Consider the following 72,089-nt stretch of genomic DNA (forward strand, 5'->3'; position numbering starts at 1 on the left):
GTTCCTCCTGGTTTATCTGCATGAAAATGTGGGACTGCCCAGTCCACAATCTGCTGCCTCTCCGTGTCCACCAGCTGCAGCCTTGCCACAAGTCCTCTCTTCCCAGCTGCCCATCTCCACCCCTCCTACTGGTCTGGATGAATGTTTCTTCTTTAACTCCTTGGTTGTTGGACTTTCATACAGTTTGATTTTTCTGGCATTCTGGTTGATTTTTATTTTTAAATTTGTTGTGTCCTTCTTTTGGTTGTGCAAGGAGGCACAGTGTGTTTACTTAGCCTTTATCTTGGCTGGAAGTCTCTAGTGTTCCATTTTCATTTGTGTGTTTGTGTATGTGTCCCTCTGTGGAATGCTTCTGGAGGCTGAGAAGTCCAAGTTCATTGGACTGAGAAGTCCAATATGTCATCATTGGCAGGTAAAAGTCTTAATCCTGATTCATAGATCACAAGTTCTTTCTTGTGTTCTCACATGGTGGAAGGAGCTAGGGATCTCTCTCTAATTCTGTGTTTTATCAGAATAATTTTATGTGTTTTATATTGTCTTAATCAGATATTTGATTACTTGAGAAATTGAATTTCCTCAATATTAAGAACTACATTTTACTAGCAATTATGAAAACATATATTTGTCTTTGAAATCTTTTACTATCACTTTAGTTAAATAGATAATATAAGTATTGGTTCATAATGAACTATATTCTAATTAATCAGATGTCTAAATTTCTAATATACTTTGACAAACTCTCTCAAATTTAAGTTATAAGTTGAGTCTTGATCTAAAAATAGTGAGGTAAGGACCCTTGGAACACGTCAAAAGATTTGTTTTCTCTTCTTACATAAGAGAAATATTAAAATTTGTTTTTCTTTTTCTAGTTCCTTTAGTTGTAATGTTAGATTTTTTATTTAAGATTTTCCTTGTTTGATGAGTTAGGCCTATATTGCTATGAATTTCCCCATTAGAACTGCTTTGATTGTATTCCATACATTTTGGAGTTATTGTGTTTTTATTTTTATTTTCCTCAAGGTATCTTTCCATTTATTTTTTAATCTCATATTTAACCCATTCATTGTTTAGTAGCATGTTATTTAGCCTCCATGTGTTAGTTTTTCAGTCTTCTTCTTGTAATGATTTCTACTTTCATACCATTGTGTCTGTGAAGATGCTTGATAGGATTTTAATCTTCTTAAATTTGTTGAAACTTGTTTTGTTGCCTAAAATGTGTTCTATCTTGGAAAATGTTTCAGGTGTGCCTGAAAATAATGTATATTCTGTGGCTTTGGGGTAAAATGTTCTAAAATCTAACTAAAATCAATTAAATCCATCTACACTAATGTGTCACTCAGGGCCACTATTTCCTTGATGATTTTATTTGTTCTGTATTTATTAGGATCTGTATGATCCACCAATTGATGTCAATGGGGTGTTAAATTTTTCTATTATTATTGTGTTACTTTCAGTCTCTCCCTTTATGTTCATCAATATTTGCCTTATATATTTAGGTTCTCCTACATTGGATGCATAAATGTTTAGAAGAGATGTGTTCTATTACTGGATTGATCCCTTTATTATTGTAAAATGCTCTTTGTCTCTTGTTTTAAAAGTCCATTTTGTCTGATGTAAAAGCATTGCTATCTCAGATTCTTATTTATTTTCATGTTTATGAAATATCCTTATCCATTTTTTAAAAATTTTAGTCCGTGTGTATCTTTCAGTTGGAAGTGGGTGTGTTGTAGGCAGCATATGTATGGGTCTTGTTTCCTGATCCATTCAACTACTCTATGTCTCTTGATTGTACCATTTAATCAATTAACACTTAAAGTAATAATTGATAAGTAAGTAGTTATTGGCATTTTATTATTCACATTAAAATTGTTTTCTCCTTGTTAAAGTAGACCCTTTAGCATTTCTTTTTTAAAAATTTTTATTTAATTCTTGTTCAAGTACAGTTTTCTATCTTATATTCCCAGCCCTGCACGCTTTAGCATTTTTTGTAATACTGATTTAGTAGTGTTTAGTTTTTTTTGTCTAGGAAGCTCTTTATTTCTCCTTTGATTCTAAATATTAGTCTTACAGGATATGGTACACTTGGTTGCAGATTCTTGTTTTGTTTTGTTTTTTAATCACTTTTAGTGTTTCATGTCATCCATTCTGGCCTGCAAAGTTTCTGCTGAGAAATCAGCTGACAGTCTTACAGGAGTTTCCTTATAGGTTACAGACTGCTTCGCTCTGTCTCTAGCTTTATGATTCTCTCTTTGTGTTCAACCTTTGACATTTTAATTAGAATGTGTTATGGTGTATGTCTCTTTGAGTTTATCTTAGGCAAACTTCTATTTACTAAAAACCTGCTTTTATCATTCTGCAATGACCTTTTGAAGGTCCATTACCTCATCCTAGCTCAGAATACCTTGTGTATGTAGATTCCCCCTTTCTCTCTCTGTAGCGTTGATGCATGTGGGACCTCTGACTCTTTCATATATGTGGTTTCCCATACATCTATATGTATTAAATGTGGTCATTTCCTCTTGCTAATCTTTTTTATGCCTATTTGATTATTTGCCCAGTAGGAAATCCTTGAGGGTAGAGGGAAGTTTGTTCCTCTTTCACAGTTTTGTTTACTTAGCATATTTGGGGAATTCATCTATGTTGTATATGTCAGTATTTTATCGCCCCCTTTTTTAGTTTATATACCACAGTTTGTTGATCCATTCATCAACTGATGGTCATTTAAACTCTTTCCAGATTTTGATTTTATAAGTAAATCTTCTAGAGTTGTTTACTGAAGAGGAATGAGATTGCTAGGTTGTATGATCATTATATGCTTAATTTATAAGGAACTGCCAAACTGTTTTCCAGAATGGTTGTGCCATTTTGCATTTTCATCAGAAATATTTGACTGTAATAATTACTCCATATCTCTACCAAAATATAGTATTACAATTCATCTGTGTGTGGTGGTTTTATTTTACATTTTACTGATGATTAGGGATATTGAAACTGGAAAAGTTGATGGTCCTGATTCCTGTCACTACTAGAACCCATGATCAGAGAGAAAGATTGAATTTTTATGGGCACTTTATTCAGATGCCAGTGATCTGAGAAGACACTGGGCTATTACCCTAAAAAACTATCTTAACATCTCATCTCAAGCAGACCATTTTATAAAGAGAAGAAAGGGTAGGTAAGGGATTTGGAAAAAAGGTTAAGCAAATAAGAGTTGCAGTCTGGCAGTGATTTTCCTAGTGCTTTATTATTTGTTGATTAACAATTCTCTGTCTGTGTCAGAAGCCTTCCCTCCCTCAAACACACTGGCTCAGATATGATCTTTTAGTCCTTCTGGGACACAAATGTTGAAATTGCTTGTCAAATTCCTGGAGTCATGCAGCCATGCATTCCCTGGAATAATAGCTTCCCACATACATTAATAACATAAACCTACCAACTATGAATTAAGGGAACTTCTGAATTCCCAATAAATATTGAGCATATTTTAATGTCTTTATGTGCAATACACATATGTTTTTTGGTTAAATGTTTGTGTAAGTCTTTGTTCTTTTAAAAACTCTGTCTTTTTGCATATTTGTTATTAAGTTGAAAGACTTCTTTATATAGTCTACATACATGTTCCTTATTGGTCACTTGATCTGCAAATATTTTTGCCCAAGTCTGTGACTTGCCCTTTTGTTTTTTAAAAGTTTTTCAAAAAGAAAAGTTCTTAATTTTGATTAAGTTAAATTTATCAATAGTTCTTTTACAATTAATATTTTTAATATATTTTATTGATTATGACATTATAGTTGTCCCATTCCCCCTTCACTCCCCTCCACCCTGCACACCCCTTCCCCACCATCCCCCCCTTTCATTCATGTCCATGTATCACAAGTTCTTTAGATTTTGTATTTCCCATAGTATTGTCCTCCCCCCTGTCTATTTTCTACCCACCATCTATGCTACTTATTCTCTGTACCTTCTCCCCCCTTCTCCTCCTCACACTCCCCTGTTGCTAACCCTCCATGTGATCTCCATTTCTATGGTTCCGCTCTCAATCTAGCTGTCCTCTTAGTTTGCTTTTGTTTTAGGTGTGGTTGTTAATACCTGTGAGTTTGCTGTCCTTTCACTGTTCATATTTTTCATCTTCTTTTTCTTAGATAAGTTCCTTTAACATTTTATATAATAAGGACTTGGTGATAATGAACTCCTTGAATTTGACCTTGTCTGAGAAGCACTTTATCTGCCCTTCCATTCTAAATGAAAACTTTGCTGGATAGAGCAGTCTTGGATGTAGGTCTTTGAATTTCATGACTTGGAATATTTCTTTCCAGCCCCTTCTTGCCTATAAGGTTCCTTTTGAGAAATCAGCTGACAACCTGATGGGAAGTCCTTTGTAGGTGACTGTCCCCTTATCTCCTGCTGCTTCTAGAATTCTCTCCTTCATTTTAATCTTGGCTAATGTAATTATGATGTACCTTGGTGTGTTCCTTCTTGGGTCCAACTTCTTTGGGACTCTCTGAGCTTCCTGGACTTCCTGGAAGTCTATTTCCTTTGCCAGACTGGGGAAGTTCTCCTTCATTATTTGTTCAAGTAAGTTTTCCACTCGTGGCTGTTCCTCTTCCTCTGGTGGTACCCCTATAATTCGGATGTTGGCACATTTAAAGATGTCCTGGAGGTTCCTAAGCCTCTCATCATTTTTTTGAATTCTTGTTTCTTCCTTCTTTTCTGTTTGGTTGTTTCTTTCTACCATCTGGTCCACTCCCTTGATTTGAGTCCCAGTTTCCTTTCCATCACTATTGGTTTCCTGTGCATTTCCCTTCATTTCAATCAATTTAGCCTTCATATGTTCCTCTAATTTGTGGCTAATATCAACCAATTTTGTGAGCATCCTGATCACCAGTATTTTGAACTGTGCATCTGAAAGACTGGCTATTTCTTGGTCACTTAGAATTATAGGCTCTGGGGCTTTGAGCTGTTCTTGAGTCATAATGTTTGGTCTGTTCGCACCTATTATGTTTGAGGGGCAGAGCCTTAGGTGTTCACCAGGGCTGGGGGACTCAGTCACTGGGTTGTGACACTGTATGTGGGGGTGGGGTCAGAGAGGGAAAAAAATGGTGCTTTGCTCTGCTTCGCTCCCTCTCAGATTTCTGTTCCCTCTGTGGCTTCATGCAAACAAATTGGGCCATTCTGGTGCTGGTTCCCAGGTGTGTGGGCCTGTGTATTCTCCAGGACCCTGTGGGTCTCTCCAATGAACCTCTGTGGGCTTGGGAGCCTCTTCTGGCCCCTCAACCCTGAGAAAGTCTTTCCAGTTGGTGCTTTCAGGCTCTAATTCCTGCTGGGGCCCTAGCCTGAGAGGTCTGTCTCACTGTTCACTCCTTCGCTTGGTTTATCTGCACCTGAATGTGTAACCGAAGTCAGCCAGCCACCCTGCACCCTCACTGGGTCCACCCGTCGCCACCCCAAGCCTGGGATCCACCAACTGCCTCCACCTCTGCTCCTGGGTTGGTCAGACCGAATGGTCTTTCCAGCCCCACCCCACTCCGCCACTGACTCCACCCCTCTTACCCGTCTGGCTGAGTGATTTGTTGTTGTGGGCCTTCCGTACAATTCAATTTTCACTGTTTTGGCTGTGTTTTTGTTTCTAAAACTTATCTGTCTTTAAATTTAGTTGTGGGAGGGGGCACAGTGTTTCCACATACACCTCCATCTTGGCTGGCCTAGAAGATGATTAGTATTTTTTGTATCCAATCTAAGAAATCTTTGACTAGCCCAATATCACAAAATTTTCTCTTATTTTTTTCTAGTTTTATAGTTTTAGGTCTCATATTTAGATAATTTATATATGACCCCTTTATATTTTGAAATTCCCCCCTCTATCCCTTATAATATAGATATTCTTTTGATTAGCATTTATATAGTATGTATTTATGCATTCATTATTTTTAAATTGATTCATATGTTTATATTTAAAGTGGGTTTCTTTTAGGTGGCATATTGGTATATTTTGCTTTTTTATGCAATGTGATAAGCTCTGCTTTTTTTGAAATGTTTTAATCATTAACATTTAATGTAATTATCAATATGGTTGGATTAAAATTTACCACCATGCTAATTGTTTTTTATTTGTCCCATCTAATCTTTGTTCCATTTTTCTCTTTTCTTACACTTGTGGGTAGATTATTCTTTTACAATTAATTCCCCCCTCCTTTTGTCTTAGTAGCTAGATCTCTGTTTTAGGGCTCTAGAGTTTGCCGTATATACCAACTTATCAGTCTTCCTTCAAATATTATTATACTATGTACTCTATATGTCTGAGTCTAGAGAAACACATAGATTAATTAAAATCTATTTGTAATAATCCAAATAAAACCTTTTCTATGGAGATGCTGAGCCTCAATCAGATCTTATCTTGGTTATTAGGTGGCTCCTACAGCTACAGTATCTCTTTCTTCTCCCAAACTTCTGCGTCCCAAAATCTCCACTTCCTCAATTCTTCACTCCATAGGGATGGGAAGTCTAATTGGCGCTGTTAAACTTAATTTCCATCCGTTAGTAGCAGAGCTCTATTCTCTAGTAGAAATACATTAGCATCCATAGATATTCCTTACTGTGTACATTACACTGAATTTTAATATTGTTTACATAAATAACCCGTACCTATCATTTCCAGTTGTGCATGCCATCTCGGCAGGTCACAAAAAATTCAACAAAAAGAAAAACATCAATTCCAAAGACTGCTACTATTAAAAGGGTAAGACTTGGTACTCATTAGTGCCAGGAAATAAAATAGCTACACGTATTTTGTTTGTGCCAAATGACATTGGTGAACATATATATTGTTACTGAAGAATATTTCCAGTTATAATTATACATGAAACTGATAAATTTCATTTTAACAAAAATGGATCAGCCAATTAGTCAAACTCATTAAACCGTAAAAGAAAATATAAACAAAGTAAAAGAATTATAAGTATGTTGACATTTACTGAGTAATGTTTCCATTTGGAAATAGATTTAGGTAGTGATGTCTCAGGTTTCAAGGGCAGAATGAGTCTTACATATACATGTTTAAATAATCCCTTATAATAATTGATTTAGAGGGACAAGTATTGCTATTTTTACTCTGTAGATCTAAAAGTCTTCTCAACCTTACAATTTATAATTCAGGAGTTGTAACTTAAAAACAAGTTGTTTTTAAAATGTCAGTGTGACCAAGTATGCAAACTGTTATTTAAGTGCTCTATCACATCCATTCTGCAGGTTTCTCTGACTTGTTTTGTGCCCCAGGAGGTGGATCTCTATAAATTACATCCCCAGAGTTGGCTCTAAAACTTCTGGTTGAGCTGGGCTGAGGAGTGTTTGGAATATGGTAAGGAAAAGAAGCCAAGGGACTCTTTCGTGAGCTATCTTTTCCCTTCTGAGATCCTGGCTGATATTGGTCCCAGAAGTAACTCCAAGAGGTTGATACTCAACATGGGTTTCCAGGATTGAGATGCTCACATATTTGAATGCATGGATTACCTCTTTGTTGGTAGGAAATGGGATACAATGTATAATGTGGTAACATCGCATTACTCAAATTATCATTGAAGGAGGCATGTGATGAAGTATAGGGAGAGGACAAAGCGAGAGGGCAAATAGCTGTGAAATTTAGTTGCTATGGCAGCCATGAGGTAGCTTGTGGAACGTATTGAACACTTCTGGCTGCTCTGGCAAGTAGACATAAAGAATAAACTTAAAAGTCCAGAAAGTACTAAGTAATGAAAAATTTCAATATTTTAATAAAGTCGAAAACACCAAGGGCTCAGATTTTGTAGACAGAGTTTGTGGTGACTCCAGAACTGCCTGCAGAGCCAGCAGCCCTCCACCATGCCCCACCCTCCATCCCAAGTGATTGTACTGTTTCATCAATTGTACTCCTTGCATTGTTGTTGAGTAATACTCCTTGTACTGTGATTGTGTGATCAAAATCAACCTTTCATCCTCTAGCGCCGACTGAAGCTAGAACTTGATAAATAAGTTCTTCATCATATATTGTTCACTGTTCTTACCTCACAGCCCCACTTGCTTGATCACTGAGTTGTCCTCACCAATCAGAAAACAAATGATGCAAATTTATGTTTTTGTTTCACCTAGCAACTCATCTCTTTGATCAGCAGCTCTTTGCAACTTTTGCCTTTATAAACCCTGCCCTATCCCCTCCATACTGGAATATATTCTCAGTTCGTACTGAGGACTACATTTCCCAGTTTGCAAATAATCTGAATAATTTTTTTTTAATTTCTTTTTTTAAAGAGGGTATCATTAGACTTTTGTTTACATGACATTTTATCAAGAGTGCTAATAGTGGCTAACATTACAATTTAGGTTCCAGTAGGAAGTATGACAGAATTGATAACAGTCATAGTTCTCTGTATAAGGAAATCTGTTTCCTGTACAAGGAAATCTCTATTACAACTACAATGATACTGTGACTGATAAGATTTTGTGTTTCTCCTGTGTTAGGGTCTTAAGTTATTTATTCAGGCAAAGGTCAAGAATGAAAGCTGGGTAGCAAGAGGGAAGAACTGTACTGGTTATTCTCTGTTTGCTTCTCCTAACCCCTACCTTGATCAATGCCATGCCCCTTACCCTGTGTGCTCCAGGATACTACCTCTGTGAATTTCATTACCAGGCTTTCCTTTCCTTCTGGCTTCCAGGTGGTTTTGGCCAAAAGGAGGCTGCAGTGGGGTGTGGGAAAATGGAAGGAGAAAGGGGTTGGGGTTATGTATTCCTCTCCACCCCGACCTTTGCTTGGCCATACTTTTGGCAATACTATGGTTAGAGCTTCTGTCCAGCAGTTCTTTCTCTAAGTCTCCAAATATTTCCTAGGCTCCAAAAGCACCATTCCCTACTCTAGTCCCTTTATTTGGGGATGGCAATAATTTTCCACCATTGCTGATCCCTGGGTGTTTTACCGGGTCTTTTGTTTCCCTTACTCTTGCCCATACCTCTTCAAACAATACTTGCACTGAACTCTCTCAGTTACAGCCTTTGTGCTTGTCCTTTCTTTTCTGCTAATACATTGATACAACATAGAGTAAAGGACAAATTGGGAGGAACCACGTGAGGACAGTCATTGGGATGCTGCAACCAGTGGTGGGGGAAATGCATGTAGGAAGGCAGGATGCAGAATACTGAGAATATGGGCACAGACAATAGTTGTTATTCTAAGTGAACAATCAGCATTACAGAGTAATAGGAAGGAGTGGTGATGTGAATTGTCAAGCATATGGAGTAAGAGAATCAAGAGTCCAAGAGAGTACTCTTTGGGAGAATCTGGTAGGCAAGTGGACAAGAAGAATGTGCCCCTGGCTGGGGCACATTCAGGAGGCATCTGATCGATATTTATGTCAGACATTGATGTCTCTCTCTCTCTCAAAATCAGTAAGCATATCCTCAGGTGAGGATAAAAAATACAAAAACTCAACAGAGGCATGCTAAGATTTGGGTGTTTTCACAAAACCTTTAACTTCTTTACTCTTTTGAAACATTTTTGTTTTCTGTTCTCCATGGTGACTCATTCTCTGTTTCCCTTGCTCTGGAGTCGAACACAATGAGTAAACTTTGCCTCAATTCTCCTGCTATTCATTTCTCACCCTCCCCTTTATTCTTTATCCTGTTTTTTCCACTCTCCTTCATTTCTTTCTTTTTCCATTCCTCTGTTTTATCTGTGTCCAAATTTATTTCTCTCACATGACAGCAGATGTGCGCAGACACTGGTGAATTCCAAACACACATGCTTAGCTCTCTGTCTCTTGGGAGTTTGCACATTGCTATGACCTTTACCTTGACACACCTTTGCCATTTTAGGCATTAGCTTTAGGGAAGTGTTGATTTCAACTATACTTACAAACTAGCTAACGAACATTTATCGTTTACTCGTGTATACAAGCCCAGGAAGTACTCTCTGTACTTTGTAAATTCTGGTATATTAGGCATTTTGCCTTTGTTCAGTTTCAGTGGCTGGGGGTTGGAGGATAATAATGAATGACAAACACAGAATGGCCTGTGCATATCATGGGCAGTGTCAGCACTACACAGTCCAGTGGGCACGTCCTCCTTTGAAGTTCTTTTTTCATTCCTTTCATGTTTCACTTGTTTCTGGGAAGCTGTACAGATAGCAATTACAATGAGAGTCATTTCAATGTGAGGGATCTGTTCTCTTTTAATTCTCTGCTCTGGCTGTGACCTTGCCTATGCTGTGATTACTTTTCCCAGTTGCTACGTCTTCTTTTTTTTTTAATTTAATTCTTATTCAAGTACAGTTTTCTGTCTTTTACTCCCATCCCAGCCCACCCCCTCAGTGCTCCCCACTTCCCTCCCATTTCCATTCCCCCACCTTAGTTATTGTCCATGTGTCATTTATACTTGTTCATGTGAGTCCTTCCCCTTTTCCCCTGTGATTTTCTCCACTCTCCCCTCTGGTCCCTGTCAGCCTGTTCTGTATTTCGGTGTCTTTGGTCATATTTTGCTTGGTTATTTGTTTTGTTGTTTAGATTCCTGTTAAAGGTGAGATCATATGGCATTTGTCTTTCACTGCCTGGCTTATTTCACTCAGCATAATGCTTTCCAGTTGCTACTTCTTACACTGCAAAAAACAATTTTTATATTCCTTTTTTAAAAATATTTTATTTATTTATTTTTAAGGCGAGGGGAAGGGAGAGAGAAAGGAGAGAAACATCAATGTGTGGTTGCCTCTCATGCACCCCCTACTGGGGGCCCAACTTGGCTCGCAACCCAGGAGTGTGCCCTGACTGGGAATCGAACCTGCGACCCTTTGATTCACAGACTGGTGCTCAATCCGCTGAGTCATAGCAGCCAAGGCCAATTTTTATGTTCTTTTGTCCTTCCTTTTTCTATGGCCATATGACAACTATAAAAGATTGGCTTCATTCCGTACCCGACCCAGACAGCGACTAGAAAAAGAAAGTCCTGAGTTTCCTTACCTCTAGCTCAGTTACACTTACCAGTTATTGCAGGAAAATTACACTTGTATTTCGCTTTCATTTTAATTACTTTATCTCTCTCGTCTCCAGTCTTTTCTCTCTCCTTCAAGGCATCTATTTTTTTTGATGTTCATTCAAGAGAAGCTGAGAAGAGAACTGGATTTCCTACCATTTATTTGAATATATTAGATTGATCATGTGTCAGTGAGATATATTACAAAATTTGCATTTCCCAAATTTCCTTATGTTATTTTCCAAATTTGCTTATATTATAGCATATAACTCTCACCGAATTTATAAAATACAGTGATGTGTAACTGAAATTTCTAAATCCTGGCAGACTTAGAGCAGTAACTAAGCAGGAGGGGAGGGGCAGTCAGCTTGCCCCATGAGTTACACCCTGCACATGTGACTAACTCTCCAAGGGTGTCACAGACCCTTGGGGACTTTGTGAAACATTAGAAACCAACAAAGGTTGCCCCTGAAAACGTCAAGAGGCTTGGAATTTTCTCAAATGTTTTTCAGGAAGGCTCCTTAAGTACTGCTAATGGTAGGGGGGTAAACCAGTGTTTCCAGTAATAAATTTTCTGTTTCTTTCACCTAAGAGTGGGGGGGGGGGGCCCAGGACATCATTATTTCAACTTAGAACCTGTTTTCAGGAATTGCAATTTATCTGTGAATAAATCTTACCTGATCAGATTTGTAAAATCCTTGTAGGTGAAGAAGATATGTTTCATTCTCAAGTGAATTTGAAGTTTAGGCAACATAGTAATTGTCATTTAGAAACTTTTCTTTCCCAAACTAGTTCTTATTTTATACAACATTTGACTTCGAACTTTCTGGCTATGAGAAACTTATGTTTATAATGAGGAGAATAATTTTATTAATGGGCACATTGTAGAAGATAGCTCAAAAATTGCTGTTTATGTAGGAAATGTGAAGTCTTGAGAAACCATTAGAACAAACTTAAGAGTGTTCCTCATTTCTTCCTGCCCCCATATGTCCACCTCTTTTCTCTTTATGACAAAGGTCATAAAGAGAGGTCGTTTAAGAATGAGAGTAAGTTTTGAATACAAAGAAAGGGGACGTGAGGATGAGAGAGAATGAAACAATAAGCTTTAATAATATCTTACAAGTATTGACAACAAATTCTCTTTCTTAGAACTTCATTTTCCATGTCTCCCGTTTTCTTGGTGGGGAAAAATGCAGCTTAAAAAGACAAAATGACTTGCTAGTGAGCTGGCAGAGGAGGGATTAAGTCTAGGCTTGTTTCGTTCCAGTGCCCGCATGCATACCTACCAGCTTCATGGTTTTGCAGGAAAACAATATGTAAAGGAACAACTAGGGAAGAGAGGAAACAAAGAAGGTGGGAGAGAGGCAGCATGAGTGGCCCAGATTCTCAGGAGTGTCGACCCAGCACCCTGGAATGGTGGAATGGGTCTCCCATATTAAAGGCATCTGAGGTGACTGTGAGATCTTATGAGAATGGAGTTTATGTACTTGAACAACAATTAAATAAAAAAAGAATGGAGTTTATAAGAATATTGTAGGTTTTAGATGATTGACACGAGAGTTTAATAGTTTAACACCTTTGCATCAGGTACGAGAACATAAAGGTGTTGGAGAAAGTTATAAAAACAGGAGAGGGAAGATTACCCTCTGGTCATTGACTCCCAGAAGGACCAATATGGGCTTCAGACGTTCCTTCAGCATCTTGAGCTGAGGCTAGTTTTTATGAAATGCATTTTCCCTTGTTCCTCCCGGCCCGTTAGTGCGGACTTTTAAAGAACGTTGGACTTTGTCAGATACACATGGATTGTTAATATTAGTTGGATGTGGATACGCCAACTTTTTCAGTCTCAGTTTGCTGGACTCCCAACAAAACTGTTCCAAGAACCGTCATCTGCCTTCATTGGCCTGCTGTGAGACTGTGAATATGCTTTAAAAAGTGTATTTCTATAAACAAACACTATTTACACGAGCTCACAGGGTTTTTTTCTTTCTTTCAGGAAATACATCTATTTAGTGTGTAAGACCCAGGCTATTTTCATTTCTCTCTGCCTCTGCATGTCCTCTGCTACGGACAGTTACGAACTTGGTCAATAACTGTCCTGGGCGGGTGTGATGTCCGCAGCTAAGGACGCAGGTCGGTGATGGAAACCGCAGAGGATTTTCCGGGAGGAGCAGGGTCCGGGCATGACCTAGTACCTGGCAGCGCCGACGATTGGCGGAGGAGAAGGTTGTTCCCTCTGGGCGGCCGCTGATTGGCTGTGGGAAGAGGAGGCCAGACGTCCTCTGAAGTTGAGCAAACACCTCCTCCCTCCCGGCTCCCATCCCAGTTTCTTCGGGGACTTAAAGGCCTAACCTCCGGAGACCCGAGACCCGGGAGCTGGCAGACAGCGGGAAGGTGGGTGCCTCAGAGAACGAGGTGAGAAGGGGCTCCCGGAGGGGCTCCCGGAGGGGCCGAGCAGACGTGCAGCGGTCTCCGCAGAGATGTGCTTGGAGACTGCCCGCCCGCGGGAATCGGGTGTGGGCGGCTGGGAGCCCAGCTCTGCCAACGCTCCTGCAGGGACCCCCTCAAACCGAGCCCTGCCCTTCCAGGCCCGTACCCACCCCCTTCCATGCCGGGGCCCTGATGAGCTAGGGAGAGAGGGTGGTGAGCGTTAGGACCTCCCTCTCAGGCATCCCCTCCTAGCATGGGAGGGCAGCTGGTCTGGCTCCAAAATTTCTGTGTAGGAAGGGGGAGAGATGCAGTTAGGATTTCTTTTTTCTTTCCTTTTCTTTCCTTTCCTTTCCTTTCCTTTCCTTTCCTTTCCTTTTCTTTTCTTTTCTTTTCTTTTCTTTTCTTTCTCTTCTTTTCTTTCTTTTTTCTTTTTTTTTTTTTGTCGGGTTGGAGGGTGTGCTTGCAGAGTAAATAAAAGACTGGTGTTGAAGCTGCAGAGTTAACAGCTTGCTGTATCTTGGACTGTATGGCTGTCTTTACATTGGCTGACTGCGGGGATGGGCGGTGGAGATTGTGGGGGGCACCGCCCACTCCATCGCTTTCATTCCCTGTGGTTGTTTTCCCGATGGCATTTCTAGCTCTGGCCTTCTTAGACGAATTCTGATCACAAACTTCTCACTCTGACAATCTCCTGCGGGCCATTCTTTTGAACAAGGAGCGCCCCGCCCCTGCCCCATCCCCGCCCAGCAAGCTACTGCTCCTCGTCCGCAGGCCAACGGAGACAGGAGGTGGGAGGAAGCTGGGTACCTTGGATCTCTGAACTCCCGAGATGCTGCAGGGTCTGTATGGTCCAGGGTCTGAGAGAGACTGCTGGGCAAGTGGATGCGGGTAGAAGCAACTGTTACCTGCACTGCTTGACTGAACAGGGCTAAAGTGCCCTGACAACTTTCAGAAGACATGTGATTTTCAGAGACTGATTTTAGGGGAGTTGAAGTGGGGTGGGGGCTTAGAGAAAGGGAGGGTGAGAGAGTTCAGTAACGCGAACAAAGGTGAGCATTTTTTGATATAGTGGATCATCAGTTATCTGAATGTGGAGCTGTGGCTACAATTATGCCCATGGAGCTAGTTACGCAGGAGGAGATCGCTGACTCAAGCAGTGGCTTTTATTTATTTTATTAAGAAAAAACAAATCACTGATAGCACTTTGTGTAGAGGTGCTCATGTCTATGCGAGTGTGTTTATTTTGATTTTGTCACTGTACTTCCCTTCCCCTGTTTTCCGCATAAAGGCGCCAGTGAACCTAGGGCTCAGGACCTGGCACTGTAAACTGGTGGCCTTCCTGCCAAGCGAGTTAGGAGGACAAAGGTTTAAACCAACATTCCTTAGTCAATTTTCCACTCTCCAAGATTTGTATTTGTTACCAGTTTCACCTGTCACTGGTGACAGCATCATCAGAACTTTAATTTGAATGATTTACAATTGGAAATTTCCCCCTTAACTAGCTAATCTTTTATTTAAGCCTTAACAGACCTTGGCTTAGTATTTTGGGAGAGATCTTTCTGGGTTTAGGAAGGTCCATTTAACAAAAATGTTTTCACTTTTGCAAGTATTCCTGAGTAATTTCTTCATAGAAAGAATACTATAAACAGGGGCAAGTTTCCTGGGTGAGGCCACAACAAATTCCTGAAATTCATGTAATCACAGAAACACTGTGCATTTTGAATGGGAATTAACCAACAACATTGTTACCGTATTAGTCTCAGATGCCATTTTTAAAGATACATCCCTCTTTCAGGGATGCTAAAATGTGAAAAAAAATATGTCTTAAATCTGAGAGAAGGCAGTATTAAAATGGTAAGCTGTTTATCTTGAATGCCCCTGCTTAATGTGAATGAAGTTGAAGAGAGGGCTTATTGGGCTCGCTTTTTTTTTTTGTATGTAAGACTGGGGAGATATAAGGGCCATGGTGAAGGCCTCACACAGTGTGGGAAAGAGGAAGGAAGACAGTGTTTTCTGTTGGTGGTGTGGCTGTGCTCATCTTTGTGGAGTGGGCAGGCTCAGAGACTTTGTTTCTTAATGTTTACTGAGTGCTTACAACATGCAAGGCAGTGCTCAGCACTTTTTGTGTATTAGCTCAAATAAACTTCACAACACATCTGACTCCATGTTGCAGATAAAACACAGGCAGGTTATGCACGAGGGTCACGGTCTAAGTGGAGCTGAGGAGCCCAGGCTGCTGTGGAGGTGAGGAGTCATGTTCCTTTTAGGTTCCCTTCCTGCTGTAATCTCTAGGCTCCCCAGTTACCAGAGTTAATGCAGGTAACCTCTGTGAATGCTGTCTCCCATAGTCTTTTTAGTATTTTTGTTTCCTTCTTTAGTATATTTTAGCTGCATCTTCACAAGTCAGAGTGCCTACTTATGTTCTAAAATTCTAATGACTTTGTAATCTACAGTGCCCAGGAACTAATATGCATAATAGAATATTAGAGCCGAAAAGACTTTAGTATTATATTCCAGTCTGGATGAAAAAACTGAGGTCAAGAGAAGAAACCCTATAACCACTCAGTTTCAGTTCCCAGTTCTGGATTTTTCTACCACATTATGGTGCATTTCTTAACACTTATTGGTCTATGAAATCTTGGCAGGGAATAGACATTTTTGTTGAATATTGTGGCACAGTGGGAATGAGGAGCGGAGTGAGGGCTATGAGCCCCTATTTGGGGTGTCTAGTTTTTTTTTCTCTGCTGCATAGGTCTTTATGATGTTCATTTAAAATTGCTCATTTATTCATTCATTCTTTTTTGAAACCTTTCAGTTCTCCTATGCATCATTAACAATGATGAAGAAAATACAATTTATTCCCTCAGAGCATTTGCAGTTTAGCAAAGAGACAGACAGATAAGCAGATAAACATTTTGGGTTATCCTCCAATTCAGGGCTAACTTTGCATTCCATCTCAGTGAAGCAAAATCTGTGGGCTAGAGACTAGGAAAATCATGGGTCTCATATCTGTGGATGACTGTGCATAGCTGATGGACTTGAGAACATATGAATATTCTTACTGGATTAGCTAGTACTAATAGGGTCCACCCACCCAAGTAAGTCTACATGGCTTTTGTTTTTGTTGTCGTTTTTTTTTACACTTCTGGCTGACTTAAAGTGTTTTAATGCGGAAGTGTCAAAGGAGGTACCTGTGCAAGCAACAGGAAGTACAAGTATGGAGAACAGTGTTACTGCCTGCCCAAGACTAGTTCCAGCAAGCCTTGGGGTTGGGAGGTATTTGGATTAGTTCTAGGCCATCATCAGGTGTTCTGTTAATTTGTAACTATTTTGGGGCTACCCGAAAAATCCAGGATTATCGTGGTCTGTATAACAAATATTATACAGTGTGGCCCGAGACTCATGGCCAGGGAGCTGTTCTCATCTACAGTCCCAGGACTTCCTGGGAAACCATGGTTTTTAAAATATACTTGCAGTTTTAAAATGAACTGGAAGGGTAGGTATGAATTGTTTGCATTTCTCATCCATTACCTTATTTTGTTCAGCTCAAGGCTATTCCACCCTTCATCTCTCAATATTTAATCAACATGTATGCCTGATTAGTACAAATAAAAGACATTGAGAAATCTCCACATGTGATTTAATAGTTTTAGTTTGAATCACTGAATTATGTTCTAGTGGCATTATTTTAAAGATCTAAAATATAAGGACAAAAGCGTATCTCTGACTATGGGGACTAGAGATGGAAGATTTGGATTTATTTGTTAAGAAGAAATTTGTAATCCTTTATACATGTCCCACTGGAAAGAACAGCAATTAGGAGGCCTTCTTTATGCTTAAGTTCTTGTATTTGTTGAAAAATTGTTCTGGTTTACGTAGCTGGTCTCTGAGTTTTAAAAGTTTTCTGATTAGGTTAATGGTATAGAAAGGACTGAAGAGACCTAAAAGATTTTTGAATATTGGATGAAAGGATAAAAAGCTCTGTGGAGATCTCAGCTCTATCAATCTACCTACCACTCTTACTCGAGAAAACAAGCACAAATCAGATACATTGTTTTATGGCATAAGTACTACCTGAATAGTGGCAAATAAATGTAAACCCATCCAATTACATTTAAAAGTTATGCTTACCAGAATTGTAGACTGTTTTTATTATGATTAATCCATAGAGGTTTGGAAAATGATTGTTATAAAACATAGAAAGTCCCTTACTTCTACGGCCCTTACTCCTTTCATTTGCATGATCAGTTTTAGATTACCTTCTCTCAGGGTCATTCTGACCCTAATATTCAGTTATAATCAGTAAGTGGTACTTCACCATCTGATTTTGATGGGCCACTTAATTAGATGAAATACTCACATGCTGCCTCTGTTGGATCCCATGAGAGTGAGCAAAAACTGAATTTCTGTTTCCTTATGAGCACCCCGCAAATTGCTGTGCATATCTTAGGTACCCCCCACATTTTTTGGATTAAAGAAATAAATCAGAGCACCTCTTCTGTAATCAATGGGAAAAAGATAACTCCATCAGGAGAATTTTGTGCTTTTATTATATTTTTATTTACATTTTGAAGACTATTTCTGCTAGAAACTAGTTACTATCATATTAATATATGTAATTGTACAAAGACCAGTCTGATCATCATTTAAAAGGGCCTTTCCAAGTACATGTGAGGTCCTGTGCCTGTGAATGCGACATTTTCTCAGATAGAATCTTTTATAAATAAATCTCACAAAATTTTCTTTGTTTCCTTCTTGTGATTTAGAGTGATGATATGCCCAATGACCATGGTTTATTCACGGCTACTGACAGAAAATGGTGGGATGTGTATGGAGTGCCAAGCTCTATCTATCACCTGTGTATCATCTATCTACCAAGTATCTATCATCCATCTAACAATTATCTATCTATTATCAGCTATCTGTCATCTATCATTTCTATCTCTAATCACCATTTTCCTTCTCATTTCTCTGGAAAAGGATGGAAAGTACCAAGAATATACTAGCATGTTCTCCTTGCTTTGCCTGATTCTCATGTATACATTGCAAAGATATATAATTTGTAAATGAAAAGAAATGCTTAAGTCTTCCTCCCACTGAGAGATGGAAAGAGGGGTATGGTGACATCATATACTATGTTCTACTGCTAGAGTCCTTCCACTCTAGTAATAGAGTGTCTTCCTGTCTCTGTGCACGTCTGTGCAGTTAATTCGCTGTGATGCTCCCATGGCTTTTAGAGTCATTTCAAATTCCGGATCCATCCTAGCTAAGTAAATTGTGTACCTTAGCACTCATCTGGTTTTACAAAACATAGGGGAGAATCTTTTAAACTTCATTTTTATGCTATAAAAAAACACTAGCCCTTCTGTGTTGAAGGAAAGACTTGAGCAGTTAAAAGAAGGATCTTAATCTCCTCCCCTGACTAGGTGACATTTCTCTTTCTCCCCCTTATTCCTCTTTTTCTCTGCCTCCTCCTTATCCTCCACAGTTCTTTCTTTTGCTTCTCTTCTCCTCCTCTTGCTTTTCCATATCCTCCTTGCTTATTGTACAGGCCATCATTATCACCTGGCACTGTCAAGTGACCTCACCAGAGCCAGTGGTGAGCCAGGGGTCTTCCTGCTTTGTTTTGTTGAAGGCTTTGCCAGGAATAAACATTATGTTTACTTTCTGATGTTCTTGGGAAAACCCACAAAATCTAGCACAGGGAAATCCAGAACAGCCCACCTGGGCATTTCTGTGAAATACTAGAGACCTACAATGTGCTACCTAAAAGCAATGAAGAAATCCTGACTGTTAGATGTTTTCTGATGACATTAGAATAAAATGAATGGTGGACCTGGAAAGTTCCGTGCTGAGACCAAGTTCCAGGTTCAAGTACTTACAAATACAGTAATACCTGCTATAATCAAATTTTTTTCTCTAAGCTCTCAGAAACTTAGACTTTACCTTGGCAAAAACTCAGGAAGTGTTTTTGGTGGCACGTGGGAAAGAGGATAGAAGCAGCTGGCCCTGGGGGAGAACCTAGAAACTGGTCATTTGCTCTAAGTATTAAAGTCAATGCCCTAAGAATCTGACTGATTTGTGAGACATGATGGAAGCAGCAACAACAGGTGTCAAGTCTATATATCATGTGGATCTACAGGCTTTGGCAGAGGAGAGAAAAATCCCAAGTGTTAAATATTAACCCAGGAATCCTACTTCTGCTAAAAAGCAGCAAGCAGCTCTACTTGGAGCCCAGTTCAGTTTCTTCACCTATAAAGTGGGGATAATATCTACTTAAGATTTTTTGCAAGAAGAAAATGAAATGTCATCTGTAAGGCATATTATGTTTAATCGATGGTAACTATTGTTACATTTGTTTAAAAACAAAGTTACAGGATATATGATTTGGGAATTCCCTGCAAGTGAAAGTGAAAGCAGCTTCTCTAATAAACTCCAAGGGGTCACAATGCTGCTTTCTTTTCTGAGTCCCCAAGAAGGCTTGCTTTTGCAAATATCTACGTGTATATTACCAGTCTGTGAGTCTGTCCTCCCATATCACACCCCCCACCCCAGACCGGGGAGGGAGGAGGAGGAGGTGGATGATCACTGAGGGAGGGGAGGCTGTGATCACAAATCAAGTTGGGCTGAGGGGAGGGGCTGTATTATCTGAACATGTTTTCTCATGTTAGCCCCAAGAATTGCTACAAAGAACAGAGGATGTGGTGTCCCTCTCAATGAAATACAGCTTCTGCTGGGAGGGTGGGACCATTTCTGGGCTTATCTATGTGTTCAGAAGAATTGTGTGTCTTCGAGATTGGTTTTATTTGAGAATATAGGGATTCAACTTCTATGGGATGCTGTAGTTTCTTCTTTGGCTTGGGTTTTTGGGCCCAATGTTGTCTGTTTATTTAAACAAAAGTATTTAAATAAAACAAAAGTATTTAAATAAATTAAACATTAGCTAGAATACATAACAGTCTTTTATTGAAATGTTGATCATCGATATGGCTCCAGCCATCCATGTGTTCAGTTGCTGTGTGTGGCCCTTTCTCTTCCTGCCCCTCTCCGTCCCGAGGCCTTCTTAGAGGGATTCCTCACTGTTTGGTCTGCTGTGTAGTGAAGTGCCGTTTAAGTTTCCTATCTCAGGTGGCAAGGACTCGTGTGCCCCAGGTTTGGACAAACCTTCCCAGTCTATGCGGTAGGTCTGATGCAGAGGTTGCAGTCTGATATAACAGAAATGCATTCCATACAAATTTTGATAAATGCTAACAGGAATTGGTTGAGCATTTCTAAAAGCTATGAAATCATTCAGTGCCTATATTTTGGTGCCAACCTTAAACATAAAAAACTAAGGTTTAGCATCCAAATGATACAGCAAATTATCATCTGAAATAACATTTGGCTTCCAAATATACTTAGCCATATGAAGAGTGATTAAATACTGTTTGATTTTTATGCTTTAAAAATTCATATACAATTTACAGTGAGCTTCTTGTCAACATTTCATGATTCGATAAATTATACAATTTGGAATAGCAATTAGAAAGCTGGTTGAGACAGGTCCAGGTTTAATGTAATAGGAAGATGTGTTAGGGACAGGGAACCCTGGGAAAGGGAACCAAATGTTTAAAGTAACAAAAGAGTCAGGAAGGGTGAGGTTGGGGTGTGTGGTTAGGACTGAGCTTCTTGAACCTCTAACAGCTGTGGAGAAGGAAACTGTGTGTTTGTTTTGTTTTCTTAACTTTCCAATCTGTCAGAACCAACACTTTCTGAATTACTAGAAATGCAGTTGTGTGATGTAAAGGTCTCTAAGTCCTAACTTTCTGTTTCTGTACATGTCTTATCATGGACCAGTGAAAAGCAGCTCACGGACAGACAACAGGCTGCCCAACACTCTGGGTAGCACTTGTAAGGAATGGTCAGAGATGAAACTCCAAAGAGGCTGGAGCTGCATGGTCAAGAATCTTGTGTATGTTTAAGGAATTCCCAACTTTATGCTCTCAAAATAAGCATAAATTATCTAATTGAATTTATTTGCATAGCAGGTTAACTTGCTTAAAACATTTATTCATGCTGAATAGTCCTGTGATAAAACATGTATTTAAAAATCTATTCTGGCTTCTCATATGTGGGTTAGTGTCCCATAAGTTGTTCAGTACTTTTTGTATTTTGGAAATAAATAACCTCATTTGTGGAAAATTGGGTTTGTTTGGGTAAAGGAAAACATTTTATCATCCAGGTTTCACCTTCCCTTTTCTCCATCTTGTATCTATTATCATCTGAATTGGCTGGATTTTATAGCAGATTTCTTAGGACACCAAAACTGTTCTGTGAGCCCACCTGCCTTTTGTTGTCCTGTGCCCTATGTCGTTGCAGTCGCCAGGTTTCAAGATGCTGTGCGTATACAGGACCAAACTGGGCAGGCTGGGGCTCAGCCTCTCCAGAGGGTTTCACCACAAGCCCGTGATGGCCTTGAGGAGGGAGGATGTGAACGCCTGGGAGAGGAGGGCACCTTTGTCACCCCGGCACATCAAGGGGATCACCAACTTGGGTTACAAGGTCTTGATACAGCCTTCCAATCGGCGGGCCATTCACGACAAGGTAAATATTTTCAAACTTTAAGTATGTGGGAATAAAATGACTCTGCAAATGAAAATTAAAAACCACCTGGGTGAAAAGAAAATGTTTGCTAATATCACTGAAATACCACATGGCAATATTCCTTTACTTTGGTTATGATGAGATTGCTAAATTAGAATTCTTAAGTCCAGAATTCATCCAGTATGTATTATTTTTATTCCATTCTATGCTTTCTCTAGCCGGGGTATAGAGGGATTGCTTTTAATTTGAAAATTTTTTGAGCTCTTTCTTGTTTAAATATTTTTTGTTGAATTTATTGGTGTGACATTGGTTAATAAAAGTATATAGGTTTCACGTGTACAGTTCTATAGTACATCATCTGTATATTATATTTATTGTGTTTTCACCACCCTAAGTCAAGTCTCCTTATGTCACCATTTATCTCCCCATACCCTCTTCTACATCCTTCCTACCACATTTGCCCTCTGGTAATCACCCTACTGTTTCTGTGTCTATGAGTCTGTTTCTATTTTGTTTGTTAGTTTATTTTGTTCATTAGATTCCATATATAAGTAAAATCATGTAGTATTGGCCTTTCTCTGATTGGTTTATTTACTTAACATAATACTTTCCAGGTCCATCTGTGTTGTTGCAAAAAGTAATATTTTCTTCCTCCTTATGGTCTAGTAGTCTTCCATTGTGTAAATATGCCATGGCTTTTTTATCCACTCATCTACAGATAGGCACATAAACTGCTTCCAAATCTTGGCTATTATAAATAATCCTGCAATGAACATAGCTGTGTATATATTGTTTCAAATTAGTGCTTCAGGTTTCTTTGGATATATTACCAGAAGTGGAATCGTTGGATCATAAGGCAATTGCTTTTTTAATTTTTTGAGGAACCTTCATACTGATTTCCATAGTGGCTGCACCAATCTGCATTCCCACCAATAGTACACATCCCTGCCAACACTTATTCTTTGTTGATTTATTTATTTTTAATAGTTTATTTTTATTGTATTTTTCCATGAACATTTATCCCCCTTATACTTGCTCCACCTCTACCCACACCCCTCCCCCAACATGTTGATTTATTGATGATAATCATTCTGAGAGGTGTAAGTTGATATCTCATTGTGGTTTTAATTTGCATTTGTCTGATCATTAGTGACATTGAGCGTCTTTTCATATGTCTATTGGCCATCTGTAGATTTTCTTTGGAAAGGTGTCTATTCAGGTCCTTTTCCCATTTTTAAATTGAATTCTTTGTTTTCTCAGTGTTGAGTTGTATAAATTCTTTATATGTTTTTGAAATTAACTCCTTATCAGATGTATTATTAGTGAGTATGTTCACCCATTGAGTGGGTTCTCCTTTTTATTTTGTTGATGGATTCCTTTGCTGTGCAAAACTTTTTAGTTTGATGTAATCTCACTTATTTTTTATGTGTTTCCCTTGCCTGAGAAGACGTATCAGAAAAAATATTGCTATGAGAAATGTCTGACATTTTACTACCTATGTTTTCTTCTAGGATATTTATGGTTTTGAGTCACATTTAAGTTTTTAATCCGTTTCAAGTTTATTCTTGTGTATGGTGAAAGAAGGTGGTTTAATTTCATTCTTTTGAATGTTATCAGTCCAATATTTTTTATGAAAAGATTTTATTTGTTTATTTTTAGAGAGGGTAAGGGAAGGAGAAAGAGAGGGAAACATCAATATGTGGTTACCTCTTGAGTACCCTCTACTGGGGGCCCGGCCCACAACCCAAGCATGTGCCCTGACTGGGAATTGAACTGGTGACCCTTTGGTTCACAGGCTGGCACTGAATCCACTAAGCCACACCAGCCAGGGTTATGTCCAATTTTCTAGATGCCATTTATTGAATAGACTATCTTTAGCTCATTGTGTGCTCTTGCCTCATTTCTTGATATTAATTGACCATAAATGTATGGGTTCATTTCTGGGCTTTCTATTTTGTTCCATTGATCTCTATGTCTGAGTTTATGCCAGTGCCATGGTGTTTTCATTACTGTGTCCTTATAGTATATTTTAATATCAGGTAATGTGATTTCTCCAACTTTGTTCTTTTTTCTCAAGATGGCTGTAACTCTTCCAGGTCTTTTATGGTTCTATATTTTTGGAACATTTGTTCTAGTTCTGTGAAATATGCCCACTGGTGTCTTGATAAGAATTGTGTTGAACTGTAAATTGCTTCGGGTACCATGATCATTTTAATAATGTTAATTTTTCCACTCCATGAGCACGAGTATATGTTTCCACTTATTTGTATCTTCTTCAATTTCTTTCTTCAGTGTTTTATAGTTTTTTGAGTACAGGTCTTTTCCATTTTTGGTTGGATTTATTTCAATATTGAGGGATTGCATTTAGAAGGAGGTAATATCTTTTAGTCATGCTCTACTTTCCTTCATGGTGGGTTCTCATTATGGAGTGGGGGACAAGGCCAATAAGACACTACTGTGTTTTGTCTCATAAAACATCCCTCCAGGAAATGCTTCATTAAGTACAGTTTGTTCATGGTAGTTTGCCTTGCCATCCATGGTTGGGATGCCCTTTACTTTTACTGTTCCCTTTATTCTTCACAATAATTGTATAGGTTTGACTCCTTTATTTTAAAGATTTACATATACTTTTTTCCTAGGCCATTTGAAAATATGTTGTAGACATCATAACATTTTACTACAAAATCCTCAGTATGCATTTCATTATCATTTTTCTGAATAGCCATCATGTAATTTTTTTGCCTAAGAAATTACTTCATGATATCATTTCACATAGTCCACTTCACATTCCCCATTTGTCTCAAATGACTTTTATTTTAACTGAAACTTAATTAAGCTTTCCTTAATTTACCTTTATTTTTTTTTAGTTCTTTTAATCAAAAACAGGACCCTCCCCTTTTGATTTTTGTTAGTTTCAATGACATTAGGTCTTTGGGAACATTGCAGGCCAAGTGAGTTGTAGGATGTTCCACTTCTGGGCGTAACTAGTCTGTTTTTTTATCTTGTGATAATTCAGGTTGTATACTTATGACATAAATATTTCATAAGTGACATATGTTTTTTCCATTGTATCACATCAAAGACACAAAAAACAGTCATCACATGGTGAGGAATGCATGATAACTTGGTTGAGGTGATTACTATCAGGTCCCTCCCTTGCAAAAATACCTTTCTTTCTTTGTATTTACTGAGTCATCTGTGAGATGCTGTGTTGAGATATGTGAATTTCCTGTTTCTCAACAACCTTTCAACTAATGATGTTAGAATTCATTGATATTTTTTATCTGAATTAATTTTTCCATGGAGGCTAGCAATATGATAATTTTGTTTATCTTTTTAAAATTTTACTGTAGTTTTTCCATTGCTGTTTCTCACTCTAGCCCCTCTTCCACCTCCACCCATCTCTTATCCCCCACATCACCACACTATTGTCCATGTTCATGAATTCTTTCTCTTTTCTTTCTTTTTTTTCTTGATCCCTACATGCCAACCTCCTTCCCCCACAGCTGTGCCCCAGCTCTCAGCTCCATGCTCTATCTATCAGTCTGTTTCCATCTTGCTTGTTAGTTATTTTTGTGCACTAGATTTCACATATGAGTGAAATCATATCATAATTGTCTTTGGCTTATTTCACTTAGCATAATATTCTCCAGGTACATCTATACTGTTGCAAAGGGTAGTATTTTCTTCTCCTTCTCCTCCATCTTTCTTCTTCCTTCTTTTTTAGGCCAATATCTCCGATGAATATAGATGCTAAAACCCTCAACAAAATATTAGCGAATAAGATCCAGCAATACATTAAAAAGATCATGCACCATGGTCAAGTGGAATTTATTCTGGATGTGCAAAGTTGGTACAATATTTGCAAATCAATAAATGTGATACATTAAATAATCAAAATGAAAGATGAAAATTACCTGATAATATCAATAGATGCAGAATAATCATTTGATAAAATCCACCACCCATTTATGTTAAAAACCCTCAGCAAAGTTGGAATCAAGGGATCATACCTCAACATAATAAAGACCACATTTGACAAATCTATAGCCAATATCTCACTCAATGGGCAAACACTATAAGTGTTTTCCTTAAGATTGGGAGCAAGGCAGTGATGTCTGCTTTCACCTCTCTTATTCAATGTAGCACTAGAAGTGTTAGCCACAGTGATCAGACAAGAAGAAGAAATAAAAGGCATTGAAATTAAAAAGGACGAAGTGAAGCTGTCATTATTATCAGATGACATGATATTGGACATAGAAAACCCTAAGACTCCACCAATAAATTACTAGATTTATTGAATATATTTGGAGAAGTAGCAAGATACAAAATTAATATCAAGAAATTGGTGGCACTTTTGTAAACCAATAATGAACTCTCGAAAAGAGAAACTATGAAAACAATCCCATTTACCATTTCAACAGCAACAAAAAATAAGGTACTTAGGAATAAACTTAACTAAGGAGGTAAGAGACCTGTACTTGGCAAACTGTAGGACATTGAAGAAACAAACAGAGAAATCAAACAAGTGGATGCATATACTGTATTTGTAGTTAGAAAAATTAACATCATTAAAAATGTTCATACTACCCAAAGTAATCTATAGGTTCAATTCAATTTCTTTTTTTTAACTTTGCAAACCACTTTTTTCTTTTTAAAAAAATTATTTAATTATTTTTCAAGTACAGCTTTCTGTCTATTACTCCCATCCCAACCCATCCCCCCCAATTCAATTTCTATTGAAATACCAGTGGCATATTGCACAGATATAGAACAAATATTATAAAATTTTATATGGAACCAAAAAGACCCTGGATAGCCTCAGCAATCTTGAGAAAGAAGAACATAGTAGGAGGGATCACAATACTGAATATCTAACTATTGTACACAAAGCCATTATGAACAAAACATCCTGGTACTGGCATTAAGAGCAGTCATATTGATCAATGAAACAACACAAATGCTCAGAAATCAGCCCATGCCTATATGGTCAATTAATATTTGACAAAGTAGACAAGAGCATACAATGAAGTAAAATCAGTCCAATAAGTGATGTTAGCAAAATGGGACAGGTACCTGTGAAAAAATAAAACTAGACTATTTGTTTTGAAGAAAATAATAGACCACTTGGTTATTATTTATAGTAGCCAAGATCTGGAAACAGCCCAAGTGCCCATCGGTAGATGAAAGGATTAAGATGTGGCACATTTACACAATGAAATAGTACATGACTGTCAGAAAGAAGGAACTCCTATTCTTCGGGACAATATGGATGGACCTGAAGATTGTTATGTTAAGTGAAATAAGCCAGTCATAGAAAGACAAATGCCATATAATCTCACTTTTATGTGGAATCTAATGAACAAAATAAGCCGATGAACAAACAGATAGGCCCTGAATTATGGGTACATCAAATACACTGACAGATCTCAGAGGGGAGGGTGATGAAGAGACTGGAAGAGATTAGCCAAAGAACTTACACGCATAGCCTATGGATAGAAGACAATGTGGTAAAGGCTGGGGTTGGCACGGTGAGTGTGAGAACTGGGAGAAAAGGGGACAATAGCAGACATCTGTAATAGTGTCAACAATAAAAATTAAAATAAATAAAGTAAAATATTTATTTCACAATTATATTTAAATCCCATGTGTGCTAGTGGCTATGATCAACCTACTAACTGTTCTTAAGTAGGAGCATGTGCTGAATTTTCTAATTTTTTTGCTATAAAAGTCAAACATATTAGATTGATATTTAGCCAGTAAATGAAAATATATGTAGTTATTCTATTACTTGTACTTAATCATAAAGATTTTATTCCTTCAAATAGTTGTGGCTTTAATTGCTGTACATTTACTTATTAAAGAAAATGTGAATATAACAAACCAAGGAATAACTTTTAACCAAAATTACATTCCCAGGAATATGTCAAGGCTGGTGGCATCCTTCAGGAGGATATTTCTGAAGCTTGTCTAATTTTGGGAGTTAAAAGACCCGCAGAGGAAAAATTAATGTCCAAGAAGACTTATGCATTCTTCTCCCATACAATAAAAGCTCAGGAGGCCAATATGGGCTTATTGGATGAGATTCTAAGACAGGTAATTTGTGACTAACACTTATTTTTTTACTTTTTATTATTGAGTAGAGTTTTAGTTTTCTTTCAGCATCTAGAAATGTGTCAGGTTTGTTATTTACAACAGGAGAATTAATCTGTGAGTTGGTGCTTGAATAGTTCTGCTACTCTTAAGACTCCTCTGCTGCATGAGTTTGGAGTTTGTTGTGAGAAATCAAACCATTTATTTTTTATTATAAGATGGATAGAATAATAGAATTGTTCCCCCAAACAACCGATTATTTATAAAGCCAACTGGTTAGATATTAGCAAGTGGAATTTTGGAGCTGAAAAGAACCTCAGGGATCATATATTTCACCAACCCAATTTTTCAGATGGAGCCTGGAGAAGTAAAATGACTTGTCTGAGGAGGCACAGCTCTGCAGTGCCAGAACTGGAATGGAAACCATTTTTACTTTTATTAACATCATAAGGGGAAAAAAGAACTTTTTGAAATATGAATATTATTGGAAAAAACTATTGGCTATTTAAAATACAGAGTTTTCATCCAACCAATATTTACTGAGTGCCTACAATGTGTACAACACTGTTCTTCACAATTACAATAAAATAACCCTGTCTTTGGGAGCTTATGTTCTAATGGGATGAGACAGATGATAAATAAATGGCTTCATCTGTTACTCGGTGATATGTGTAATTGAGACAAACGGGATACTGAAGGAGAAAAGGAGTGCTGGGCATTGGGAGAGGTGGCAATGCCAGTTTAAATAAGATAATCCAGGAGAGTCTTATTGTGAAGTTGGCAGTGAGCAAATATTTGAAGGAGATGAATGATTTAGTCTTATCCATCTGTGAAATCTTGCAAGCAGAGAGAATGGTAATGGAAAAGCCTGAGGGTCTTTCTGAATGGAGGGTGAGAATAAAGCATGTTCTAAAATGCTTATTCTGCTTGCTCTGTGAAAGTGAGAGATGGGAGGAGGAAAACAAAGCTGATGAGAAGATTGTAAATCTAGACTAGTCTAGATGCTAGGCTACAAATGATGGTGACTTGCATGAGGGTGGTGGAGTTTGTGATGCATGGGCAAATCTTGGATGTATTTTAGAGATCTTATTTAGCAAGATTCCCTGATGAAATGCATGTGGAATATGAGAGAGAGAGAGGCGGGGGGGGAGAGAGAACAGATGTCTTTGAGATTTTGTTCTGAGCAACTTTAAAGAGTTGCCATAGATTTAAGATTATGCTACTGTGCAAGGGGCAGTCTTGGATGGAGTATTGAGAGTTGAGTTTAGGGACCGTCAAGTTTAATTTGTTTATGAGACATTTAAGTGTAGGTGCTGTGTGGGTTGTTGGATATGAGTTTGTAGCTCAGGAGGGCATCTCCTTCTGATACATGTATTGTGGTTACCAGAGACTAGCAGGGGTGTCCAATCAGTAGCCTGAGATCAAATGCAGTCCAGGATGGCTATGAATGCAGCCCAATACAAAATCATAAATTTACTTAAAACCTTTTGTTCTCATCAGTTTTCATTAGTGTTTGTGTATTTAACATATGGCCTGAGACACCTCTTCCAGTGTATCCCAGAGATGCCAAAAGATTGGACACCCCTGGACTAGATGGTATCTAAAGCCTTAAGAGAGGATGTAGGTAGGGAGTGAGTGTAGAGAAGTTCAAGATCTAAGTCCTGGGGTAAGGATTTTACCGTATTGGAAACTAGACTAGAATCTGAAAAGAGAGAGAACAGGAGGATTCACAAACAGTAAAAGCAATGAAAGTATTTTATAAGGTATAAAAAACACATTTTTAGTAATTTGAAATATGTTAAATTTGGGCTATAGTTAATTTGCATTGTTTCTGAAGAACAAATTCAAAAAGTAATTAATGGAAGTAATATTATAAGAAGAATATTTCACCTTAAGGAGATAAACTCCTTCAAAGGCACTTTAGAAACTTTTTTTGTTATATAAATTTTCATCCATTACAAGAAAATTAATAAAAACAGACCCAGCAGGGCTTCTTTTTTTGGGCAGCAGTTTGTAACCAATTACTTGAAGGTGGATGAATATTAAACACTCTTAAATTCATGAACATGATTAAATAATATGATCTTTGAGGAAATACAATGAGTGTTTCAAACATTCCATAATTACAACATGTCAATAGGTCTTAACCATGAATTAGTAAGACATTTTTAAGAGAGGGAAGATTCCCAAGGAAATAGGAAGACTGTGATTTTAGTGCAGATGAGAAAGTAAAAAGCAGGCAGGCTGTACTACTTTTTAAATTGTGGAGGGTTGGAGAGAGAAAAAGAAGAGGAGAAAGAGAGTAAGAGAGACTGAGAGGGAGACAGGGAGAGGGAGAGAGAGAATGAGAGATTTGTGTGTAAGGACTTGAGAGGGAGTGGTGCTATTTTTTTTTAAGGTAGAAGAATCCTGGGTGAATGTCACTTAGAATGGCTTAGGGAAAGGAGCAGTACAGAGGGGGTGATGCAGGAAAGAGAAAAAGCTCAAGAGTGGTCTTGGAAGACATAGAAAAGAGCAGGCCCCTGTTTAGCTCACAGGGCTTAGTCTCATAAGGGACTTGTCTTCTTTGAGACTAGAAGAAAGGATGTGAGGATAAACAAAGCTGTAGATATATTTGTAGATGGTGCTGGGCTAAAATTTAAAGGAAATCATGCCATTATTTGACTGAGCTCCACCAATGGACATTTAGCACCCTGGTAGAACCATTCTTCCATCTCTAATCACAACCCTATCATTGACTTGTGACCTGCCTTTTCTAAATGTTTCAGGGTGTACCTGATGGTAACTTATGTTGGCAAGTCAAGATATATTTTTTAAAAGGAAAAAAGTGTGAAATGTTGCCCTGCTCATATATGTGCTTTACTCATTGAAATTAAGCTTGGTGTGACTGAATTTTTTTTTACTCTTTTGTCAGGAAATCAGACTTATTGATTATGAGAAAATGGTGGATCATAGAGGAATTCGGGTCGTGGCATTTGGACAATGGGCCGGTGTGGCAGGTAGGTGTGCTGGGGATTTTACATAACCCACTTTGAAATCTGCCTTTGGAGTGACTGCGTGTTTTGTGTTTTCTGTGGCAAGGGGATGGCAGTGTTCACTTCCCATCAATAAAAGTAAACATGCAGGTATGACTAAGGGTAATGAATATCTGAGGCTAAAATAAGAAGGTAAATCATTAAAATATAATTCTTACAAAAATTAAAAAGAAAAAAAGACAGGGAGAAGTATAACAACTATAGTTAGGCTCTGACTTTTTTAGAGATTTGTGTTTAGAAGAGCTGAATTAGAGGTCAGTTTGGTAATGAGAGTTTAGGGAGTAGAAAAAGGGAAAAAAGAAAAAAAAGGTACAAGGGCAGGAGTAACAGAGGAGCAATCTATAAAAAACAGAACGTGGAGTTGGGGAAAATGTATATTTTACTCCTCAACTGAAGATACATTTTGATTTTAGAGAGAGAGAGAAAAGGAGGGTGTGGGGGAGAGAGAGAGAGAGAATGAGAGAATATATGTCAGAGAGAAACATCTATCAGTTGCCTTCCATAAGCTCCCTGACCGTAGACTGAACCCACAGACTAGATTTGTGCTCTGACTGAGAACTGAACCTGCAACTTTTTGGTGTATGAGACTATGCGTCAACCAACCAACTGACCTGGTCAGGGAAACTCTACTTGATTTTTGGCCTAGTTAGTATTTTGAACCTTGTTTAGCTGAGAAACACCATATGTTATAACTATCAGATTGGACTACATGAAGGTCTGCGATTGTCAGAACAAGTAGAAATTTGTATGGATACAGGACACTAAAATACTATCACCCACCCTGACATAACTGAGCACTCCTCCCAACAGCTGTGAAATACAGGTTCTTGTGAGTCACTTGGAACATTCATCCAAATGTTTCATATGCTGGGTCACAAAACAATTCTTAATAAATTTAAAAGTTTTGAAATCATACAGTATATGCTCTGACTATAATAAAGTTGAGTTAGAAATTATAATTGAAAGACATCTAGAAATTTTCCAAATATTTGAAAGATAAACAATGCTTTTTGAATAACTCATTTAAGAGGAAATCACAGGAAAAATTATAAAATATTTTAGCTGAATAAAAATTTAAAACATAGTATACCAAAATTTGTAGGATATGGATAAAGTAGAGCTTAGAAGAAAATTCATAGCACTTACTGCTTTTATTAGAAAAAAATGAAAGTTCTTAAATTAATGATCTGTGCTTCTATCTGAAAAAGGCAGAAAATGAACAAGAAATTAAATCCAAAACAAATAGAAGGAAGGAAATAATAAAGGTAAAGGGGAAAATAATAAAATCAAAACAGGAAAAATAGAGAATATCAATGAAATCGAAAGTTTGTTCTTTAAAAAAACTCAATAAAATTGATAAATTTCTAGTTAGACTAATAAAAAAGAAGACATTATTTACCAATATTAGGAGTCCAAGAGAGGTCACACTGTATATCTGAAAATTGAACTGGACAAAAGTCTGACAACAAGGAACCATTCAGCCGGACTGAGGAGCGGAGTCAGTGGCTGGTGAAGTGGGATTGGGCAGGAAAAAGCTGCTGGACTGACCCAGGCATGCAGGTGGCAGTTGACAGATACCAGACATGGTGTGGCAATGAGCAGACCCAGTGAGGATGCAAGGTGGCTGGCTGAATGTGGTCACACATTCACACTCAGATAACCCAGGCGAAAGAACGAGCAGTGAGACAGACCGCACAGGCTAGGGCCCCAGTGATGAGAATTAAAGCCTAAAGCACCAATTGGAAAGACTTTAAGGGTCAAGGTGCTCTTAGGCTCACAGAGACTTTGTTGGAGAGACCCACAGGGTCCTGGAGGGTACACAGGCCCACACACCTGGGAACAGGCACCAGGGGGGCCCAGTTTGCTTGCAGGAAGCAGCAAAGGCGACCGAAATCTGAGAGAGCTCAGAACAAACACCATTGTCCCTCTCTGACCCCGCCCCCACATACAGCATCACAACCCAGCAAATGGGTTGCCCCAGCCTGGTAAACACCTAAGGCTCTGCCCCTCATACATAACAGGCGAGACGTAACCAAAACATTATGGCTCAAGAACAGCTCAAAGCCCCAGAACCAATACTTCTAAGCCACCAAGAGATAGCTAACCTACCAGATGCACAGTTCAAAATACTGGTGATTAGGATGCTCACAGAACTAGTTGATTTTAGTCACAAATTAGAGGAACATATGAAGGCTAAACTAATTGAAATGGAGGGAAATGCACAGGAAACCAATAGCGATGGAAAGGAAACTGGGACTCAAATCAATGGAATGGACCAGAAGGAAGAACAAAACATCCCACCAGAAAGGAATGAAGAAATGAGAATTCAAAAAAATGAGGAGAGGCTTAGGAACCTCCAGGACATCTTTAAACGTTCCAACATCCGGATTATAGGGGTACCAGAAGGGGGAAAGAAACAGCCACGAGTGGAAAACTTATTTGAACAAATAATAAAGGAGAACTTCCCCAGTCTGGCAAAGGAAATAGACTTCCAGGAAATCCAGGAAGCTCAGAGAGTCCCAAAGAAGTTGGACCCAAGAAGGAACACACCAAGGCACATCATAATTACATTAGCCAAGATTAAAATGAAGGAGAGAATCCTAGAAGCAGCAAGAGATAAGGGGACAGTCACCTATAAAGGAGCTCCCATCAGACTGTCAGCGGATTTCTCAAAGGAGACCTTGCAGGCAAGAAGGGGCTGGAAAGAAATATTCCAAGTCATGAAATCCAAAGACCTACATCCAAGATTGCTCTATCCAGCAAAGCTTTCATTTAGAATGGAAGGGCAGATAAAGTGCTTTTCAGATAAGGTCAAATTCAAGAAGTTTAGCATTGCCAAGCCCTTATTATATGAAATGTTAAAGGGACTTATCTAAGAAAAAAGATAAAAAAATATAAACAGTGAGAGGACAGCAAACTCACAGGTATTAACAACCACACCTAAAACAAAAGCGAACTAAGAGGACAGCTAGATCAGGAGCAGAACCATAGAAATGGAGAGCATATGAAGGATTAGCAACAGGGGAGTGGGAGGAGGAGAAGGGGGGAGAAGGTACAGAGAATAAGTAGCATAGATGGTAGGTAGAAAATAGACAGGAGGGAGGGCAAGGATAGTATGGGAAATATAGAACCTAAAAAACTTGTGATACATGGACATAAACTAAAGGGGGGGAATGGTAGGGTGTGTGTGTGCAGGGTGGAGGGGAATGAAGGGGGGGAGTGGGACAACTGTAATGGCATAATAAATAAATATATTTTTAAAAAGGGATAAAAGAATATTATGAATAAGCCAATAAATTTGACAATGTTGATGAAATATACAAATCCTTGAAAGACACAAATTACAAAACCAACTGAAGAAAAAAATGAAAAACTTCAATATCAATGTACAAGATAAATTTCACATATAAACATTTATCAAGAGAAATGAATTCTTTTTGGTACATTCTTATTTATATATCTTCATCCATAGTAATATAGAAACAGTCCAAATGCCCTTCAGCAGAAGAATAGATAAATAAATTGTAGTATTTCTGTAAAATGGAAAACTCAGCAATAAAAAGAAGCAAACTACTCATATACACAAAGTATGTATAAATCTCAAAAACATTATGATGAGTGAAAGCAGACACACAAGAAGAGCATATACTTATAATGTCATTTATACAAAACTATAACTAAGAAACTTATTTATACAGAGCGAAATAAGATCATTAATTGTATGGGGCCAAGGGATGGGGAGGATTAACTGGAGTGATGAAAATGTTCTGTATCTTGATTATATTAGTGTTCATATGTTTGTACATTTGTTAACAGTTATCAAACTATGCACTTTAAATTGGTGTGTTTATTGTGTATAAATTATCTCTCTAAAAGTTGACTTCAGAAAAAAGATCAAAAATTTGTTAGGGATATGCACAGGACAAGTTCTACCCCTAAAAAGAGAATGGACGCTGAGGTCTTTGCTAAAGGCATGCTGAGTTTTTTCTGTTTATAGGGCATTTGAATGGATAAATCCATAAGGTGGGCAGTTAGGTCTTGAAATAAAATATCTGTGTTAGAGATACAGATTTAGGGTAATCTGTATACAGAGAATACTTGAAATTTAGGACTGGGTGAGTTTAGCTAAAAAGTTAAATAAGTAAAGAAAGAAAGCAGAGATTGATGAGAACAAGGCCTGGGACAGAATCCTGAAGCTGACTAATGTATAAGGAAAGCACAGAGGACACTAATATAAAAGGAATGGGCATATGAGGAGATGCCTACAGAAATGTAGGATGAAAAATTTCAAATCAGAGACGCAGAGGGAAGAGTGTTCCAACAAAGAAAGGACCTTCATTGCCAAATGCTTCTGACAAGTCAAGATCTGAAAAGTATCTGCTAAGTTTAGCTGTTTAGGTCACTGATTTGCTGACAGGGGTCATGAGGTTAATGGTGACTTCATTCTTGTTTGTTCATTTTTATTTTGGTATGGGAGGAATGAAAGATAAGAATAAGCCAATACAGGGGGATAGTGAAAGTAATAATTTAAGAGTGGATTTGTTAGAGAGGCATGAAGGGATGGGATGTGGAGCAAAGGGGAAGAGCTTACCCTTAGAGAAAAAGCAGGACACTCCTTCCATTTTAGCAGGATTGAAAGTGAAAGGAATGCATAGGGATGAAGCTGGTGTAGTGCTTTTAATGGCAGAAAGGTGAGGAAAGGGATAAAATGACAGCGAGGAGCCCTCCATATCTGAGAAGCTGTGGTCTCTGCTGCTTCAGAGCCCTGGGCAGATTGAAGAATGGGCAGAGAGAACAACGTCAACTCCTGTTAACTAATGGTCTATCGGTCTGATTCTACAATAGGGATGATCAACATTTTACATGGAATGGGTTTAAGGCTCCTTGCTTTGGGACATCACACACCTTTTATGGTGAGATTTTAATTTTATTTTTAAAAAATACATATCACACTTTAAGAATAGAAAAATGTCTCAGGTTATAGACTAACTTGAATTGTGTGCTTGCTTTCAGCACATTGGCATGGCTCATAACTATAGGAACAGCAGTCAGGCTGTGCAAGCTGTCCGCGATGCTGGCTATGAAATATCTCTGGGTTTGATGCCCAAGTCGATAGGGCCCTTAACATTTGTGTTCACAGGGACTGGTAATGTATCTAAGGTAAATCCCACCTGTCTTGTTTCTGTAAAGCAGCCTGGAACTCTGAAACTAACCCAAAGGATGTGGGCATTTTGTGACATTTCAGAGACCTGCTTTTCCAAGAATGGGCATTCTATTTGGAGTGGGTACTTTTCTTACCTGTGCACCTTTCCTGTAGTAAATAGCAGTCATGTTCCAAACTCACGTTTTTTGCTTTTAGTTGATTCCAAGTTGTGACAGGTTTTTAATGTTTTTTTTTTCTTTTTCCTTTTTAGAGGCATAACTCATTTTTAATTGTGTAAAGCTGTCTTCTTAGGGTGATCTGTTTTACCTCCATCACTGAGATATTAAAAAATTTGGAAGTTCCCCTAGGATATACTTTTTTTAAGACAGATGTTAGGAAGCTTGATTCAAAACTAGAACTGATATTTTTATTTCTGGGGTGGTTTTAAGTACACATTTGTGACCTCTATCCCCCACTGAGAAACTTGTAATTGCAAAACTTATCTTTCTTCAGGAACAATATTTTACAAAAGAGACGTCACTATTTGTATTATGCTCTAAGATAGGTATCTAATTTTTTGTAGGAAATACAGTTTCCCCACTTGAAATAACTTCTGCAATGGAGCAGAAAGTAAATAGAAATATTTTATTCTGTTCTCATTTTTAAATACTTTTGTTGCTATGCTGAATAAGTTAGGTAAAAAATGAAACCCTTTCCAATGCATGTGTTCAAATTGCAAGCTGTGAGCAAGAACCTCATCTGAGTTTTGATGGTACAGTCCTGGTCACAGGGAGCTGTACAACTGTGGGAAAAGTTATTTACAATCTTTGTAGGAAATTGTGTTGGCTCTTTTCCTATTTATTTTTTGAGTTTTACTCATGTGTTATTTACAGGGAGCCCAAGAAATCTTCAATGAACTACCCTGCGAATATGTGGAACCACATGAATTAAAAGAAGTTTCCCAAAATGGAGGTAAGAGGGGAAGGATAACTGTATTTGTTTTTACTGTTTTTTATAGTTTCTGTGTTTTCGCCATAAATTTCATCACCATAAATCTTTATCATTTGTCATCCACTTTACTGATTTCTTTCTCATCTGCAAGACCTGAGGAAAGTGTACGGAACAGTGTTAAGTCGCCATCATCATCTTGTCAGAAAAACAGATGGTGTATATGATCCTGTAGAATACGACAGATATCCTGAGCGCTACATAAGTCGTTTTAACACTGATGTGAGTATTGCACTCAGCTTTTGAGTTGGTTGTTCACAAAATAATACAGCCAGTCTCTTTCCAGGAGAGAAATTCTGAATGTGTACATTGGTTTTCAGTCCCCCGTATTTATTGACTGTTGGGAGTCCCTTGGATATTATGAGTTGGTCTAAGGAGTTATTGGCTTTTATTGATGTTTGGAGTGGCCTTTGCTGAGTGGTTTTGTTGGTTTCTGTGGCTGTGCCCTTTGCTTTACTGTCTATGTTTGTACTTTAGGTCTGCATGTACCCAGTAGCTCTAAAACATTTCCTGTGGATTACTGTTTTCTATATTTATCCTGGATTAATTTGTATTGTTGGTGAAATTCAGTGTCTATGAGGTTGTGTCTCAACATAGATTTATCCCTTCAGTAGTCATAAATTGCTATTATAACCTCAGCTAGCTCTCTTGAAATGCATACCATTGATTACAGGGCTCCAGGGTGATATAGTGAGGCTGCCTAAGCACAGGCCCATGCCCACTGTACAAAATAGTTACTTACAATTAAAATCCTTGTGAGGAAGGCACACTGGCCTCATCTTATAAGAACAATATGTTTGTGTGTTCCGAAGTGATTGGTCATGCAACAGTCCTCAAAAGAAACTGACAAAAACAAAACAAAATGTGCAAGCATATATGGTGATAAGGAATATTTTGAATAATTTTATATGTTTGAACAACATAGCATTTTTAGATTCTGGCATGAAATTTGGTGTTTAGCATATAAAACATGTTATAGAAAAGGACTCTTACCTGTATTTTGCAAATTTTTGAGATATTGGAGAAAGAAATAATGTGAAACTAGTTTCAAACGGAAAAATTTTGAATTTAGTAAATCTCCATCCTTTCTTTTTCCTCCCAGTCACAGAAGTATTGGTGATTGGCTGCATCCTTAAACTTATCATGACCTAGTTACTATGTATGCATGTTTGTAGCACATTTGTCTATGGAGCATACTGATGTTATCTGATTTAATCTTCCCAGTATTGCTTTGAGGAAGGGCTACATATTATCCCCATCTGGCAGGTAAGGAAACTACCCAGAGAAGTCCAGGTAGCCTAGTTAGATCATGCTATACTAGTTGCTGAGCTGCAAATAGAGTTCTAGGTCACCTGATTCTCTGTCCAGCCTTTTTCTTGGCTGGGCACCACATCAGAGAGCAAGTATATTAATATATTTGTGTTCACATATTGCTCTATCATGGGGAATTTTACACTGACTGGGTGGCTACTTTTTGTCTTTGACTCAAAAGATGGCCACTGACCTGGCAAACAAAATCAAGTCGAAATAACACTAAATGTTTCTCATGGAATTTACTGATGGCTCTCTCAGCAGACTGCATTGAAATACTCCATTTCCTAGCTGTTGAACTTGGAACTTGCTTTACAGGTTGCACCCTATACAACTTGTCTTATTAATGGGATCTACTGGGAACAAAACACCCCTCGTCTACTAACCCGCCAAGATGTTCAGAGCCTCCTGGCTCCAGGCAAGTCTTCAGCTGTTGGTGTGGAAGGCTGTCCTTCGCTGCCACACAAGTAAGGACTTTCCTTCAGTGATGATGGCAGTTTTTAACAGCAGGGCCCACTGTTAGGGCATCACACTAGGGGTCCACATACCACAAAACTTGACTGTTAATGAGGACTTGTCTGCCTTATCTTTCTGCCTTGTCTACCTTTATCTTAGTTGACCTTTTGAGAGCATTTGGCAGTTAACCTTCCCTCCCACTTGAAATCTTCCTTAACTCCTGTGGCTCCATTTGTAGCTCAGAAGTTATCTCCTCAGTGAGGTGCTTTCCAGCTTCTCCGTTTTCATTCTCTCTAATCTGTTTCTCCGTTTCTCTTTCTGAAACCCACTATCGTTTATTTTTTCCCTCCCACTTGAACTTAATCTTCTTCTGGAGAGAGGCTCTATTTCTCTTGGCCACAAGTACTTAGGACATTGCCTGAAAACAATATACATTCAAATAATTATTAAATGTCCAATTAATTAATTAGTCAATAAATATTTATGGGACATCTTGTCTGTCTGGCACTCTGCTGAGCTAAAGGATAGAGAAGAGTATAGATATGTTTGCTACCCTCAGGCATGTAGCTGGCGTCAAGGCAGTGCTGAGGGAATGATGAAGCAGCCAGTATTCTCCTCAGCCGGACTTGAGGAGAAAGTGGGAGCCTGGGCTTAGCAAAGCCTCAAGAGGGAGGAGTGAGGAGAGTGAGAATTGTAAGTGGCAGCATTGCTGCTTGATACATATGGAGCTGCCAAAGCCCAGCTTAAGATACAGTAAGTGGGATAGTCTAGTCTAGTGCAGGGTTTATATGAGCAAGAGGTAATTGGAGATTGACCAGGAAAATTGGGGTCAACCTCCAAAAGTTTCAAATGATGGGCTGAGACATTGATTCATGATTCTAGAGACTCTCATGCAATAACATGTAAAATTTCGTAGTACTAAGCCAGGTGGAGGGAGTTGTTTAAGTAGGTTAAGTTTAGGTTGTCATCAATGATATTTCTAGGGGAGGAATTTTCCACTTTTATTTCATTCCTCCTTTTCCTCCTGCTCCTCCTCAGCCTCCCTCTCCTCCTCTTCCCTCTAGTCTTTCTCATGAAGCCTGAAACTCACAGTAGGAAGATTCTGGTTTCCCAGAAGAACTCAGTAGGAAAAAAAAAGCTAAGAGCCTAGGCAGCCACCTTGAATGCTGTTCCAAGCACCTTTCATTTTTACTCATTTTTAACTTTGTTAAAGACCTCAGAGTTCCATGCTCTGACCTGAGCACCGATGTTATTTTCAGACTTGTAGCAATATGTGACATTTCAGCAGACACAGGAGGATCTATAGAGTTTATGACTGAGTGCACAACAATAGAGCACCCCTTCTGCATGTATGATGCAGACCAGCACATCATTCATGACAGGTGAGTTTGCTAACGTGGTCTGACGGTGGCAGGTACATAAAAATACATCGTTTACCTAATTTTATAAACTAGTCTTAAAATACTCAATATTTTACTTCATTATGAAAACTATGCAAATTTTCAGAGATATGCTGAAACATTTAAATATTTGGGAGAAAACTCACACACAAATATATTTTTTAAAAGACTGTATTTATTTATTTCTAGAGAGAGGGGTAGGGTAGGAGAAAAAGGGAGAGAAACACCAATGTGAGAGAGAAACATTGATCAGTTGCCTCTCTCATGCATGTAGACGGGGGGCCAAACCTGCAACAATAGGTCATGGCACATGCCTGGGAATCAAACTTGCAACCTTTCACTCTGTGGGGCAATGCCCAATCTACCGAGGCACACTGGTCAGGGCCCCACTGCAAATTTGAACACTTAAATCCATATATTCTATATTAAAATGGGAGATGGGTTGCCCCAAAAGGAAAAAGTTTTGTTTGAAAACTCTTGTTTATTTTGTTATAATATTACAAATGATAAGAAGCAAGTACGATGGAGTAGAAACCAGAAAAAGTTAGAGCTACAAGTAACATTTTGTACATCCAAATAAAGCATGTTGCTTCTTCTAGCGTCGAAGGCTCTGGGATTCTGATGTGTTCCATTGACAATTTGCCTGCACAGCTTCCAATTGAAGCTACAGAATACTTTGGGGACATGCTCTATCCTTATGTTGAAGAAATGGTAAGCAAACCTGGAGCTTCACAACAACTCCATGGCTTTAAACAGAACTGTGGCAAAATCTTATCAATGTTCTGGTCTTTGATATTAAGAAATCTGTTGTAAAATGAAATGCCAGCCCTTCCATGAAATACTGACTATTATTTTATACATTCTGCTTCCTTCTCTGGTGGTGAATATGGTTGTATAACTGTCTCCATGCTTAATTACAATTTGCATTTGCTTCTCATTATGCATATTTTAGTAAGAATGTTCATGACATGAAAGATAAGATTCTCTTTGTTTTTACTTCTTTATTTTCTCTAGGTCAATTCATATTGAGGTATTCTTAGTGTGCTATGATTAATGGATTTGAAAAATCATAAATACAGAAATTTTGATAGATTTTAGTCACCAATGCTTAGTTAAGGACAGCTTTTCTTGAGATCATATATTTTTCACTGTGATCGGTGATTGACCACGGAAATACTATGGTTTTTAAATTTCATTTATTTGACAAAGATAAGCTTTTTTCTGGCAGTAATTATCTTCAGCCTTCATACCAAACCTGGTTTATTTCTATTGCTGATGGTTGTCTGCTTCTGGTAGCGAGGCTCAAGGTATGAGCCAGTGACATTGCTCTTCCCCTTCATGGTTTTAGTCTGCAGCTCTCACACTGCAGTGTGGCAATAGTCATGGGACATGAATAGATGAGACTTTGCATGTGGTTTTCTTTTCTTTCATATATTATTTCACTTTGAACCTTTGTTTTTTCTCCTAGAATATGTCAGGAGGGAGATGTAACAGGCTTGAGAAAAATGCAGGCAGCAGGCGCTATTATAATTGGCATGATATTATATTGTATCTACTATGTGCCAGGTAGTATTTAAATTGGTTAATATATTTTAATTATTAAATACTCATCAGAGTCCTATCTGGTAGGTGCCATAGTTCAACCCATTTTACAGACAAGGAAACTGAGGTATGGAGAAGTTAAGGCTGAGAAATGTTGCTGCTGCTGTGTTGGATCTGTAATTCTCCTGGAATTGGCAGCATGTAGAACAGATGACAAATGTCAGGTTTTACTGGAGACGTCAACTTGCTTTATGGCCTTGAGCAGGATGTTCACATTCTGAGTCTCACGTTTCACCTGTACGAGAAATGGTTGCTATTTAAAATCTTAATGGTCCCTCCAGCTCTAATGTTCTGTATTGTAGATGTCTCAGTGGCTCAAAGTTATGTGTATAAAAAAATAGTAATATGTTTACCCAGATGTTTACCATTTTCGATGATCTTCATTCACTTTTCTCTAGCATCATTTCCTGCAGACCTAGTAACTTCCTTTAGCACTATGAGCGAATTTAAAAATTTCAAATATTCTCCATTCAGTTCTAAATTTTCCATCTGGTTCTCTTTCCCTCTTTTTTTGCTAAGAATTTCTATTTTTAAATTTGTTTTGAGTGACTTTCTTTTGTCACCTGGAGCATATTTATATAAGCTACTTTACACTCTTTGCGTACACTTCCAAAATTCTGAATCAACTTTGGGGCAAACTTTCTCTTAAGAATGGATCAGATATTATTTTCTGTTTTTTTTCAAAGATTGAATGATCTTTGAATTGATCTTGGATGATGTGGATAGTTGTGGAGATTGTGGGTTACTATATTTCTCTGAATAGTATTGCTTTCTGGGATCTAGCAGGCAAGGAACTTGGTTAGACTTAAAGTGAAACGCTGTCTCACCTGAGTTAGGAATAGTACCAATAAAAGCTCAGCTCTTTCATCTTTACCTGGTATAGTCTGACCTGCATGTGCTCAGTTCTGGGGTCACACAGAGACTTGGAACAGAGCTTACATGGAAGCTGGACTTACCATTTTTTTCCAAATCTGTCTTTTCTGGCATTTCTCCCTCACACTCCAGAGACTGTGGTTGCTCTAGGTTCTATTCCTGTTTCCTTAGATCAGAAAGTCATCAAGTTTACTGCATGTTTTTTCCCTCCTCCTACCACATGGCCCATTCTCATCCTCAGGGCAATGCCAAAAGAATGGGAAACTCAACCACTGTGCTAATTATTTCTTCTAAATTTTGACACTTTTCCCATAATTTCCTGCTTTTCTCCATTCTCTGAAGCCCTCATGTAGATAGTTTGTTTGTATTTTGTCTAGAGTTTATTATCTGTAGGAAGGATGGAACCCAATGCCCATACATACCCCCTGTCATAACACATTGATTCCATCAACTTGACTCCAGCAGAGTTTGGTAAGCCTTTGGCTTTAATTCACTGTTTTGAATGTTAAGATTATGTCTTTCCATGTAATTTTTACCTTATTAGGCCAGGTTATGGAAAATGGTGGATACTGATTTGCTTTGTGGATGGGTTTGACTGTAAATTTCTTGACATGTTATTTTTGTTTGGCTACTCTGCCTTCAATTATAAGTTTATTTGTTTTGAACTTTCGAACACAGCTTTTCATTCCTATTCATTCTTGATCAACATTGCCACTCATGCAGTGCACTTTTCCTCATAGCTGTCAGGAGAAATGCAAGCTAGGTCAATGACTTCTCAGGAGGGTGTGACTTGAGGGTTAGCTTATGCAACTGAATAGAGATAAGGGCATTTCTTAAATAAAATTTTTGTTAAAGAACACAATATAATTTTCACAGTATATAATACTTCAAAATATTAAAGTGTCACGGATCAGTGACCCATAAGTGCACAGCCTGATAAATTATCACAAAGATGCACCGTGAACTCTGAATAAGTGACAAAGAGCAATGTTAACAGCCCAGAGACTCCCTTGTGTCTCTCCCTGCGCTATCCCTACTTCCCTTCCTATAGGTGCCTACTATCTTGACTTCTAACTATGGATTAGTTTTGCTTTAGTGGGGAAAATTTTATTTTTCCAATGTAAGTCACTTCTGATAATTTCAGTAAACTCTTTGGATCAATGTTCTGTTTTATTCTTGTCTTGGTTTTCCATCAACTCCTATTAGTTAATGCTCCCATTTATTTTTGATTGAATGCCAGGTACTGTGTATATAAAATTTTAGTGGTGAATCAAGGTTCTGGATGTTGTGGCAATTTTCTCCCGAGAAGATTTCCTTTGTTTTTGGCAGGAATTGAATAGCTTAGAAGAAAAGCCTCTCAATTCAGTGGGAGATGGGAGTGATTCAAAGTTGGGCTTTACTCCTTTGGAGAATTGATAGTTTTCAGTTTACCATTTATTTTAAAGTGTAGTCTTTCAGTAGCTAAAATGAAAATCTGGCACTTATTAGGGTCCCCTTCAGCAGAACTTAAATTCTATTTTTTTTTTGCTTAGTTGACAAACTCTCCTCATTTTCTCAGTCTCTCTGCTGCTTTATGCTCAACGTTTTGGCACCCCAGTCACTGCATCCACACGGACAACTGCTCCTAGGAATGGTGCCTAACAGGATAAACACCCTCAGAGCGAGGACGTACCTCTCTGGGTGACCTTCTCCAGAATGAGGGCACAGCAAGTCTTTCCTGTCCTTTGAACCTAAAAACAGGCTTTTCCTGTTTTACCTGTTGGAAGGATTGGTCTGCAAAGAGCAAATTTCCCATTGCTACATGGAAATATACATAAAAAATGGGATGTGTTTGTGCCTACATAGATAGATAGCTGATAGACTTTTATGTAGTGTGGCAAGGTGAAGAATGTTAGAGGGTGAAGTGTTGGTGATGTTTGGTTAGCGCCAGGGCATGTGGTGTTGCTTAGATGTCTGATGAGTAAGCCCATTCCTCTAAACTATCATACCATTTTTGTTTATATTAACCTGACTGTAGCCCTCTAAGCACCTTGGTGGGATTGCCTCAGGGGCATTCATCTCTACAGAATCTTTAAGCACTGAACATTTGTGAAAGTTGATGAATGTCTATTTTGTAGTCTTGATATATGTGTCTGCTTACCACAAAAAATTAAGTATGTTATCTCTGACCTCTTCTGATGACTATATGGGAGCTGTATCTAAATATATATGCACTGTCCTGTTTTCCCTAGATTTTCCTTTTGACTTAAGATCCATATAGCTTCTATAGCATTGCAAGGCATGCACTATTATTTTATACCAACTGAAGAATATTTGTTTTAGTTGGAGTTGATATTTATTGTCTATTGGAACAAGACACATACATGGATGGCAAAAAGGAAAACACTACTTTTGACTTATAGAAGCATGAGGTCCAGGAAGAGGCTGAGACAAGTATGCAAGTAAGGTGCAATGTGACATCCATTAGACAGATGCTAATGAGGTTGTGTGGGGAGAGGTTCTGGCATTTGGGTAAGATTAGGAAAGGTTTTATGGAAAAGGTGACATTTGAGGTGATGTTCTACATAGATGTATAGGATTTGTTCATTTGCATGGGAATAAGAGGCACACTGTGATGGACACAGGAGAGTGAAGGTGGGAATTAATTTAATCTGGGGATTCCAATGAAACAAATGCATGTTAGTTCCATATTGGAAAGGGTCTCAACACCAGAATAAATAGCTTAAAATTAATTTAGGAAAGAGTGGTGAGCTCCTAAAGGTGCTGTACATAAAAGTGGCAAGGCATGCCATGTGCTTCAGAACTCCTGTGCTTGCACTTTTGTATTGGGTGAATTCTATCGAGGGAGATAAAAGTCAATATGGAAATTGAGTAGTCTTTTGTCTTTTTTTAAAACAAATTTTAAAAATATTTATTAACTAGAAAATGACCATAATAAAGCATAATAAATCATAATAAACCACAAGTAACATTTTGTTATGAAAAATATTTTCCTAAACAAAATTGTATAGTGCTGGTCTTTTGTATTTTCGTAGATCTCTTTACTATCTGGCTTAATGGAATTCTTATACCTGTTTTCTTTTTTTAAATATATTTTATTGGTTATGCTATTATAGTTTTTTCATTTTCCCCCCTTTACTCCCTTCTACCCTGTACACCCCCTCCCACCCACATTCCCTGCCTTTAGTTAATGTCCATGTGTCATACTTATAAGTCCTTTGGCTTCTACATTTCCCATATTATTCTTGCCCTCGCCCTGTCTATTTTCTACCTACTATCTATGATATTTATTCTCTGTACCTTTTCCCCCTCTCTCCTCCTCCCACACCTCTGTTGCTAACCCTCCATGTGATCTGCATTTCCGTGGTTCTGTTCTTGTTCTAGTTGTTTGCTTAGCTTGTTTTCATTTTAGGTGTGGTTGTTAATAATTGTGAGTTTGCTGTCATTTTACTGTACATGTTTTTTATCTTCTTTTTCTTAGATAGGTCCCTTAAACATTTCATATAATAAGGACTTGATGATGATGAACTCCTTTAACTTGACCTTATCTGAGAAGTGCTTTATGTGCCCTTCCATTCTGAAGGAAAGCTATACTGGATAGAGCAATCTTGGATGTAGGTCTTTGACTTTCATGACTTGAAATACTTTTCTCCAGCCCCTTCTTGCCTGTAAGGTCTCCTTCAAGAAATCAGCTGACAGTTTATGTGAAGTCCTTTGTAAGTAACTCTCTCTTTTTGACTTGCTGCTTTAAGGATCCTCTCCTTATCTTTAATCTTGGGTAATGTAATTATGATGTGCCTTGGTGTGTTCCTCCTTGGGTCCAACTTTTTTGAAACTCTGAGCTTCCTGGAAGTCTATTTCCTTGGCCACAATGGGGGAGTTCTCCTTTATTATTGTTCAGATAACTTTTCCACTTGTTTCTCTTCCTCTTCTCTTTCTGGTACCCCTATGACTTGGGTGTTGGAACGTTTAAAGATGTCCTGGAGGTTCCTAAGCCTCTCATTTTTTTGAATTATTGCTTCTTCATTCTTTTCTGATTGGATGTTTCTTTCTTCCTTCTGGTCCACTCCATTGGTTTGAGTCCCAGTTTCCTTCTCATCGCTATTGGTTCCCTGTACATTTTCCTTTATTTCACTTAGCGTGGCCTTCATTTTTTCATCTAATTTGCAACCACATTTAACCAGTTCTGTGAGGATCCTGATTACCAGTATTTTGAACTGTGCATCTGTTAAATTGGCTATCTCTTCATTGCTTAGTTGTATTTTTTTCTGGAGCTTTGATCTGTTCTTTCATTTGGGCCATTTTTTTTATCTTGGTGCACCTGTTATGTAGTGAGGGGTGGACCCTTAGGTGTTCACCAGGGCAGGGCAACCCAGTCGCTGGGTTGTGATGGTATATGTGGGGCAGGGGTCCAAGAGGGAACAATGGCACTTGCTTTGCTCTCTGCTGGCTTTCAGTCACTCTTTCCACTTTCCACAAGCAAATTGGTGGAAACCAGCACTCTTCTGGTGCAGATTCCCATGTGGGTGGGCTTGTGTATGTTCTAGGACCCTGTGGGTCTCTCCAACGAACTCTCCTATGAGGCTGGGAGTTTCTCCCAGCACCTCAACCCCACAGGTTTTTTTCAATCAGTGATGTGAGGCTTTGTTTCCCCTGGCTAGGACCCTGAGTTGCTTGGTTTGTCTCAGTCCCCAGTTTTGCTTGGTTTATCTGTGTGTGAATATGGGACTGCCTGGTCAGCTAGCTGCCATGCATGCCCCACCCCTCCACAATCTGCAGCTTTTCTGGGTCTGCCAGCAGCTGCCTTGTGTGCTCCGGGTCTGCCAGCTGCTCTTTTGTCTCTGCCCTGACTGCCCGATCCTGCCCCTCCTTTGGGTCTGGATAAATGTGTCTTCTTTAGCTCTTTGGTTGTCGGACTTCCATACAGTTCAATTTTCTGTCAGTTCTGGTTGTTTTTTGTTTCTGAATTGTTATTGTCCTTATTTTGGTTGTGTGAGGAGGTGCAGTGTGTCTACCTACCCCTCCATCTTGGTCAGAAGTCCAGTCTTTTGTCTTTTATGTGAGTCTTTCTCTGGGTAAATTCTTGACAGTTTTTTTAGTGTTCTTGGAAAAAAATCCACAGAACTTTCAATAATTATTGCATGTATTCACTAACATATTTAATTGAATGTTTACCATTTAACGTAGCAGGCACATGGCAAGATGCCAAGTGTAGTATCTACCTGCAAGGTGTGCTTGAGGGCAGATTTTAATAAAGACTTCATAAAGGTGGCAATTTTTCAGCTGTACCTTGAAGAATAAAGAGTGGGAGTTTCAGGTAGAGGAATAGAATGTGAGGCATCTACCTGGTGTAGCCCACAGGGATATGAAAGCACGGCACAGATAAGCAGTTCCACGCTGTTCATAGATCTAAAATGTTGGGTGTGAGGCTCAAGGGAGAGCCGAGGCTGGAGAGGCAGAGCTGAAACCAAGGAAATGACCTGCAGGCCTGGCTGCCTGCCACCACGAAAGCCAATACTCATGACACAGATATGGAGAACAAGGACAAAAGTTTATTTTTTATTTTTTTTTAAATTATTGTTCAAGCACAGTTTTCTGCCTTTATTCCCATCCCAGCCCCGCCCCCCGTGCTTCCCTCCTCCCTCCCATTTTCACCCCCCTTCGTTGTTGTCCATGTGTCCTTTATTCTAGTTCCTGTAAATCCTTCCCCTTTTCCCCCTGAAATTCCCCTGAAAGAAGTTTATTCAGGTGCTGGTGACCTGAGAAGATCGCAGGCTCCTGTCCTTGCAAACCATTTTAACATTTCAGATGTTTTGGCTAGATCACATAGGAAAATGGTGGGGAAAGGGGAACTGTGGAATTTCTGGTGATGTGCCGTTTCTGCTCAGGCTATTCTTTCTGTTCCGATACTGCCTTTCAATGAGTGCTGACTGCACACCTGCAGTTTCATAGGCAGCATCAGTGTTCCTTACTGCCGGGATAGGCTGTTCAACTTTAATGAGAACTTGGCCAGAAGTGGAAGTACAGGATTGATTATACCCTTGGATTTGTTACAGAATACATAATTTTGATCACTGGATTGGTAGCGTTAAATCATGATTACAGAACCAGTCCGTAGAGGGTCTCGTAGGCCACCCAAGGAGCTAGAGACTTTATCTTGAATGGAAGGGGACGATACTGAATTATTTTAAATAGGCACAGGAGAAATGATCAGATTTGTGATTTAAATGAAAGACAGCCTAGATGTCTTGTGTTTTAGATAAATGAAAGTAGTTTTTTGTTTATTTTAATACAGTAAATAAATACTCCCCTGCCAGCCTCTGGTAGGGTGAGTGGGCTAGATTTCAACCTATGGATAAAAGAGGGAGGGGGATGATTGTGTCATTGGCCCTAATGCCCAGAACATCAGAAGCAACAATACTGATTTATATGACCTTTACTACTTGGCACTCTATTCAAGAGATAGATACCTTGATTTAAAAAAAATTAAAATGTGGAAGTTGTTAGGGTGTTAGTATGAGAGATGTGGGTTTTGTTGTTTGCCCTTGACTCATTCTTGCAAGATAATGACTGATAAGAGTGTGAATGGCTTTCTGAGGTCTACTTGGTGAAGTCATTTTCCCTGACACTTTTGAAATGCTGATGTGTCTACACTCAGAACTAATACAGGAAATTGCCTACTGTATGCATGCTTGGCAGGCTTGTTCTCTGGAAAACCTGTAACAGAATGCTGGCCTATGCAATTCTGAAACAGATGTATGGGCTCAATTGCCTGCCGCTGAGACTCCCAATGCCAGAGTTTGTTGAAAAGGAAAAGAATTGTTTATTTAAAAGGCATACAGATTTATAATAATGGTCGGAGTGTGCCATTAAGTCCCACTCCCTTTAAAACACCCACAAACACACACGCCCACTCCGGCCTCCCTTTAGCCATCTCAGGCCAGTTTCAGAACATGCCTGTTAGAGGCACTGTCTCTCAGGAGAAAAAAAAAACAGAAGTTCACCACTCAGGATTCCCCCATTGCAGTTCAGTAAGTCCGGCATCTCTCACTAATCCATGGTTGGCTGGACAGGTTCTGCAGTCCTCAGCATCATCAACCTTGTTGCTGTTTTCTCCAGCTCTTAATCCAAAACTGTGTGACACCTTGTGGTGGTGGGCCAGTTGGGGTCCTTCTGCGCCCTTTCAACCCACCTGTCCAAGAGCATGAATAGTTGCCACGCTTAGTTGAAATCCAGGCTCAAGCTTCCTCCATAATCCCATTTCTGACTCCTCCCACAATGGCTTGCTTCTGCCAGGTCTCTGTTTCCATTGTTAATTTGGGCAGGTGTGGCCCCATGACAGAGTGACCGTCTCCAAGATCTTGCACAGACACAGCAAGCCCCAGGGGCTACATCATGGATTAAGGTTATGCTGATCCTTGAGCAAGATAGGCACAGCTATTTAGTGTACCTATGAAACTAGCCAAGTTGCCAGATATGTAAAATCTCCCAAATGGCACTCTGCTTCCCCTACCCCTCAAGCCCTGACTGTGGAGGTTTGGGAGATTTCTTCTCTGATCCCTGCTCTACTCCCATTGTAGACCCATTCTCTACTTATAATAGAATAGCCCAAACCCTTGGAATGGTATAAAGGCCCTAAGAATGAGCACTGTAGCTATAAAGCTTGTGGTGATGTTTGCCAGTGTGCACAATATGACACACTGAACTGGTGAGGAAGAGTAAGTTTTTTTATGTTTCCAGCAAGCAAAATTTGATTACATGATTGTAATTAAATTTTACTTTTAAAATTGGAACTTGTTTTGGAACAGCTTGTTCTTCAGGGCAGACTTCATTGCTTGTAGAAGACTTTTATTTACAATTATTTATGGATCTTCAGAAACTTTTCTAAATTCTTTTTTCTTTTGACTAATATTTTAATATGTATAAAAACACCAAGAAGTCTTCTTTGCAATGTCATTTGTCTCTTACCAATCTTATTTTCCCTGCAGATATTATCAGATGCAACACAACCTCTTGAAAGTCAGAATTTTTCTCCTGTGGTACGAGATGTAAGTTATGAAACTACGTTTTTTCTATAAGTGTATTTTTTCGCTATAATCCCTTTCCCCTTCTCTCCCTTTCCTTTCTCTCTCCCCATCTTTATCTGTCTGTCTCTTCTCTATTAGTCATGAGCCCATGTTTGTGGGACTAAAATGTGGATATTAAAGAAATGTCTTGTGTCATACACATTTAGGCAGTGATTACATCCAACGGTACATTGCCTGATAAGTTTAAATATATCCAGAAACTCCGAGAGAGCAGGTAAGCATTGTTCTTATCTTGGATCTGATGAGTATTTTTTAATGTTTCAATGCGAGTTCATGAAACTAAGTTTATACAGGATGTAAATTTTGAAAATGCCTATAAATATAGGAAATCCAAAGTAAGTGATTAGCTGGAACCGGTGTGAATTATTTCCCCCTGAACAGTATGGAAGCATTATTTGGGCTTTCCAATATCCTCTGTAGGCTTGTGTGTAAACCAACACAAGTCCAAAAGGCTGTCCTTTGGGGCGCCTCTCTCTCCAGCACTTTGCGTATTGCTGCCTCTGTTACTTTGTCAAAGGAAAACGAGCACACTAACCGTTTCTGTGGTGCTTTCAGACTGGTTTTTAGTTGAGGTTTTGGACTCTCTTTTGTTTAGTGTAATATTTAGGAAAGTGAGCTCTTGGTTAGAGATTAAGTGAAGAAAGAAAATGATCAGAGGTCACTTTTTCCTGGAGATTCTTACTAGGAGGATGGTGTCAAAGAGTATCATAGGAAATCTACACAAGAGAATAGTTCCCACAGAAAGGTACTAAGCGAAGGTCCTGGTTTTCTTAATTGATTTTTCTACTCAAAGTTTGAAAACATTGCCATTTCTTTGGGATGTTTTCGTCCACTTCAGTTGATTACACCTGATTCATGTTTATATCCGCTCCAGGGGTCTGTTCCTATCTAACAAAATGACCCATGCGCTGAGTTCGCAGGAGAAACCAGAGCGGGAAAACTAATAACAAACCAACAAGCAAACGAACTTCTTTCTCAGTTGTTGTCCCTGTGAGAAGTAGATGAAGACATCGGCAGAGATCAAGTATACTATTGTTATACTTTTTTCCATATGTATTAGTTTGCTGTTGGTTACTTTTTATGTATCAATGAAATATTTGGGCAGAAGACAGCAAAAGTGTAGAACTTGTTGTTTCCTTTCTTTCTTTCTTTTTTGTTTAAAGCAACTAGCTTTATAACCTTTTAGAAGAGTTCATTATTGGGGAAATATGACATGTATTTGTTTTTCAGAGCTCTCTGTATCTTTTGACATCATTACCTGATGATCTCTTGTGCTAATCCCAGTGGAGTATCTGACACGGCCAGTTAGACAATAACATCTTCGCTCTCACTCACCATGTTTATGAACCAGCAAGTCCATTTGGCTCCAATTACTAGGGTTTTCTGCCCTTCTTCCCTATTAAACTCTTGTGCCAAGAGAGTGATACAAAGATTGCATTTTGAAAGGAAATTTGTTATGCTGCACCCTGCCTTATTCTTACCTTCTCTGTGTCACTTAGCACAGTGATGGTTAACCTAGAGTGGTTGTAGGTGCTGATGAGATGGACCATATTAGAATCTAGGAATAATTTTTTTTTAAAAAATGTATTTTGAACAATATATTTAGATATCAAAAATAATATGCTTTAATTATATAACTATAGACAGTGTTATTAAGAAGGATATACTATAACCAAAGTATAGTGAGGGTTACTTTTGTTTCTTTTTTTGTTTCATTTTGTTTTTGCTTTTTTTTTTCTAGGTGGAATGGGATGGGGGTGAAAGTTAAAGGAGACCTACCTCACTTCATCAGTAATATGAATGTTGGGGGTAATGAGGGACAGGGACATTTTATTTATTTTTTAAATCCTCACCTTAGGATATTTTTATTATTGATTTAGAAAGAGGAAGGACGGAAAAGAGAGAAAGGGAAATATCAGAGTAAAAGAAAAACATTGATTGGTTGCCTACGGCACACACCCTGACCAGGAGTAGAACCTGCAACCTAGGTTTGTGCCCTTACCAGGAATTGAACTCAGGATATTTTGGTGTAGGGGATGATGCTCCTACCAGCTGAGCCACCCAGCCAGGGCTACTACAACAGAGATGTTTTATACTTATAGTTATTTTTGTTTACTTATAATTGATAAAAAGGTTAAAGTTTGAGAAATACTCTGGTCTAAAAGATCCAACAACAGGGCCTGCTGCTTAAGTCCCTGGTACCAGGCTGTTTCTGTGGTTTTACACTGATACCTGGGAATTTGATTCAAAATGCATTTAATGAATACTTTCTATATTAAAGACAAACTACACTTAGTATTGATGGGTTTATAAAAATGAGTAAGACTTAGTCACTATCTTGGCGGTAATAGTCTGTTGGAAAGACAAAGAATTCTCTGTCTGAAAGGTATACATTTTTGACAGAATAAAGTTGTCAAGAATTAAATTCCTACCTGGTTACTTGTCTCAGATTTCTATATTTGACCCCAGACATTTGTGATTTCAAAGTTATGATTTCAACTGTTTTCAAGTGATCCAAAATATAAATGACCAAACAATATCTAGTATGAGTAAAGATAATCTCAGACTGTTATGTCAGATTGTTATGCAGAATGATACAGTTTCTGAGGTAAAGCCCATAATACAATTTTGAATCATGTCCCCTGGAAGGAGGAAGTGTGAGACCAAGTTACTCAGTTGTGAGTAAGACAATCAGTGGACCAGCATCTGCACCTCACTAGTCAAATCCATGACAGTCTGTGAACACCCGCCTCAGAGATGTCAGGGTCCGTATTGTCCACTGTACAGAATCTAACATAATTAATTAAAAAATGTTGGGGCAGGGAATTTCTGTTGAGGTTCTTATGATGAATAATGTGGGAAAAATCATTGCTTCATGATTTTTTCATGAAGTTTTAGTTTGGCTTGTGGACAGTAGGATTCTGTTATTTAAATTGCTTTTGGTTAAATGATTTCTCCCCACCTGCCTTTTTATTCTTTTTCATAGAGAACGTGATCAGTTGCTGTCAATGGCCACCAAGAAAAAGGTCTTGGTCCTTGGTACTGGTTATGTCTCTGAGCCTGTTTTGGAATACCTGTCACGAGACTGCAATATAGAAATAACCGTAGGTAAAGGAGCCCTAATTTTTGAAGAAGGAGAACTAATTTCATATGTTTACCCTATGAATTTTAAATGACTATTTTTTAAACTTCAAAATTTATGTTGGAGATGTTAAAAGTGTTTTGCTTTCTGACTATAACTAAAATTTAGGTTTCTTTATTCTTGAAATAGGCTCTGACCTAAAGAATCAAATTGAACAGTTAGGCAAGAAATATAATATTAATCCTGTTGTCCTGGACATTTGTAAACAAGAAGAGAAGTTGGTCTCCTTGGTGGCAACACAGAATCTTGTCATCAGGTTAGTATTTAACAAGAAAAGATGGCTGTATATTTTGTTGATACTGTTATTTTTATTTCCTTATTTTTCCCCTTTCTGTTCTCCTCTCCTCTTCCTTCTCTAGTAAACTTTAGTTTTAATTATGTATTGAGAAATATGCACAAACCATAAATGTGTAGTTCAGTGATTTTTCACACAGTGAATATACCGTATAATCACCACTCACATCCAGGAACAGAGTACAGACACCAGAATCCCTCTTTGTGTTCCCCGTTATTAGCTGTGTTTCCCAAGGATAAGTGCTATCCTGGCCTCTAACATATTCATGTTTGCTAGTTTTCAAATTTACAGTTAGAATTATTCAGTATGTTCTCATTTGTGGCTGCCTTCTTTTACTTAATGTTGTGATTTTGAGAGTTGTTTATGCTATTGTCTGTAATTGTAGTTTATTCATTCTCATTGCTGTGTAACATTTCATATATGAATATGCTATTATTATCCATTTGACTGTTGTCTGGATTTTGGCTATTATAAATCATGCTGCTCTGAGCATTGCATTACTTGCTTTTTACTTACCATATATACACATTCCTGTTGGGGATCTGCCTAAAAGCAGAACTGCTCTGTCATTAGGTGCTCATGTTTCATATGTTTTGGTAGCTATTTTCTCCTTTAGATTTATAAAGCTTAAGTGAAATTCTGTAAGTTCTTTAGCTTTATAGGTCTTTCAATAGGAATAGATCTTGAATTGCTATGCTTATTACTGCCAAAAATTTTAGATATAACTTCTAAATATAGACCTACATGAAGTTCACCGTATAATTAAACTTAATTTTGAAATAACAAAGTGAGGAGAATAGTAATTTATTCTTAGAATAGACCATATTTGTCAGATGCACCTAGGTTTTAGAGAAAAAAAATAAGAAAAAATTTGAAGCAAAAAATGTGGTAAAATATTTAATAACACAAGTGACATAATATTTCACCAATGTAAGTGTAAACAGAACTCAACAGCAGCATTAACAACCATTATTCCTCCCAAATTTGGGGATGGGAAAAAGTGTGTCTTATAGTCTGAAAAATATGGTAATAATAAAAGAAAGAAGGTTATCTGCTCATTCATAGTTGTATCAATTCATAGTTAGATAAGATGTAAATGATATCTTTACAAAAGTTAGATCAAGTTTAAATGCTATTCTTGGAGGAAGTTCTGTGATGTCATAAGAAAAACAGGCTTGAAGAACAGATACAATTAAAGGTAATTCTAAGAGGGAACTTTTGTGTTGTCTCTGGATTTATTTAAACATAAGCTCATTTTGGGCACTTAAACATTATTCAATTTACACACATTTAATGTACACTAATTTTTATTCAGCAAAGACTAACTAATGACCAGTGGACCTTGTTTGCCAGTGATATGATTTTGAACACAAGTGTGATTCAAAGCTGGGTGTTCTGGCCTCCGGGCGAAACAAAGAGAATTTGCTCAAACACAGGGATTGAACTGTAACATCATTTTTTTGGATAAAAAGCAACATTCAAAATACATTTGGAACTAAATTTGAAGCAAAGTATGAAAGACGATAGATAAAGACAATAATCTATTAATAAGTTCAAATTTTAAAATCTAGCAAATGGGTGACCTTTCATAAATTAGCATTAGCAAAATCTCTTTTATATTTAATTTTTCTCAGTTGAGTTATGTCGCTGAATAGTGAAAATACTGTTAAGCAGTGTTATCCTGTATTTTTCCTTAAATAATTTTTTAAACTGGAGAACATGTTTTGATGTAAAAGTGATAAAGACTACCAAAGTTAAATGAGTAAGAAATACATTTTATAAAAAGTGGTATAATAATATGTCAAATGCTCATAGTTTGAATTTTTAATTTTAGTTTTTGATGATTTAATATAAATATTAAATGAGTTTGAAAATTACATTTGTATTTTGTGTATGTTTTCACAAGAGGCATTTGTAAGTATTTGGATTAATTGGGTTGGTGTCAACTCAATTCAAGAGTCACAACCCCTTCACTTGTCACTATATCACATGCACAGTGAGTTATGGATTCTAATCACTTTGCTTTATAAAGCACCATTAATCAAAAGGCTATCACTCTAGGTTTCAGCATATTACTAGGTTTGTGCAATTAATGCCAAATTAAAAAATATATTAGATCTAGATAACATGTTAGCATGCAAGTTTTCAATGTTGGGAAAGTGACAAAAAATCTCCTCTTAACCTTGAAGATGGTGTCATTTGTACATTTTCTGTTAATAGTTTTTTTAACAAAAATTTTGCAAGTATCTGTTCATTGGCTTTTAAACAGTTACTGTATTTAGCAATAATCTTTTTAGATTAAAAAAGCCAGAAAGCAGAAGTCAAGAGCTAGCATATTGATACTGGAAAAATATATACCCAATTTTATTCCTCATAGTAATAAATTTGTTTAGTAACACTTATTCTATTGATCTTAGGAGGAAGATGAGCCTAAAAGATTTTGTTTTATGTGAAACAGAAAATCTAAAGTATACAAGTTGACTTTGACATATACAGAGTTATAGTGCGATAGTGTTTACAAGTTTATATTTATATTTTCATTGTTGCTATGTAGAATGCTTTATCAAATAGGCAATAAGCTAGTAGAACTCTTAAGTGATTGACAGTATATTTTATTATTTCTTGGATTGAAAGTGAATATACTAATTTATATAAAGATTTATGAAAACCTTTTTGTGTGTGTGATTGTGTAGTCCCAGTACCAGATTAAAACACTAAAACCCACTTAAAGTTGAGTTTTAAGTACAGCCTCATTTTTTTTGCTCACTATATAAACTTTTAGTCATTTGCCAGGCTTTTTACCACTCAGTACCATAAAACCCATCTCCTACTCTGGCCCTTCCTAGACTCTTCCCCTTAATCTAACACACAGGCCACCTTGGCTAAGTTTCTCCTTCTCCTGATAGCCATCTGGGAGATGTGGAGGTGAAAAGAACATCAACCTTATCTTTTAGTAGGGGACCCAATATAGAAAATCATAGAAATATAAAAATTATATTTATAAAATAAATACAATAAATAAAAATTTAAAATTATAATAAATATAAAAATCCTCATAGAAATATAAGGATGGATGGAACAGATTTCATGAAATGTTATAAAGAAATAGCCAGATGCCTGAAGAGGAAGAAAGTCTGTCTTTGGGTAAATCTGGGAGAGCTTCTTGGAGGAAATAACTGTTCAGACATTTTTTTTTAAGGAGAGTATGACCTGGGTAGGGGTGGGAGGGTGGAGGGAGCATTCCACATGGAATTCACAGGAATAGTAAGGGTTCAGAGGTGGTAAAGTAAAGGCTGGGAACAGAGAGTTACAATGGCTTCTTTGCTTCCCACATATGGTTTATGGAGGATTTCAAGGGATAAAAATGGAAAGGCTAGGTGAAGGTCGTATTGTGGAGAGTTTTAAATATGAATAACAGTTATTCATATGGAATAACAATTATTCCATAGTCCTCAAGGAGCTTCATCTGAAATGATCATCTCTGAGACAGTAAATTAATCAGGGCAATGTCTCAGCTTCAGTGCAGTTCAAAATACATTGTAAAGTAGGGTTGCACAAGAAGGTTTCTGATTAGCTTCTCTCTCTGTTTTAAAGCTTGCTGCCTTATGTGTTACATCCTCTTGTGGCCAAGGCATGCATCACAAGCAAAGTTAACATGATCACAGCGAGCTACATCACACCAGCGCTAAAGGAACTAGAAAAGAGGTAAGTTTTAGTCATTTTCAACGAGGAAGCTCCATGCCATTATTTTTACTTTATGGCTACCTTTTCCCTCCTCCTCTTTTCACCTGTTGTAGTGTGGAAGATGCTGGCATCACTGTCATCGGTGAATTGGGACTGGACCCGGGTCTTGATCATATGCTGGCAATGGAAACAATAGATAAAGCCAAAGAAGTGGGAGCCACGGTAAGCCCCGTGGACATCAAAGTTTCACTTAGCAAAACATCCAAAGGTCCAGGTTTCCGTGTTCAGAAATAAGCTTTTCATAGTTTTGATTAAATGTGTTGCTGTAATCTAGCTCATACTTTTGAGCAGAAATTTCTGCATGGTAAAACCATGTCCAAGTCTGAGCAATCAATTTTTATAGACATAGATGCTGCTGTAATATTTTGGTTGACTAAAGGATTTTTGAGTGCCTTAACAATTCTATAATAAGGTCTGAATGTAAAAGTGGAAAAAAATCTTTACCATATCATTCATCTGTTGGTACATAGTATGTCTTTTATACATGGGAAGGAATTTTTGAACATGTAAATGTGAGGAATTGGATTAAATGCTTCAGGTTTTATATTGCATAAATTCAATATATGTAATGAAATATGGATTTGAATGAATTGTAATTATATATTAACTATATGCCATATATTGGTGAATTTATGTAAATTGCATTTATATGTAATAAAATTATAATCCAATAAACAATTTGAATACAAATTCAGGAGGAACTGACAAATCAGAATTGAATTAATAGTTAGACTTTTTAACGGCATGAAATGGTAGTAGCAATCTCTAAAAAGCTTTTTAAAAATTAGCATACCTAAAATATAACTGGTTTAATCAAATACTGTTTGCCTTTAAGGACATATTTTGGAAAGCCTTAGAAAGGACAAACTGTCCCAAGTTTACCCCATGCCTACCGTTATACTCAATTAATCACTTAGATACATTATTCTCCCTTACTTATTGTTAGTCCTCCCTAATTTATTGATTGTTTATTTTACAGATTGAATCTTATATTTCCTACTGTGGTGGGCTTCCAGCCCCTGAACATTCAGACAACCCTTTGAGGTACAAGTTCAGCTGGAGTCCAGTGGGAGTTCTGACGAACATAATGCAGCCTGCCACCTACCTGCTCAATGGAAAGGTGAGGCATTCCCATCAAAGCTCTAGAGGTGAATGTGCAGTTACTGCCTGAGAAAGTGCAGGCTCTTTTTCCCTGCTACTGAGGCCCTTGAGTACTGGCTACATTGCTTGTACTCCACCCTCATTCTTTTGATGATTCCCAGGGTGTATTCTCTGTTCCATTTGGTCTCCTCGCCGCTCCCAGCATGGCCTGTGCTCCTTCTTCCTCTTCTTGCAAGTTGTTTCTGCATTTGGAAAACTCACTTCTGAACTTCTCTGCATATGTAAATGCCAGTCATCTTGTGCCAAGCAATTTCTGAGTCCCTACTGTGTGCTGGCCATGGGGCAAGACTCCGAAAGTTGTCTCCTGAAGGAAGTTCCTGACCTCAGAGAATTCACAGCTGGACTGGGGGTGACTCTTGGAATGGACGGTTTTGAGGGTCAGGGAAAGGATCTTTTATTTCCCCAGCTGCTGTGCACCAGAATGTAAGCATTCTCTGAGTTTAGTACTATTTTCATCATTTTATAACAAGGAAACTGTGGCTTAACAAAGCGAATATTAGGATCATTCAGCCGGGGTCCAAACCCAGGTCTAACAAACCAGATTCCTTCTTGCCCCCTTTACCACTAGCCTTATGGCAAGACAGACAGACACTAGAATGATAGCTACCATCCCGCAGGGCAGTTCCAAGATGTGCTGAAGTGCCACACAGTGCAGATGAGAGGACAGTTGATTTGACCTTGGCGTGAAGGTGGAGAGAAGAAAATTAGCAGAGAAAAAGATAATGTGCTTGACCTTGAAGGACAAGAAGCTGTCAGCCTGGCAGGTGGGCTGCCCCTCCTGACTGTGCTAAGCAGTGCCTTCATTTGATTTTTGCAACAAATCTATCAGGCTTATAAGGCAGAAAACTGGCATAAGAAGCTTAGCTTACAGCCACAGTTAAAGAGGTTGCAAACAGCACAGCCAGTGTTCAAGTCACATCGACCTGCCTTCGTGGTTTGTTTTCTTAGCCTGAGGAGAGCCTCAGACTTGGGAACAAACGTGACTAGAATGTGACTAGACTGAGGGGTTCTCTTTATACTTTGTGATGAAAACACCTCCTTCTGCCCACCCTAGTCCTGGCCTTGCAGGGAGAGATGAGTTATGTGATCACATGTGTGTCTTAAAAGCATTATTCTGACAGGAGTGTTATAAACTCTCAGTGTATCTGTGAATCTAAATGTATTTCTTGTACAAAAGAGAACAGTGGAAATTTCTTTAGAAATGAGGTGGATGTTGTTACCAGCCATGGTCTTCTGAGCCTCTGGTGGACAGTGTGGCTCACAGCCTTGCTGCATATTGGAATCGCCAGGGCTGTTTACAAAATCCCAGTGTCTGGGCCCTGCTCACAGGGCCTCTGATTCACCTGAGTTGTGGGAGCTTTAACAACTCCTCAAGTGATTCTAATGTTCAGCGAATCTGAGAACTGACTTAGTGACCAGGGGACCACAGTTTCACTTAAGACCTTACTAAATAGACAAGACATTTAAGTTTGATGCCTAGAAGAGACATGTTTCAGAATATGAAACGAGACCCCTGAGCTGTGGTCCCAGAGGTGACATGCCAGACAATGTCACCAAAGGCCAGGCAATTGTAAAGGTCCTCTGGGTGTCAGTCTCCTGATGCATAATGTGAGTGCCAAAATTCCATCTAGTTCTCTAGTTCTGTGAATCACGAAGGTTTGGGCAAGGAACCCTGTCTGATGTCCTACCAAGCACACATCTTTTATCTGCCACAGCCTGTCTCTTGATGTCCCTTTTACCTCTGCTGTCCTGGAAAGAACACTGGCCTAACATGTAAATGCAGGGAGAAGTTTTGCTTCATTTGAGCAAAAGGCTTGTTTTCAGGAGGCCATGTAAGTGCTAAAGATGGTAACAGTGAGAGGGTCAGCAGGGCACAGCCCAAAGGACAGAGGATTCAGTGTCTGTTGGCCTGGCTTGCGGCTCTAGCTCTGCCCTCACCAGCGGGGGTGGCGCTAGAACACTGAGTTCCTCCCCCTGAGCTTCGGGCTCCATGTCTGGAGACGAACATCATGACACCAGTCTGCAGGGTTCCTGCCGTGGGGCTCCATGAGGTCACATAGACTACAGTCTGCTTAACAGCACATTGTCAGGCATGTCACAAGTCCCTAGCAAATATTAGTGACCCAAAAATATTGATGGTGAGGAGAGCTCAGGGAAAGCAGGCGTTTATACTCAGGCAGCAGAAGTTGTACTTGTTGAATTTGAATGTTTCCCTTTTTTTCTCAGCTTCTTTTGTAAAAAAGCACTTTTTCATTGGCCTGACTCTGTGAAGAGCACAAAGAAAAAAACATGAATCTTTTCTTTGCTAAAATGATACATTTTCCAAAGTCCTGCCCCAGTTTCCTCTTGTGGATGCATCTTTCCCTGACCATTCCTGCCCCCATTCGCTATTCTTTTGTCTGAACTCCCACACTTTGTCTGAGTCTAAGAATTTTCCGGGTGCTGTATTGTTCACCCAGTAATTCGAGTGCATCAGTCTGTCTTAAAACCCAGAAGCCTCCTTTGTGTTTGAGTCCCTCCATCCCCCTGTCACAGTGGAGCAGGTCTTACCTAATTCACAGAATCATAAAGAGGAGTCAGAGGTCCTCTAGCTTCTGCTTAAAGTTGAAGCCTTAAGTTTTTCCAGCAATTTAGACAATGGCCTCTGAATTAAGACATGTCTCCTTGTCGTACCTCCTTGCAATAATTTCCAGCCATTACTATTTCCAACTTCTAATTGTTTCTAATAATGCTTGATTTCCTTCCACATCCTTGGAGACAGTGATTCTGTCTTTTCTTAGTTCTGTCCCCTTTGTGACTGATGGGACACTTCCTGGGAATGATATGGCAAGGCCTCACCATCACCTCTGTCACAACTTTAACTTTTAAGCTACCACCAGCTAAACAAATACTCTGACTCAGGACCGTGCTTGATCTGCAAACACAGCTTTAAAATAGGTTTTCTAGCCCTCAAGTTGGCCTGAAAGTCAAGTTTACCTTGATGGCCACACGCAGCTTCTCCTCCGTAGGAAATTCAATTTCTGTAAGTATTGTCATAAAGTTTTTCGTAAAATTAAACAAATGTTTTTGAAAAAACAAAGAGCTACCACTACTCTTCATTGCCTACAACTGTGCTCAATGCAATTTTCACACATAAAATTAGCAGAGTCAGGTGTGCTTTATCACGTCAATTATGACCCCTCTGAAGATATTGTTCCAGAAATAAACACAATTAAGAGCATAGATCTGGAGAGGCAAGAAGGCAGAGGGGTCAGTGGAAGCCACACTAACCTCCTCTCAGAACCAATCTGGAACTACAACCAAATTGTGGAGAAATCACCCAGAACAAACTACTGAGCAATATCAAGAGAGAAGCCTTATACAACTCGGACAGACAGTAGAATCAGCTTCAGCAATAACTGACTAGTAAGGAGTATGGTGGATACTTGAGAGGGCTAGCTGGGTGCCCACAGGAGGCAGCGCCAGAGGGATAATTAAGCAACTGGTTGGATCCCACTGTGAAGTGTGCAGTCTAAACCCTAAGCTGGGATCCCCAGCCTAGAGCCCCAGAGCCCCAGAAGTACACAGATAACTGGCAGCAAAAAGCAGCAGGGTTGCTCTCTGCCAGAGATGGAAGGCTAGAGACACTAAAAGCTGTTTAAAGGACCAACACACAAATGTTTATTTGCAGCCACTTATCCAGGACTTCAGCAAAGGCAGGGGCAGAGTGGTCTGGAGACGTCTGAGAGAGCCCGGAGACAGAAATTTGGGGGGAAAAACTGAGAGAGTAGCTGCCAGGATCCCAGGGCTGAGTCATCTCCTATGCAGCAGCAGTCACTGTGCTCAGACAGACCACTCCCCTCTGAGCAGCAGCAGCCTGAGGGGAAACAAGAGCCCCAGCCCCAGGAGAGACAATGCCTCGGCTCTGGGGCACTCAGGCCTAACTGATGAGTGCAGAGTAAACTACATTAACAACTGAAGGAGACAGCCATGGACAGTAGGTTCCTGGCAATCTCAGAGCAGCCTGTCTAAGGTCAGGTGGAGTCAATATCTTCTATCACCAGAGGCAGATCCAGAAGAGAAAAACAGTGGTAAATACTAGAGACTTCCTTGAAGAAATCTATTGTGGTCTTCTTCATGATTAGCAATATTTTCTTTCTTGCATAGCTTTTTAACATTTATTTCTTGCCCATTATATTTGTGCATATTAAGTTACTAATTTTACACAATAGTTTATCTCTCTCCTTTCTTATAATAGTCTTAATCTCTTTACACCCTTATTCACACAGGTTCATTTACTGTTGATAGTGGGATTGTAGGGTGAGGAGGGAGATATTTTTGCGGTCGTGGGCTTTGTTTTCTGGATTTTGTTCTGGCAGCACCAGCGCAGTAGTATACAACACATGGTGGGCAGAGTAACCCTCAGTCAACCAGATGCAAAGAAGGACCCACCAAAGAACAACCCAACAACAACCAAAACCCAAGTACATCTAGAGAGCCAACATAAATGGCATAAAGGGCATCTGAAGAGCATCAAGTTCAGGAGATCAAGGAGATGGTACCAGTGAAACTCACAGGTCTCCTACCATAGAAGTTCACGCCACAAACTCAGGGATTCAAAACAGATCAATTTAAGAAGGAGAGGTAAACAAGAAAAGTCTTCTCTAAAATGGGGAGACAAAAAACAACCCCCAAATGAAAGAAAAGGGGAAATCCACAGATAAAATACTAAATGAAATAGAGGCAAGTCAACTATCAGACACAGTTCAAAACAATGGTTATTAGGGAGCTCAATGAGCTGACAGAGAATTACTAAAACCATAGAGAAGCTTCAAAGAACTCACTATGAATTATACCAGCATGAAAAAGAAAATAGAAACTATCAACAAGAGCGAAGAGAAAATGAAGAATACAATTTCTGACCTGAAAAAGACAGTAGAAGGAATGAAAAACTGGCTAGATGAACCAGAGGATTGAATCAGTGAGCTGGAGGACAAGGTAGGAAAAAACTCCCAGAAAGAGCAAGAAAAGGAAACAAAGACTTAAAAACAACAAAGAGGGGTTAAGGAAAATGAAGGACAACGTGAAACATAATAATATCTGTATAATAGGAATACCAGAAGGATAAGAAGAAGAAGAGCAAGGGATAGAAAACCACTTTGAAAAAGTCATGATGGAAAACTTTCTTAGTTTGATGAGAGAAAAAGTCACACAAATCCAGGGAGCAGAGAGGGTCCCAATCAAGAGAAACCCAAAGAGGCCCATTCCAAGACACATCATAATTAAATGGCAAATTCCAAGATAAAGAGAAAATCTTAAAGGCACCAAGGGAGAAACAGGAAGTAACATACAAGGGAACCCCAATAAGACTAGCAGGTGACTTCTCAGTGGAAATTCTCCAAGCCAGAAGGTAATGTCAAGAAATATTCTAAGTATTGAAAATCAACAGCCTGCAACTGAGACTGCTCTATCCAGCAAGGCTCTCAATTAAATGAAAGGTGAAATAAGGAGCTTCTGGACAAAAGAATGCTGAAAGAATACATCTCCACTAAACCAACACAGCAAGATATGCTAAAGATGTTGCTATAAAAAGATGAAAAAAAAGAGTCAGAAAGAGAGAGGAACACAGGTACAAAGGGAGTAAAATGGCAATGAATAAATACCTATCGATAATAACCTTAAATGTAAATGGATTAAATGCTTCAATCAAAAGACATAGGGTAGCTGAATGGATAATGAAACATGACCTGCACATAAGCTGTCTACAGGAGACTCACCTCAAAACAAAAGGCCTACACAACCTGAAAGTGAAGGGTTGGAAGAAAATATTCCAAGCAAATGGAAAGGAAAAAAAGCCAGGATAGCAATAGTTATATCTGACAGCATAGACTTCGAAACAAAGGCCATAAAAAGAAACACAGAAAGATACTGCATAATACTCAAGGGAAGAATCCATCAAGAAGACATAAACATTATAAACATATATGCACCTAACGTAGGAGCACCCAAACATATAAGGAAAATCTTAGTGGACTTCAAGAAAGGTATAGACAGCAACACACTTACACTAGGGGATTTTAACATCCCACTGTCAAAAATGTGTAGACCTTCTAAACAAAATATCAACAAGGATACCATGGAACTGAACAGCACATTAGATCAAATGGGCTTAACCGATATGTATAAAACCTTTCATTCCAAAGAAGCAAAATACACATTCTCTTTGAATGTACATGGAATATTTTCAAAGATAGACCACATGATAGGACACAAAACAAGCCTCAACAAATTCAAGAAAATTGAAATCATATCAAGCATTTTCTGGGACCACAGGGCTTCAAACTAGAAACCAACCTCAAGGAAAAAATACTCAAATTCATGGAAATTGAATAGCATGCTATTAAACAATGAATGGATCAAGAATGAAATTAGGGAAGATATCAAAAAGTTTCTGGAAACAAACGAAAATGAACTCACAACAATCCAAAACGTATGGGACACAGTGAAGGCAGTTCTGAGAGGGAAGTTCATAGTGATATGGGCCTACCTAAAAAAGATAGAAATATTTCAAACAAACAACCTAACCCTATGCCTACAAGAACTCAAGAAACAACAACGAAGACAGGCTAGAGGAGGTAGAAGGAAGGAAATAACCAAGATCAGAGCAGAATTAAATGCCATAGAGACTAAAATAACAATTCTAAGGATCAATGAATCATGGAGCTGATTCTTTGAAAAGATAAAATCAACAAGCCCTTAAGCAGACTCATCAAGAAAAAAAGAGTCCCAAATAAACAAAATCAGAAATAAAAGAGGAGAGATTACAACTGCTACCACAAAAATATAAAGGATTGTAAGAAATTACTACAAAAACAACTATATGGCAAGAAATTTGAATACCTAGGTGAAATGGACAAATTTCTAGAAAAATATAATCTTCCATAACTTAATGATGAAGGAGCAGAAAGGCTGAACAGACTGATAACAGCTGGAAAAATCAAAACAGTAATAAAAAATCTCCTGGCACACAAAAGCCCAGTACTAGATGGTTTTACAAGAGAATTTTACAAAACATTTAAGAAAGAGCTAACCCATTATCTTCATAAAATATTTTAAAAACTCCAAGAACAAGGAAGACTCCCAAATTCTGTTATGAAGCCAGCATCATCCTAATCCCAAAATCAGACAAAGATACAATAAAGAAAACTACTGGCCAATATTGTTGATGAACATAGATACTAAAATCCTCACTAAAATATTGGGAAACTGCATCCAGCAATACATTAAGAAGATCATACACCATGATCAAGTGGGATTCATCCCAGGGATGCAAGGATGGTGTAATATTTGCAAATCAATAAATGTAATATATCACATAAACAAAAGGAAAGACAAAAATCTCATGATCATATCAATAGATGTGGAAAAGGCATTTGATGAGTTACAGCACCCACTTATGATAAAAACATTCAGCAACATGGGAGTAGAGGGAGCATAACTCAACATAATAAAGTCCATATATGAGAAACCTACAGCCAACATTATATTCAATGGCCCAAAACTAAAAGCTTTTTCACTAACATCAGGAACAAGACAAGAATGTCCACTTTCACTGCTTCTAAACAATATAGTACTGGATGTCTAAGCCCTAGCAATCAAACACAAAAAAGAAATAAAAGGCATCCAAATTGGAAAGGAGGAAGCAAAACCATTATTGTTTGCAGATGAGATGATAGTGTACACAGAAAATCCTATAGACTCCACCAAAAAACTACTCAATCTAACAAGTGAATTTGGCAAAACAGCAGGATACAAAGTCAATATTTAGAAGTCAAAGACATTTTTGTACATCAATGGTGAAATATCAGAAAGATAAATCAGAAAAAATATCCCATTTGATATACAACAAGAAAAATAAAGTACCTAGGAATAAACATAACCAAGGAGGCAAAAAACCTATACTCAGAAAACTACACAACACTGAAGAAATTAAAGAATACAAAAATAAATGGAAGCATATACCTTGTTCATGAATTTGAAGAATTAACGTCATCAAAATGTCCATAATACCCAAAGCAATTTATAGAGTTAATGTAATTCTTATTAAAATATCAGTGATGTATTTCACAAATATAGAACAAACGTTTCAAAAATTTATATGGAATCATAAATGACCCCCAAAAGCCACAGCAATTTTGAGAAAGAAAAGCAAAGTAGGAGGGATCACCATACCTGACATCAAACTATATTAGAAGGCCACAGTAATCAGGTTCATGATCATCCCTGAGGTAATGGAAAATATTCTGGAATGTTAAAATTAGAGCTGAGATTCCTAGGGAGGAGATGTAGCTGCTGGTGGAACTGGATTTTGCCCTGCTTGCACCACAGAAAACAATTTCTGGTCACAGGTGTAAAGCTGCACAGAACAACCCTGCATGAGGAAGCCGTCAATTTACTGGATTCCAAGTAATTCACCCAATGGAGTCCCCAACTAACTTATGATTCCCAGAGTTTATTTGTAGATAGGTTCTGCATGCGCCTTGGTATTAGGGACAAAATGGAAACATATATCTTGCCCTGGCTGGTGTGCCTCAGGTAGCTGGAGAGTTGTCCCATAAACTGAAAGGTTTCAGATGCAATTCCTGGTCAAGGAAAGTGCCTAGGTTGTGGGTTCACTCCCAATCTGGGCATGCATGAAAATGGTCACTGGTCAGGGCACCTACAAGAAGCAACCAATCAGTATTTCTCTCTTTCATTAATGCTCCTCTACCTCTCTGTCCCTCCTCTCCCCTCTCTCCAAAATCAATATGCATGTCCTTGGATAAAGAATAAAAAATGAAAACATGTGTCATTCTCTAGCTGAAGCCCCAGAAGGAAATGTGCTATACTGATTATAGAGTCAGGCCACACGGAGTATTTCCATTAAAAAGGCTCACTGTGGAGATGGTCAAGCACCATACGAAATCTGAGAATGAGAAGCTAAAGAGAGGGAGGAATGCTTTTTATTTAATGTTCCCATGAAATTCTTCTAGACTGCACTATAACCATTTCCAGAAAGATCTTTTCTGTACTTTTCTTTAAAACAAATTCTTTTATCACCCTCATATTGTTCATCATTTTGGATTGTTTGAATACAGTTGTATCAATTTTCCTGCCACCACTTTCCCCTGCCCTACCCACCCAAACTCCCAACCTCGATCCTACGCACCTTTGGCTTTGTCCATGGGTCCTTCACATGTTCCTTGACAAACTTTCCCCTTCTTTCCCCCATTATCTCCCTCCCCCTTCCCCTCTGGTTACTATCAGTTTGTTCTTTATCCAATGCCTCTGGTTCTATTTTGCTCACTTGCTTGTTTTGTTGATTACATCCCACTTACAGGTGAGGTCATATGGTATTTGTCTTTCACCACCTAGCTAAGTTCACTTAACATAATGCTTTCCAGTTTCATGACATGCTGTCATGAAGGGTAGAAGTTTCTTTTTTCTTTCTGCTGCATAGTATCTCATTGTGTAAATGTACCATAGTTTTTGGATCCATTCATTTACTGATGAACACTTAAGTTGCTTCCAATACTTGGCTATTGTAAGTAATGCTCCTATGAACACTGGGGTCTGTAGGTTATTTTGAATTAGTGTTTCGGGATTCTTAGGGTATAATCCCAGCAGTGGAATTGCCTGGTCAAAAAGCAGTTTCATGTTTACTTTTTTGAGGAAATTCCACGGTTTTCCACAGTGGCTGCACCAGTCTGCATTCCCAGCAACGGTGTGTGAAGGTTCCCTTTTCTCTACAACCTCACCTGCACTTCTTGTTTGTTGATTTGTTTATGATGGCCATTCTGACTGGTGTGAAGTAGCATCTCACTGTGGTTTTAATTTGCATCTCTCTGGTGGCTAATGATGCTGAATATCCTTTCATATGTCCTCTTCGGAAAAGTGTCTGTTCAGGTCCTTTGCCTGTTTTTTAATTGGATTGTTTGTCTTCCTGGAGTGGAGTCATTTTGGAGATCAAACCGTTGTCTAAGGTAATTAAAATAATTTAAAGTTAAAAAATGTTGGGGACCACTCTGCCTGGTTTCAGGAATTGTAACTATCCCCCATGGCTAAGGATGAGTGAGCAACCTTGGGAATGTGAGCCACAGGAGACAAAAGCTTGTTTCTGGTGGACAATGATGCCTCGGTTTCCTCCCTGCCCCCAAAGCATGGTCAAAAGTCAGAGACAGGTAAGCCTCCTCACAGGGAGGGGCAACCTAAGCCAGACTTGATCACTTGGGAGGCCATCATGGAAGTACTCGGGGGGCGGGGGGGCTGCAACAAAGAGCGAGCAATTGGCCCTTGCCCCCCCACCCCTGGCTATGTAACATAGCCCAAGTCCCCATGTCTTCTGGAAGAAGCGTTTCCTGGCTCTAATCCCCTTAAGCCTGAATACCTGTTGGGGAGAGGTGCAGCTCCTTGCCTTGCTAGAGCATGTCCTGGGAAAAAATCTGGCATCACAAAGAATTCCTGAAAACCTGTGAAATCTGCTCTGCTAAGAGTGCTTTCATTCCTATGTTAAGGGTCTGAGCAGGAAACCCTAAAGTTTCTGCAAAATCCCCTTCCTGACAGACTTTGACTCAGACTAAGCCCTCAGATTTCTTTGAAATGTTACCTCATTCTACTGTTTGGTCCTTGCTGCCCTGTATTCCTGTGCATTACAACCCAATAAAAGGCCCTGGAGGAAGGGACTCAAGGCCTATTTTTCCTCTGAGAAACTGGCCAACTCTCCTCCCCAAGCAGATCATGTCTTGGTAGTGTTTACTTTCATCTGTGCCAGACGGGGGGACTTGTGGGAAAAGCTGCCCCCACAAAGAAAAATAAAAGTTAAGATATAAAATAAAGCTTGGGAGCATAATGGCCTTGTAACTTGTCATATTAGTGGAACACCTTGAATATGGAATATTGATTACGGTAGTTTCAATAATATTTCAAATCCACTATTGCTTTTTAGAGTATATTTTAATGATTATGCTGATACAGTTGTCCCATTTTCTTCTTTCTTTTATCTGCCTCTGCCCTGCACTTCTCCTCCCTCTAGTATTCTTTGCCTTAGTTCATGTCCATGGGTCATACATATAAGTTCTTGAGCTTCTCCATTTTCCATACCATTCTCAACCTCCCCCTGTCTATTTCGTACCTATCACTTACACTTCTTATTCACTGAACTTTTTCCATTCTCTCCCCTCCTCTACCCTACTGACAACCTTCCATGTGATCTCCATTTCTGTTCTAATTGTTTGCTTAGATGTTGTTTTTGTTTTCTGTTTTTAGGTCCAGTTGTTGACAGTTGTGAGTTTGTCGTCATTTTACTGTTCATATTTTTTATCATCTTCTTTCTCTCAGGTAAGTTCTTTTAACATTTCATTTAACAAGGGCTTTGGGGAAACACAGTATTGTAGCACAGGGTGTTTTTTCAATTGTCCTCAGGCTGTGAACATTGCAGGGGTGTTTCCTTTCTTGATGGGGTCACTCCCATGGATTATTACCCTTAGTTAAATTTTGAAGGCTATCCTAACACACAGAGTGCATTATACTGAAGTTTACAGCATTCATTCTGCTCACACTTTGTTGTCGGGGACACTGAGTTAGATATAAGGTAAATGGCTGTGTTTTAGTTGAAACATGTTAACTGTTTTGATGTAAGTGATGTGTTCACATCATTTATATTAGTAATCAAAATAATAAGATAATAGGTCAGGAAGAAGTCTATTTCCTCAGGACTCTTGATTGGGAGACATTAGGAGACAACTCAATATGGCTTGAACGAAAAGGGAATTCTTGATGAATGAGCAATGGGGGACAGGCAGAGGACCAGTTTCAGTGTAATGAGTTTGGGGGAGGGGGTCAAGTGACCTCACTAGGACTTGGTCCCTTTTCATTTCTCAGCTCTTCCTTCAAGTAATAGCTGCAATCCCAGGCTCCCACGGTGGCAGGATGGTCTTCACATCTCCAGCTACTTAGATTCCAATCCAGTAAGAATGAAAAAGTCTATCTTCTTCATAACTAAAAATGGTAATTTTTATCTCATTAGCCCCTGAGGTCAATGGGTTAAAATGTGCCAATCAGCTCTGTCCTCTGTTTCTGTCCCTAAAGTCCTAGATGTATTCAGCATTACTTTTCTCAAAGCAACATCTTTTAATCACAAAATGAGGTATAGATTCTAGACGCTTAAATACAAATGTCAACTACACACTTATTAATCACAAAAGAGAAGTTACAAGTATGACCAGATCAAGACAATCANTGAAAAAGTCTATCTTCTTCATAACTAAAAATGGTAATTTTTATCTCATTAGCCCCTGAGGTCAATGGGTTAAAATGTGCCAATCAGCTCTGTCCTCTGTTTCTGTCCCTAAAGTCCTAGATGTATTCAGCATTACTTTTCTCAAAGCAACATCTTTTAATCACAAAATGAGGTATAGATTCTAGAAGCTTAAATACAAATGTCAACTACACACTTAGTAATCACAAAAGAGAAGTTACAAGTATGACCAGATCAAGACAATCAGTGAAAGAATCTCCCAGAGTGTTTATAGAAAATTAATAAAACAACAGAAATGTATTTTCTCATCATTTAGGAGCTCAGAAGTATGAAATTGAAGTTTGGGTAGGGTTAGCTCTTCTGGAAGCTTTTAGGGACGAATGGCCCCATGCCTGTGAGTCTTTCCATCCCATGTTATTCCAAAGCACAACTCTGTCATACAGGACGTTTCCTGCCCCTTCCCTGG

The 72,089-nt window shown here is 38.5% G+C and overlaps 1 protein-coding gene across 4 annotated transcripts; it reads left to right on the forward strand.

Annotated features, from left to right (window-relative positions):
- Positions 1 to 13,277: 13,277 nt before the first annotated feature.
- AASS (aminoadipate-semialdehyde synthase) lies at positions 13,278 to 59,397 on the forward strand. Of its 4 annotated transcripts, none has more exons than XM_037056510.1 (18): positions 13,278 to 13,401; positions 21,775 to 21,999; positions 27,919 to 28,095; positions 31,007 to 31,091; positions 35,973 to 36,040; positions 36,141 to 36,287; positions 37,164 to 37,242; positions 37,373 to 37,500; positions 38,908 to 39,056; positions 40,305 to 40,427; positions 41,045 to 41,156; positions 50,909 to 50,968; positions 51,154 to 51,221; positions 53,994 to 54,115; positions 54,279 to 54,405; positions 58,039 to 58,149; positions 58,242 to 58,350; positions 59,168 to 59,397. In XM_037056510.1, the coding sequence occupies exons 2-18, from the start codon at positions 21,790 to 21,792 to the stop codon at positions 59,357 to 59,359; spliced, it is 2,067 nt and encodes a 688-aa protein (XP_036912405.1). In that variant the 5' UTR covers positions 13,278 to 13,401; positions 21,775 to 21,789; the 3' UTR covers positions 59,360 to 59,397. The 4 variants fall into 4 exon arrangements, with proteins under 4 accessions (XP_036912405.1, XP_036912407.1, XP_036912408.1 ...); XM_037056512.1 differs by having other exon boundaries at positions 58,242 to 58,402; positions 59,168 to 59,247; XM_037056511.1 differs by having other exon boundaries at positions 13,286 to 13,380.
- The last annotated feature ends 12,692 nt before the right edge of the window (positions 59,398 to 72,089 follow it).

Source organism: Sturnira hondurensis, unplaced genomic scaffold (genome assembly GCF_014824575.4).
Source record: "Sturnira hondurensis isolate 20B ecotype Veracruz unplaced genomic scaffold, ASM1482457v3 Scaffold0008992, whole genome shotgun sequence".
NCBI classification, from domain to species: Eukaryota; Metazoa; Chordata; class Mammalia; order Chiroptera; family Phyllostomidae; genus Sturnira; species Sturnira hondurensis.

Excerpts from the sequence above, each read along its gene's own strand:
- AASS (XM_037056510.1), top strand. The coding sequence starts at position 21,790 with ATGCTGTGCGTATACAGGACCAAACTGGGCAGGCTGGGGCTCAGCCTC. Across the intron at positions 40,428-41,044 it reads CAGCACATCATTCATGACAG|CGTCGAAGGCTCTGGGATTC; the intron begins GTGAGTTTGCTA and ends TGCTTCTTCTAG. Across the intron at positions 58,351-59,167 it reads CCAAAGAAGTGGGAGCCACG|ATTGAATCTTATATTTCCTA; the intron begins GTAAGCCCCGTG and ends TTTATTTTACAG.